The sequence below is a fragment of the Heptranchias perlo genome, unplaced genomic scaffold, assembly GCF_035084215.1.
Source record: "Heptranchias perlo isolate sHepPer1 unplaced genomic scaffold, sHepPer1.hap1 HAP1_SCAFFOLD_54, whole genome shotgun sequence".
NCBI lineage: Eukaryota > Metazoa > Chordata > Chondrichthyes > Hexanchiformes > Hexanchidae > Heptranchias > Heptranchias perlo.
Window position 1 is genome coordinate 6,120,119 of NW_027139559.1, and position 60,948 is coordinate 6,181,066.

The 60,948-nt window shown below is 44.2% G+C and overlaps 1 protein-coding gene and 3 non-coding genes across 4 annotated transcripts; all 4 read left to right on the top strand.

The window, feature by feature from the left end:
* The first annotated feature begins 5,918 nt into the window (after positions 1-5,918).
* trnal-cag (transfer RNA leucine (anticodon CAG)) lies at positions 5,919-6,001 on the top strand. Its single transcript has one exon. It is a non-coding gene; the product is annotated as a tRNA-Leu (tRNA).
* Positions 6,002-22,648: 16,647 nt separating this feature from the next.
* LOC137315198 (probable G-protein coupled receptor 139) lies at positions 22,649-32,545 on the top strand. The gene is made up of 2 exons (XM_067980077.1): positions 22,649-22,787; positions 31,539-32,545. The coding sequence occupies exons 1-2, from the start codon at positions 22,649-22,651 to the stop codon at positions 32,435-32,437; spliced, it is 1,038 nt and encodes a 345-aa protein (XP_067836178.1). The 3' UTR covers positions 32,438-32,545.
* A 17,013-nt stretch (positions 32,546-49,558) lies between these two features.
* Positions 49,559-49,648, top strand: trnar-ucg (transfer RNA arginine (anticodon UCG)). Its single transcript is given in 2 exon segments — positions 49,559-49,595; positions 49,613-49,648. It is a non-coding gene; the product is annotated as a tRNA-Arg (tRNA).
* Positions 49,649-53,449: 3,801 nt separating this feature from the next.
* On the top strand, positions 53,450-53,522 carry trnat-ugu (transfer RNA threonine (anticodon UGU)). The gene has a single exon. It is a non-coding gene; the product is annotated as a tRNA-Thr (tRNA).
* The last annotated feature ends 7,426 nt before the right edge of the window (positions 53,523-60,948 follow it).

The following is a 60,948-nucleotide window of genomic DNA, read 5'->3' on the forward strand; positions in this document are numbered from 1 at the left end:
GAGAGATAAAAATGAATCCGTAGGAACATACAAAATAATAGAGAGTGACTGAGGAGGATAAAGGTAAAGATAGAGAAAAAAAATGAGAGTCCACTGGAAAGACATAAAGAGAAATGGAGAAATAGCCGGAGACACAAACACAGATAGACAGAAAAAGACAGAAAGGAAAAGAAAGAAATGAAGAATCAGAGAGAAGGCAGAAGGTGGGCCTGATAAAAGAAGTGAAGTGGAGAGAGGCAAAAATTAAAATAGAAAGAAAGACACGGAGAGAGAACAAAAGGAGGAAATAAATGTAACGATTAAAAACACCGAAAATCAATACAGATTCACATAAAAGGGACGAAGTTTGTTTGTGATAGAGAGATAGAAACAAAGAGGGGCAGAGACAGAGTTACTCAGTGACGGAAAAAAATGAAGGGAGTTATTAAGACAGGATAGAAAAATAAAGACAGAAAAAATAAGATGCATAGGTATATATAAATAGGGAGACAGAGCGAGAGACAAAGAGAGAATACAGTCATGGATGGAACGAGAGAAAGACACTCATAAAGAATTAAAAATTGATAAAAGCGGGGAGGTAAATAAACAGAAGAAATCAATAAAAAATAACGAGCGACAGAAGGGCGGAACGGGGGAGTGTCAGACATAAAAAGACAATAAGAGAAAGGTAGTAAGAGGAACAGAAATCATGGGAAAAATAGAAAGCGGGAGAGAAGGGGAGAAATACTAAGATTAAAACCAAGATAGAAAGGAATGGAATGAAATACAGAAACAGATGCAAAGAAGAGATCGAAAAGTCGAATAGCAGCAGAAAGAAAGAAGAAGACAGAAACTGAGCTGGAGAGATTGGGAAATAAACAGAACGAATCAAAGGCAGATGAGAAGGGAAAGAGGAAGAACTGGATAGAGAGAAAGAAAGGGGGAAGTAGATACACAGAGAGAAACAAAGACAGGAGAACAGAAAGAGAGTGAAGGCTATGGAGACCGACGTGGAAAGACAAAATGACGGATGAAGTCAGAGGGTGAGAGAGAAAACAAGCGAAAGTGACAGGAGGCAGATATGAAAAAAGACAGATAAGCCAGAGAGAGAAGACAGGCAGCGACTTACAAACAGGGGGTGAGGGGCATCAAGAAAAACCCAAGACTAACAGATAGAAAAAGGTAGAGACGAAAACAGCGACAGAGAGGCAGAAATTAAAGTAGAAGTGGTAATACCAAGATAGAGAAACACATAGAATATGTGAGATAAACGATATACACAGAGAACAGACACAATGAAAGACTAACAATCATATAAAGTGACATGAGTGTGGAGGCAGGAGTGAAATTAGAACACAGAAAGCATTAAATAACGATATAAAGTGTATGATCAGCCCGGAGTGTGAGAGAGTGCTGACTCGCAGAAAAGCAGCAGGTGAAGCAGGCCAGACAGTTCATGTTTATTCTGGGGTAACACTCCTGTGGATTTAATTTTGACAGTTCTAAAGGTGACGCCTGGAAGCTGAACAATAAAGTCACTCAGTCTTACGTACCTGACCCTGACCATTAATTACTACAGGAGTTTCACAGCTGTTCTGTGTCGTAAAAGTTCACCTGATAAATCAAAGCCTGTTATTAAATCGGCTTCAGCATATCTGAAGGAACTGGAATCTTAAAAGGTGGAAGGACTTTTAAAAAGACTGTTGACGACATATTGTAAAAGATAACACAGCAGAGGATAAATCACCATAGCAAAAAGAACGATTCCAGGAGGGCTAGAGGTCGTTTGAACACCTGCCGACTTAACTTGGTTGCATTGTGGACACTGAGAGTAAACAAGTGAAGTGCCAATCAATCGTGGGTTGTACTTGTAGGAACCTATTGTTGACAAGTCACCGTCCAAAATGTGTGGTTCTGTGTTAAAAAGGACTTTAAAAGCTGGGCAGAAGTTGCTTGGGGAGAGACACGGATCCGCTACGACTGCTCCAACCTCGTCTTTTGCTTCCTTGCCTGGAATCATCATGACTGTTCACTACCTCCCAGCTTGATGCCTCGATGCAGGTTTACAGATTGCCTGTGAAGCAGATGACCTGGTTACATTACAACGGTATCCATCAAAATACCTGGAAACTTCCCGGCAAGCTTGAGCCAATATCACTATATAACTTTTAATTTCCAAACGGTTATGCATTTTGGGAATACAGAATGTGTTGTTTTATTGTTAGTGAAGCAATTTTAAATCGAACACAAACCTAAGATGTTCTTTAAATTGTAATGTCAATTCTTCTAGTGAATTAATACAAATAAATGATTATTTTCTTTATAATGCAATGGTTTGGACCTGAAGTTTCATTTGGAAAAAGAACCCATTCAATTAAGTATACGATTAAACCTTTTACAGATAAAAATGCATTGAACCAAATTAAAGTGTAAAATCATTTTGCACCTTTCTGCTCCTATATCTTTATCACGTCTATCCTTCCCAGTGACCTGCTGGATCCTGTAATAAAGCACAATGTACTCTGACCCATTCCGCTGTGTTACCAACTGGATAGGGTCCCGCAGCACTGTCTTGCTCTATTATTGTTACAAATAGCGGTATTATTTCATATTAAAGTAAAATATGAGTAATGGAGAAATAAACCAAATCCAAGATCAGAACTACATTCAGATTGAGTCCAATTTCACTCTGATATATTTAATAGAATCTAGAATTATATTCTTTACAAAAAAATGACGACTTTGCATTTTCCTCCGAATGTCTGCTCTCTCCTTCTCCGTCAGCGTTACGGCGAAATAATCAAATGTTAATACATTTTTTTGCAGAAATTCGCATTTTGGTGTTAATTCCTTCAATGCACGGCTGTCTTTGTGTTTAACACCAATTAGTGCCATTCCCACTCAGTTTGTATCTTTAAATATAGTGCAACAGTGATTTACAAGGATCCATAAATGAACCCTTTCCGTGTCTCTCACCATAACAAGCTCTGACTGGAATGTTTGTTTAGTTGATGGAGAAGATGAGACAATTGTGTATGGTTAAAAATATCACACTTTAATAGAACAATAACAGTTGAAAGTAAGACACGTTGTCTCCAAACTAGCTATAATATTTGGACAAAGCCTTTGATGCTTCATGAAATTGCATTAACCTGACACCTTCCCCTGTGGATTTCTAACGACCTAATCTAAACCATATGTAACCTCTATCACACAGAATGCATTATCATAATACATTAATACTGACCTTTGTATTCTTAACCTATTTTCCTTATTATGCTCTATTCAATGCAACACGTGGTTACAACTCATTTTCCACCATCGCTAATTTTCCACTATCGCTCTTTTTCCACGACTGCCGAAGAGCAATTTCACCCCCAGTTTTTTTTTCAGGGAGCATTGAATTCTGTAATTATCGGGGGAAATAGTGTGCGATGGGAGACCCTGCGATTGTGTGGACAGTCTGTCTGAGAACAACTTGTGATAGAACAATTTCATTCTGCAAGTGCTGTTGATGTCAGGGCTGAATCCACGAATGGGCGCTCCCAGCGATGAGCGCCACTCTCAGGGAGAGCAGATCTCTGAACCACAAGGTGGCAGTGCTTGATTTTCGACTCAATAATTAAATTCGACTGGAGACAGAACAAACCCGCCTGTGGGCCCGAGATTTCCGCACCCCGCTACTCAACCAGTTGTCTCAGCCCTACAGTTACTAAAGGAGCAGATTCTAAAGGTGTAAAGAGTGAAACCCCTGGTGAAAGCAACTCAGAAACAATGGGGGTAAAATTCAACTTCGACCAGGACACAACACAGGCGGTAGGGGATCGGCCACCTATTATACATCCCACTCAATTCTCCTTTCCATTGAAGTCAAGGGGTGCAAAACGGACGGCCGATGTGCCGCCGCCTGTAATTCCGCCCCGCCGAAGTTCCATTTCATCCCTGATAATCCACAGGGTGTAGTCACCAGCCTCCGACCTGATCCTGCTCACTCAGCAGGTTCAATCCAGATTGAACTCACTGATGATCTGTCAAGCAGCCCAAAGTGTCAAGTCACTTTCCACATCTCGAATAGTCAAACACTTTGTACCTGTACCAATACACTGTTTATGTCTGGGCGCCTCGGTCAACTTGGGTATAAGAAATATAACGTTTTACTTTTATCCCTGTTATCAATGTAGCGCACACTATCTTCCCTTGAGCCATTCTGTGTCAAATCCAACACAGCAGCAGCAATAGGACTTGGACTGATGGGACCTTGATGTTCTTGCAGGACATGTTTCTGTTCTCATCCCGCTTGTACATGTAATGCCGACTGGGTTCAGTCCGAAACCACACACTGAAATGACACAAACTCATTATCCGCGTCATCAGAAACAGTGAAATCTGCAACCACTCTTTGCAGGTCACGAGTGCTGGGAATGGGCTCGGTTGGGCTGAAGGTCAGCGTGAGACAGACCACATTTTTAATCAGATAAAATTTAGTACAGGTGCAAAAAAGGAGATATTCGGACAGGTGAACTAAAACTTAGTCAGAAAAGGTCGATTATAAGGAGCGTCATGAATGAGGAGAGAGAGGCGGAGGGGTTTAAGTCGGGTATTCCAGAGATTGGGGCCCAGGCAGCTGAAGGCAAGACCGTCAATGGTGGAGCGATTAAAATCAGGGGTGCACAAGAGGTCATAATTTGAGGTATGCAGTGATCTCATAGGGTTGTCGTGCTGTCGAAGGTTACAGCGATACGGAGTGGGGATGCTATGGAGGTATCTGAACACAAGGATGAGAAATGTAAAATCGAGTCATTGGCGGACCGGGAGCCAATGTTGGTGAGCGAGTACAGAGGTGATGGACAGTTTCGAAGCTAAGCAACGTGTGCAGGATTGGAGGAACAGTGCGACTCGAGATAGTTGTCCTGGAGCAGTGAGAACATCTCTTGAGCATTAAGATGTTCAGTAGCTAAAAGAGGCAGGGAGATGAGATCTTTGTGTTTATTTATCCTGGCATCTGCAAAATCCATCGTCTCTCGATGACCTACATCGTTCTTCCCCTCCCCTTGCTTTCCTGGGAGCGATTTTTTTTCAGTTGTTGTATTTGCTTCGAACATCCAATTCCCTCGGTATCTGGAGGAACAGAGGAAGCTGGAGGACAATAACAGAGAGAAGCAGAAGGAGGTGGCAGGTGAAACTGGCAGCAAATGTGAGTTTCACTTGCTTCAAATGAGGCATGATAGGCCGGCGTTGTCTTGCACCTTTCCAAGGAGATGAGTTGATAAGGTAGGTTAGGGATACGGTTGGTGTACGCTAGGTAAGGAGACCAAAACTGCACGTAATATTCCAGGTGTGGTCTCACAAAGGACTTGGAGAACTGCAGTAAGACATCCTTGCTCCTGTACTCAAATCGTCTTGTAATGAAGGCCAACATACCATTTGTCTTCCTAACTGCTTACTGCATCTGCATGTTTGCTTTCAGTAACTGGTGGACAAGGACACAGAGATCCCGTTTTACATCAATCTATCACCATTAAAATAATACTTTGCCTCTCTTTTTCCTTCTGAAGTTGATAACTTCACATTTATCCACATTATGCTACACCTGCCATGTATTTGTCCACTCACTCAACTTGTCGAAATCGCCTTGAAGCCTCTTTGCAGCCTCCTCACAACTCACGATCCCACCTAGTTTTGTGTCGTCAGCAAACTTGGGAATGTTATAATTGGTTCCCTCATCCAAATCTTTGATATGGAAAGCACCGAAACCAGTCACAGACAATATTCCACGGCCCGACCAAACGTCCCAAAACACCGAGCACAGGCACAGGAAAATCCGGGGAGGTGGGAACTTGGTCACTCGGCCTTCCAGCAGGATGAACCGAGAACCAGAGAGTGAAACATCCATTGGCCTTTTTGGGAAAATCAGGGTCAGTAAAATACGAACCTATATAGTCAGGATGGCCGAGCGGTCTAAGGCGCTGCATTCAGATTGCAGTCTCTTGTGGAGGCGTGGGTACAAATCCCACTTCTGACATTTAGTCATTAAACGCACCGAGCTATTTTTTGTTCTTTCGGCTGGAGTGGATTTTTCTGCCCAATTGATTTGTTCCTTCCAGAAAACCAATCAGAAAACCGACCCGACATCCTTCCACGGCAGGTTTATTTTTATTTGTTGTAAGAATGTTTCGTCCTGGGGTTCAGCAAAACAGGGTCCGTCCAATCAATCCATTGTGACACAGACCAGTGTTGTCCAATACCTTGGGCATTGAATAAAATGAGTGATGAACACAGTCTTTTGGCCTGTGATCACAATGCTCATTTTCGCATGCAGTTTGCATGTAAACTTTAACCTTTTTATGTTGTTTGTGAAATGATAAGATGAAAAGCAGAGTGTGCGAGTGTTGTTTCGTCGTTGTGAGTGTTTTACTTCTTTGGTTGCTGAATGGTGAAAGATGTTATGAAATACACACATGTGAAGTCCATTTCCCTGTATTGTGTGCGCGAGATATTTTCCACTAAAATCCGTTCATGTGGATAAAACGGTGTCGCCATAGTCACACCTGCGATAAGTCAGCAATTTATATGAGGCAACATTGGGATAGAGCGTGGTCGAGTGTCCTGAACCCGGACATTGATGCTCCAGTATTGTCAGGGCGCGATTCGACTTTCGCCACTCACAAACTTTCCAAAGACATGGAGGGATTGGAGGCTGCTATTACATAAATATCATAGCCAAATAAACACATCCACACTTGAGGTTGTACAATAGTGGGGGGCACTAGTTCAGGTTCTTTAAATGAGGGGCACTAGTTGGGGTTGTATGATAGAGTGGAGCAGGAGTTACCGTTGTGTTTTAATGAGATGGTGAATTTAACAAAGGCTGCACCAGATTCCTGGTGTCATAAGCACGGAATATTTTTAACCAAGTCCTGAAATACCGTCTGTACAATGAGAACGGAAGACAATTCAACACATGCAAAACACAACAATTTATTAAACTTTTGACTGTCTCGGTTACCATGTTAGGATTTCCTTCTGTCTGAAACAAAAAGTAATCGATTGATTAATGGCGACGAGAACAATTATTCATCTTTTTGACAATTTAATGAGTTTTGCGTGATTAACATGGTAAAATGTTTTGTGAAGTTTAATTCCCTCAACCGGAATCGAATGTATTTCCCGCATTACAAGCATTTGTAGACCGAAATTCTCTTCTTTGAGTTGTTCCTATAACAGTTCATAGCGCCGAGTTTCCGTTGCAGTGATCACATTTCGCCTCATGTAAAGAAAGTTCCCGGTTCAATGTCGGGTGGAATCATTTTGAAGACATTCTTCATTAAAAATGAATAATTACAAACAACACAAAAGTTCATTTTGAGGGTAAAATGAAAATAATACAATATCTCACAGCCCCGGTGTGTTCTTTCTTTCTCTGTACAGTTCAACAGACAGTCAAACACTGCACAGATACCGGCAGTGCTTCTAAATCACTCCCATTTCCTGCTCTGACGATGCAGAAAGCCCCTCTCCAAGCTACACATTCCGAATGTTTTCAGTTGATTTGTGAGAGATCATTAAAGGATCCTGCAGCGCTGCCTCTGTTAATAACAATAGGTCGTAAACGCATTTCAGCCGCGGCAACAAAGTCATCAGTTTTTCGCTGTTCCCCAGCTCCCGGAGTGAGTGAGGCCGCGACAAGCAGCAACATTGAGGCCGTCTTTCCGGTCCCGATCTCTCCAATCACCCGCTGCCGGCGGAAAGCAGCGAATGCAGCCTCAGATATCGCATTACTGCCCCTCCCTGGGAAACAAAATAACACGGCCTCGTCAAACCTCCCCATACACCGAGCACATGGACAGAAATTACTGGGGAATTTATATCCCAGTCACTCACGCCTCCAGAAGCATTGAACGAAGTCCGGAATGAGTGAAAATTCCTTTGGCTTTTAATCTGGAAATGAGAAAACGTAACCACTGCACCCAGGAATCGGGAGTCGAAGGCGCTGCGTTCAGCTAATCTGGAGGCGTGGGTTCGGATCCCAGTCTAGATGTTCAGTCCTTCACAAAAACGCAACAATTTTAGGTGCATTCGGCTCGAGGTGGTTTTTCGGCCTATTTGATTTGGTCCATCCAGAAAACCAACCCGACCTGCATCCGAATCCTAACCACCAGACCACCAGGGAAACTGCTGCAATTTTCCTGCCAGCAAGACGACCAACGCTGCTTCTCCGAATTATCCCTTTCAAACTCAGGTCACTTTCGCCCCTGATAAGCTGCTCGTACAAAATGGCATTTACTATAAGAACACGAAAGACTTGTTCAGAGAATGAAATCACCAAGTGCCGGTAGGCATGAACATGGAATGGACAGTGAGGGGAAATACTATCACAAGCCGCTGATGTAACTGTTCCCATTTCCAAAACACACCTACCTGATCAACGCATCTCCTTGGAAAGGTGCAAGGCAACGCCGGCCTCTCAGGTCTCATTTGAAGCAAGTGACACTCACGTTTTCTGCCAGTTTCACCTGCCATCTCCTTCTGCTTCTGTATGTTATTTTCCACCAGCTTCCTCTGCTGCTCCCTATGCCGGGGGAATTAGATGTTCGAAGCAAAGAAAGCGACTGAAAAAAAAACCTTTACCAGGAAAGCAGGGAGAGGGAAAGAAAGATGTTGGTCACTGAGAGATGATGGATTTTGCAGATGCCAATTATCCCGAGTCACACTGTCTCTCCGATCCTGCACACGGTGCTCAGCTTTGAAACTGTCCATCACCCCTGTGCTCGCTCACCTACTTTGGCTCCCGTTCCGCCAATGTCTCGATTTTAAAAATCTCATCCTTGTGTTCAGATCCCTCATTTGCCTCGCCTCTCCCTATCGCTGTAACCTCCCCCAGCCCTACAACCCTCCGAGATCACTGCGTTCCTCAAATTATGGCCTCTTGTGCACTCCTGATTTTAACCGCTCCACCATTGGCGGTCTTGGCTTCAGCTACCTGGGCCCAAATCTCTGGAATACCCGACTTGAACCCCTCCGCCTCTCTCTCCTCCTTTCTGACGCTCATTGCAAGCGCCCTTTTTTCACTAAGATTTAGTTCACCTGTCGGAATATCTCCTTTTGCGGATCAGTGTGAAATTTTATCTAATTACGCTCCCGTGAAGCGTCTCGGGTCATTTTGTTATGTTAAATGCGGTATATAAATGTAAGCTGTTGTTAATTGTAAGGTCTCCCACCATTTAAAGAAGTCAGGATATGACAGTAAGCTTGGTAACTCCGAAGCGTCTATTGCTGTACCTGGTTCACCGTTTCCATCACCAGCCCAGGTGCACCCTCTCGAGAGGATGTATATCGTGAGACTGAGGGTATCTCACAGGGTGAAGCACCGAGCACCAGTGAGCAGGGGGAGCTGGAAATAATTATGATAATTACTATTACACAAACTTTATACAGCTCATACCTCAAACAATATAAAACCAATCGCCAGTCCCCGAGTCGATGTACTCGGGTCCGGATTTGCACACGGTTCTGACGCGCTCCAGTTAACAGTGAAGAGTTGGAGCCAGATCCAGAAGAGAGAAATCAGAACCGACCTCCGCGGAGCACCCAGAGTGTGGGAGCAGCAGCAGCCAGAGCGATTTCTGAACCAGCCACTGATGCAGGAGAGAATCGAGTCCCATTCCGAGCTGTGTCTGCCAGCCGCCTGCCGGGCTGCTTTACACTGAAGGGGACCGATTCAGGCCTAACTCCCAGACACAGATTTCAGTTCGGAAGGTAGGCTCCAGAGTTGGCTCTTGTGACCAGGCTGATGAAATGTTTAGAATTTACTGATCGCTTCGGTCGACGAGGGTTCGAATCACACTCGTCCCTTTTATTCACTTACGGAGTTATTTCTGTGCATTCGGCTGGAGGTCCCCTTTCCTGCCCAGTGGGAATTGCCCCTTCCAGAAAATCAACCCGTCCTCCATCCACGGCAGGTTTTGACGTCCATCGGTTCATCGTAAAACCGAGCTTTAAAAAAACAACATAAATTACAAAAAACTCATGGCGTGCCATTCAATATAAGCGGAGAGAAGAGACAAGTGTAATTTCGGCTCTGCTGATTGAAACATTAAATAAACAAACGGTTTGTAAATAGCAAAGGAAGTGGCAGAACTGGACAAAGTGATCGTGCGAACTGACCCTCCTACCTTCAAAATCAACTCAATAACTACTTCTTCGCCAATTTCATCACTAGCCTCCCCTTCCTTTCGTCAACTGCTGGAGAGACGATGCCTGCGATGTGTTGTCAATATGTTGACCTTTGGTGAGCATTCTCAGAAAAGCGTGTTGATCTTCTCTGATCACCATTTTTACCAGAAACATTCGGATAGTAGATAATCAGTTGGACAGACCACTGACTGCCCGTTCACACCACCCGTCCATTGTTTGTACGGATATTGCTTAGTGTCTAAACTGCTTCAAACTGAGTCATTTCCATATTTACCTGGAAATGTTTGGATTAGTGCAGTTATCTGCAGCTTGTCAATTGGATGGTTAACACTGAGTTTAGTTGGTCTGATCTAATTTCTTTGTTCGAATAAATTAGATACTTTTTAGCCTTCACCCACTCCTTGCAGACACTTCCAGCATCATCTCCGTGTGCGGTAGAATGCAGAGAGATTCAGCGCTACACATCAATCCGTGCTGCCTCTTACCGAATCTCGGGAACAATGTTAACAATTTCAGCCTCTCAGATGCCGAAGTCGCCAATTTCATCTTGTGCAGCCAGAACCCCTGTTAATTTTACAGTCACCGAAGTTCGCTGCACTTTCCCCAAAGTTCACTCTAAGAGAGAATAACGAACAATAAAGGAAAAGTGAGCGTTTCTTCATCGGTGGCGACGCAAAATCGCTGCTTTCATTCCTTCCACCGTTGATCTTCCAGCGGGCTATGAACCTTCTGCGCTCAGCTATTTTTATCACATGACCAGGAAGTGAAACAAGTTGAATGTGAAAGTTGGAGCAACAAACTGGATCAAGCGGATAGGCGGGTCGGGATATTGCAAAACAAACAGCCAAGCAACGAGGAGCGGGTCAGCTGTTCCATCATTAGATAAGAAATAGAAGCAGGAGTTGGCCTTACGGCCCCTCGAGCCTACTCCGCCATTCAGAAGCCGAGGTTTTGTGGATACAACACACCTGGAGAAAAAAAAATGTCTCAAGATGTTGTGCAGATTGAGGCTGAATATGAATTTATCCCAATTCACGCGATGTCATGAATGCAGAATGAAAATGCTCCTGCATTGGGCTGTTATCGAAACCCAACTTCTTGTGTGGCAGGTCAGAATTCGAACAATTTTACACCGAAGTACAAGCAGCAGTTGGCTTCATGTGTTCACATGGAAATCTGTCTGATTTTGGACCTCGAATCTATTTCCCGCCAGATCCCCATATTCCGACACGGCACTTCAAACAGAAGAATGCCTGTTTCACGAAAAGAAGAATTGTGTGTTCGGTTGTTTAGACTTAAAGATCTCGTGCCGCCTCCTTGCCCATTTCATGCTGTCGCCAATCGCCCACTCTCCCGCCGATTAACAACTAAACTCACAGCTGCCGTTGCAATACGTCCGGCCAGAGCACCTGAAGTGCCCACAGAAGAACACTAAGAAGGAAATGGTTCATGGAACAGACCAGCTGGACCTTGATCTCCGGGTGGAAATATTCAGATGCAAAAGGTTGAACTGCTCGATGCGATGCTCGAACGACTAACCTCGGCATTGCTTGAGTCTGATGGTGTTATATAAGGACCGCGGGCTAACCAATTACGCCAGTAGTGCCACCGGGTATTAATGTTGTCATCAAATAGCCTCATTTTTGACCTGTAAGATTGTATGTTCTCTCAGTCAGATTTCCATGTGAACACATGAAGCCAACTGCTGCTTGGACTTTGGTGTAAAATTGGTCGAGTTCTTACCTGCCACACAAGAAGTTGGGTTTCGATTACAGCCCAATGCAGGAGCATTTTCATTCTGCATTCATGACATCGCGTGAATTGGGTTAAATTCATATTCAGCCTCAATCTGCACAACATCTTGAGACATTTTCTTTTCTCCAGGTGTGTTGTATCCACAAAACGTCGGCTTCTGCACGGAAAGTTTGGGGGACGTTTGGAACGCTCTTCTGCAGTCGGCAGTTAATGCTAGCTCACTTGTGAATGTTAAATCTGAGATTGATAGATTTCAGTGAACTCAGGTTATTTGTGGATATGTGGCAAAGACGGGTATATGGAGTGAGGTCACAGGTCAACCATGATCTCTCTGAAAGGTGGAACAGACTTGACGGGCGAAATTTCACTTCCACTTGCAGCCTCCTGTTATGCGCCATCTTCGGATTGTGTGCCTGTTTGATGTGCCTCTCACGGTTGAATAGCTGCCAGTGTGTGTGACCTGCGAGTTATGGGTGTACGGCTTGCAACAGTGGGAATGTGTAAGGGTGAGAGGAAGTCTCTGGTTAAAAGAGTTGAGCACTGATGGGAAGAGTTTGTTCGTATGTGGCGGATTGGAGGGTATCGTGCGTGTTGCAGGTGGTAGGAGACGTCACTTGAGAGTTGACATAACTCACCTTGACGACTCATTCTCGAAGCATTGAACTTCTTCCTGCACTGCATCCAAGTCCATGTTGCTGTTCCCCTGGGATTAACTTCGTCCCCGGCTGCCTCCCGCTGCCTTTTGGATTGATGCCGCCTCTTGCGCCCCGCAACACCCTCCCTCCACCCAAACTCTGCGGATATAGGATGTCCCTCCTTCTGTCCATCTCTTGCAGTAAGATCTCTCAGCATCAGCAGACAACCTTGGTGGATGCACTCTCCAGGCCTGGTACCAACTGAGATCGGCAGATTGGTGAGTTTTGGCGTGCAGATTGGAGGATGAGGGATTCAGTTGCGTACAACCTTTATTCAATGTTTTAAAATAACATCTCGTCTCGACTCTCGACACCAGTATCCCCCACGATGACGGCATCGCTGCGACAGCATCAATACTCAACACCAACAACAGCCAATCTCCAGACGCCATCCCACAACTCATCTGGTTCATCCTGGATTACAATGCCTTCACCTTCAATAACCAGTTCTTTACCCAAAGACACGGAACAGCCATGGGGACCAAATTCGCACCCCAATAAGCCAACATTTTCATGCACAAGTTCGAGCAGGACTTCTTCACTGCACAGGACCTCCAACCAACGCTATACACCAGATACATCGACGACATTTTCTTTCTATGGACCCAGGTGAGGAATCACTAAAGAGACTACACGATAACATCAACAAGTTCCATCCCACCATCAAACTCACCATGGACTACTCCTCAGAATCAGTTTCTTTCGTGGACACTCGAATCTCCATCAAAGACGGGCGCCTCTGCACCTCACTCTACCGCAAGCCCACGGACAACCTCACGATGCTCCACTTTTCCAGCTTCCACCCTAACCACGTCAAAGAGGCCATCCCCTATGGACAGGCCCTGCGAACACACAGGGTCTGCTCAGACGAGGAGGAACGCGATGGACACCTACAGACGCTGAAAGACGCCCTAGTAAGAACGGGATATGATGCTCGACTCATCGATCGACAGTTCCGACGGGCCACAGCGAAAAATCGCGTAGACCTCCTCAGAAGACTAACACGGGACGCAACCGACAGAGTACCCTTCGTCGTCCAGTACTTCCCCGGAGCGGAGAAACTACGCCATGTTCTCCGCAGCCTTCATCATGTCATCGATGACGACGAACACCTCGCTAAGGCCATTCCCACACCTCCACTACTCGCCTTCAAACAGCCACCCAACCTCAAACAGACCATCGTTCGCAGCAAATTACCCAGCTTTCTGGAGAACAGCGTCCACGACACCACACAACCCTGTCACGGTAACCTCTGCAAGACATGTCAGATCATCGACACAGATACCACCATCACACGAGAGGACACCACCCACCAGGTACACGGTTCATACTCCTGTGACTCGGCCAATGTTGTCTACCTCATACGTTGCAGGAAAGGATGCCCCAGAGCATGGTACATTGGCGAGACCATGCAGACGCTGCGACAACGGATGGACGGACACCGCGCAACAATCGACAAACAGGAGGGTTCCCTCCCAGTCGGGAAACACTTCAGCAGTCATGGACATTCAGCCACCGACCTTCGGGTAAGCATACTCCAAGGCGGCCTTCGAGACACACGACAACGCAAAATCGTCGAGCAGAAATTGATAGCCAAGTTCCGCACCCAAGAGGACGGCCTCAACCGGGATATTGGGTTCATGTCACACTACACTTAACCCCACCAGTGAACAAATGTTATCTGTTTTTAATATAACGGGTCATTGACTGTCTTCCTTCTCTCTCTCTCTCTCTTTTTTTTTTGGGGGGGGGTGTATATTCGGTGACCTTTTCGGTGGCACCTCTCTGTCTGCTCACTGTGGTTGCCTTGGCAATGGGCAGTGATCACCAGGCATTGTTCTGTGATTTTCAAATGCGAAGGATTCGAAAATTTCATTTCCACACCGTTCACCTGAGGAAGGAGGAAGCCTCAGAAAGCTTGTGGAATTTAAAATAAATTTGTTGGACTATAACTTGGTGTTGAAAAATTGTTTACAATGAAAATAACTCATCAATGTGCAAACATAGAGATGGACCCCGCGTCTGTGTTTTACGTGTGCGTTGTTTGATCTCCGTTCAGACTCCGTGCAGACAGCAAATAACAGGTACCAGCGACCTTCAAAAGATTTCTGAGATTGAGCCCCCCTAGCGGTGGGAAGTGTGAATTGCATCCATTCAACTTGCAAGGTCCGTAATGGAACGCTGATTGCAGGTGAGTCATCGGGCCGGCCGAATCTTGCGTCCTGCCTGCACAAGGGTCATTGGACATGGGAAACAGCGCATCACGCTACCAATGCCTAAAAATGGCCCTTTTTAAATTTTCACCCAACGTTTGCTGCGTGCGCATGTCGACACGATTCCATTATGGTAACTGGCACATGGGCCACAGGAAGAAAGATTGCATTCAGATAGCGCCCTTCACCACTCAGACGTCGAAAAGCGCTTTACAGAAAATGAAGTACTTTTTGAATTGTAGTCACTGCTGACATGTCGGAAACGAGGCAGCCAATTCGCGCACAGCAAGGTCCCAAAAACAGCGATGTAACAAAAGTGTGTTAACCAGGGTTCAGGGTAAGCACATTCCTTATAAACTGAAAGGCAAGGCTGGTAGAAGTAGGGAACCTTGGATGACTCGGGAGATTGAGGCCCTAGTCAAAAAGAAGAAGGAGGCATATGACATGCATAGGCAGCTGGGATCAACTTGATCCCTTGAAGAGCATCGAGATTGGGGGAGTAGAGTTAAGGGAGAAATCAGGAGGGCAAAAAGGGGACATGAGATTGCTTTGGCAGATAAGGCAAAGGAGAATCCAAAGATCTTCTACAAGTACATAAAGGGCAAAAGAGTAACTAGGGAGAGAGTCGGGCCAATTAAGGATCAACAAGGTCATCAATGTGCGGAACCACTAGAGATTGGTGAGATCCTGAATGACTATTTCACATCGGTATTTACGGTTGAGAAAGGCATGGATCTTAGGGAACTTGGGGAAATAAATAGTGATGTCTTGAGGAGTGTACATATTACAGAGAGGGAGGTGCTGAAAGTCTTAACGCGCATCAAGGTAGATAAATCTCCGGGACATGATGAAATGTATCCCAGGACGTTATGGGAGGTTAGGGCGGAAATTGCGGGTCTCCCAGCAGAGATATTTGAATCATCGACAGCTGCAGGTGAGGTGCCTGAAGATTGGAGGGTAGCAAATGTTGTGCCTTTGTTTAAGAAGGGCGGCAGGGAAAAGCCTGGGAACTGCAGACCGGTGAGCCTGACATCTGTAGTGGGTCAGTTGTTAGAGGGTATTCTGAGAGACAGGATTTACGGGCATTTGGAGAGGCAGGGACTGATTAGGAACAGTCAGCTTGGTTTTGTGAGAGGAAAATCATGTCTCACAAATTTGATTGAGTTTTTTGAAGAGGTAACCAAGAAGATAGATGAGGGCTGTGCAGTAGACGTGGTCAACATGGGCTTCAGGAAAGCCTTTGACAAGGTACCACATGGTAGGTTGTTACATAAGGTGAGATCTCACGGGATCCAAGGTGAGGTAGCCAATTGAATACAAAATTGGATTGACGGCAGAAGACAGAGGGTGGTTGGAGAGGGTTGTTTTTCAGACTGGAGGCCTGTGACCAGCGGTGTGCCTCAGGGATCGGTGCTGGGTCCGCTGTTATTTGTTATTTATATTAATGATTTGGATGAGAATTTAGGAGGAATGGTTAGTAAGTTTGCAGATGACACCAAGATTGGTGGCATTGTGGACACTGAAGAAGGTTATCTAGGATTGCAACAGGACCTTGATAAATTGCGCCAGTGGGCCGATGAATGGCAGATGGATTTTAATTTAGATAAATGTGAGGTGATGCATTTTGGTAGATCGAATCGGGCCAGGACCTACTCCGTTAATGGTAGGGCGTTGGGGAGAGTTATAGAACAAAGAGATCTGGGAGTACAGGTTCATAGCTCCTTGAAAGTGGAGTCACAGGTGGCTAGGGTGGTGAAGAAGGCATTCGGCATGCTTGGTTTCATTGGTCAGAACATTGAATACAGGAGTTGGGATGTCTTGTTGAAGTTGTACACGACATTAGAAAGGCCACACTTGGAATACTGTGTACAGTTCTGGTCACCCTACTATAGAAAGGATATTATTAAACTAGAAAGAGTGCAGAAAAGATTGACTAGGATGCTACCGGGACTTGATGGTTTGACTTATAGGGAGAGGTTAGATCGACTGGGACTTTTTTCCCTGGAGAGTAGGAGGTTAAGGGATGATCTTATAGAAGTCTATTAAATAATGAGGGGCATAAATAAGGTCGATAGTCAAAATCTTTTCCCAAATGTAGGGGAGTCTATAACGAGGGGACATAGATTTAAGGTGAGAGGGGAGAGGGAAAAGGGTCCAGTGGGGCATTTTTTTCACTCAAAGGGTGGTGAGTGTCTGGAACGAGCTGCCAGAGGCAGTCGTTTGGCGTGTACAATTTTGTCTTTTAAAAAGCATTTGGACAGTTACATGGGTAAGATGGGTATCGAGGGGTATGGGCCAAGTGCAGGCAATTGGGACATGCTTAGTGGTATAAACTGGGCGACACGGACATGTTGGGCCGAAGGGCCTGTTTCCATGTTGTAAACATCTATGATTCTATGATTCTAAATATATCATTCCACACTTTTCTGCGTTGAAATTCATGTGCCACGTGTCTGCTCATGCCGCCAGCCTGTCTCTGTCCTCTTGAACTCTATCACTATCCTCCACACTGTTCACTACCCTTCCAAGTTTTGTGTCATCTTCAAATTTTGAAATCGTGGCCTTTACACCCAAATCCAATTCATTAATAAATATCAAAATCAGTAGTGGTCCTGGTACCCACCCCCGGGTAGCATCACCGTACACCGCCCGACAATCGGAAAAACAACCGTTCACCACTGCTCCCTGTTTCCTGTTACTGAGCAAATTTCGTATCCATGCTGCCATTGTCCCCTTTATTCCATGGGCTTGAACTTTGATGACGAGCCTATTATGCGGCAATTTTCACACGCCTTTTGATGTAAATTTACACCTCATCAACCGCATTGCCCTCATCGACCCTCTCTGCTACCCCTTCAAAAAACTCAATCAAGTTCGTCAAACATGATTGGCCTTCAAAAAATTCGTGCTGGCTTTCCTTAATTAATCCACACTTGTCCAAATGACTATTAATTTTGTCCCGGTTTATTGTTTCTAAAAGGTTCCCCACTCCCGAGTTTAAACTGAGTGTTTGTTGAGTTTATCCTTATACCCTTTATTAACACGTGTCTAACCACTGTACGATCACTGCACCACACATCAGTTCCGGTAGTCTTGCCCCAACATTGCAATGCTGCACACAATACTGCTTAGAAAAGATGGGTTTTAGGGGAGGCAGAGACAGGAGAAATTATAATGGGGTATAAGGAAATGGCAGAGACGCTGAACAAATATGTTGTATCTGTCTTCACAGTAGAAGGCACAAAAGGTACCGGAAGTAATGGTGAACCAGGGGTCCATTGAGAGTGAGGAACTTAAAGTAATTAAGATTAGTAAAGACAAGGTATTGGATAAATTAATGGGACTAAAAGCCGACAAATCGGCTTGACCTGATGGCTTTCATCCTCGGGTTTTAAAAGAGATGGCTACAGAGATAGTGGGTGCATTTGTTTTCATCATCCAGAATTCCCTCGATTCTGGGGCAGCAAATGTAACCCCGCTATTCAAGAAAGGAAGGCGAGAGAAAACAGGAAACTACAGGCCAGTTAACCTGACATCAGTGGTAGGGAAAATGATAGACGATTTGATTGGGCTGTGAAGAAAGGACACATTGAAAATCATAATGTGATGAGCCAGAGTCAACACGGTTTTATAAAAGGGAAATCGTATTTGACAAATCTATCAAAGTGTTTTGATGGTCTAACCAGCAGGGCAGATATGGGGGAACCAGTGGATGTGGCATGTTTGCATTTTATAAATGCTTTTGATAAGGTGCATCAAAAGAGGTTTCCATACAAAATGAAGACTCGTGGAGTCGGGGGGTAATATATTAGCATGGTTTGAGGATCGGCTGACAGACATAAAAAACAGAGTAAGAATAAACAGTTCATTTTCGGGTTGGCCGGTTTTAACTAGTGGGGTGCCGCGAGGATCAGTCCATGGCCCTCATCTATTTACAATCTATATTAATGAATTAGGTGAGGCGACCTCGTGTAATGTAGCCAAGTTTGCTGACGGTACAAAGCGAGGTGGGAAAGTAAGCTATGAGATTGACACATAGAGGATGCAAAGGGTTAAAGGCAGTTTAAGTTATTTGGCAAATCGGCAGCAGATGAAGTATAATGTGGGGAAATGTGAAATCATCCACTTTGTAGGAAGAATAGAAAAGCAGAATATTATTTAAAATGTGAGAGACTGGTAAATATTGATATTCAGAGGGATATCGGTGTCGTTATACACGAATCACAAAAAGCTAAAATGCAGGGACAGCAAGCAATAAGGAAAGGAAATGATATGTTAGGCTTGATGGCATGTGGTTGGAGTATAAGAGGAAGGACATCTTGCTGCAATTAAAGAGGTGTTTAGTGCACGCCTGATTTACTGTGTACGTTTGGGCCTCCTGACCGAAGGAAGGATGTACTTGCCTTAGATACAGTGCAACGAAGGTTCACTAGATTGATTCCAGGGATGAGAGGGTTGTCCTTTGAGGAGAAATTGTGTTGATTGGGCATTTTCTCTCTGGAGTTTGGTCCGCCATTTAGGATTGAGATGAGAAAAAAATCTTTCCTCACAGGATTGTGATTTTTTGGATTTCTCTACCCAGCGGGCTGTGGAAGCTCAGTCGCTGAGTACAGTCGAAACTAAGGGAATCAAAGTATTTGGGGATCGGGCGGGAAAGCGGAATTGTGGTCGAAGATCAGCCATGATCTGATTGAATGGCGGAGCAGGCTCGAGGGGTCGTATCGCCTAATGATGCTCCGATATCTTATGTTCTTCTGTATCGGTGCACCGTGGAGTGTAGACTTTCACTCAGTCCCTATGGTCTATGGATTGCACCAATATTTAGAATGGATGTAGCTCGTCTTCAAATCTATAAGGAGAAAACTAAGAGACTCTACCAATATTTGCAAAGGCTACAGAGTTCTTGCCATTAAATAATGAGAGGTTAAGGCTGTAATTCTTATCTCAGGGGAACCACACACTCTACAACGATTGCAAAGCGATCCAGAAAAAAAACAATATTTACAATAGATTCATAGACTGCACTGAAATTCATTGTGCATGGAGAGACTGGACTAATAATTACATGGGATGCAGACAGTTTGTTAGGATTTAGAGAGGGATGCAGAGATAGTGCCAATATTTATGTGGTTTATCCAGAGATGTTTCAATAATACTGGGAAATCTTGAGATGGCCCAATAATTTTAGAATTATCCAGAGCCGTTATCGTAGTCGATAGGAATATTTGCAGGGAGACCAATAGACTGTGTTAATATATACAGTACAATCCAACAAATTACCGATACTGAAAGGAAGCTGGCGAGCTGGCGATAAACTGGCGAGCAAAATAAAGGAAAATCCTAAGATGTTTTATAAGTATATTAAGGGTAAGAGGATGACTCGGGAAAAAATAGGGCCCATTAGGGACAAAAATGGCAATCTGTGTGTGGAGCCGGCAGATGTAGGAGGGGTTCTAAATGAATTTTTTGCATCTGTTTTCACTATGGAGAAGGACGATGTGGACATAGAAATACGGCAGGGGGACTGTGATATTCTCGAACATATTAACATCGAGCGGGAGGAGGTATTGGCGGTTTTAGCAGGCCTAAAAATGGATAAATCCCCATGCCCGGACGAAATGTATCCCAGGCTACTGTGTGAGGCAAAGGAGGAGATTGCGGGGGCTCTGGCACATATATTCAGAACCTCTCTGGCCACAGGGGATGTGCCAGAGGACTGGAGAACCGCTAATGTAATACCATTATTCAAGAAGGGGAGTAGGGAAAAACCGGGGAACTACAGGCCAGTGAGCCTAACATCAGTGGTAGGAAAATTATTGGAAAAAATTCTGAAGGACAAAATTAGTCTCCACTTGGAGAAGCAAGAATTAATCAGGGATAGTCAACATGGCTTTGTCAAGGGAAGATCATGTCTGACTAATTTGATTGAATTTTTTGAGGGGGTGACTAGGAGTGTGGATGAGGGTAACGCAGTGGATGTGGTGTACATGGATTTCAGTAAGGCCTTCGATAAAGTCCCCCACAGGAGACTGGTCAAGAAGGTACGAGCCCATGTAATCCAGGGTGCCTTGGCAATTTGGATACAAAACTGGCTTAGTGGCAGAAGGCAGAGGGTGATCGTCGAAGGTTGTTTTTGTGACTGGAAGCATGTGGCCAGTGGGGTACCACAGGGATCGGTGCTGGGTCCCTTGCATGTTTGTGGTCTACATTAACGACTTGGATATGAATGTAAAAGGTATGATCAGTAAGTTCGCTGATGATACAAAGATTGGTAGGGTGGTAAATAGCGAGGAGGATAGCCTCAGTCTGCAGGACGATATAGATGGGTTGGTCAGATGGGCGGAACAGTGGCAAATGGAATTTAACCTGGAAAAGTGCGAGGTGATGCACTTTGGAGGGACAAACAAGGCAAGGGAATACACAATGAATGGGAGGACCCTAGGCAAGACAGAGGGTCAGAGGGATCTTGGTGTGCAAGTTCACAGATCCCTGAAGGCGGCGGAACAGGTAGATAAGGTGGTAAAGAAGGCATATGGGATACTTGCCTTTATTAGCCGAGGCATAGAATATAAGAGCAAGGAGGTTATGATGGAGATGTATAAAACACTGGTTAGGCCATAGCTGGAGTACTGTGTGCAGTTCTGGTCGCCGCACTACAGGAAGGATGTGATCGCTTTGGAGAGGGTGCAGAAGAGATTCACCAGGATGTTACCAGGGCTGGAGCGCTTCAGCTATGAAGAGAGACTGGGAAGATTGGGTTTGTTTTCCTTGGAGCAGAGGAGGCTGAGGGGGGACATGATTGAGGTGTACAAAATTATGAGGGGCACAGATAGGATGGATACTAAGGAGCTTTTTACCTTTGTTGAGGGTTCTATAACAAGGGGACATAGATTCAAGGTAAAAGGCGGGAGGTTTAGAGGGGATTTGAGAAAGAACTTTTTCACCCAGCGGGTGGTTGGAGTCTGGAACTCACTGTCTGAAAGGGTTGTGGAGGCAGGAACCCTCACAACATTCAAGAAGCATTTGGATGAGCACTTGAAATGCCATAGCTTAGATGGCTACGGACCAAATGCTGGAATATGGGATCAGAGTAGACAGGGCTGATGGCCGGCGCGGACACGATGGGCCGAAGGGCCTCTATCCGTGCTGTATAACTCTATGACTCTATGACTCTAGATCCAGAGACGGTACCAATATTTGCAAGATAATCCTTTGATTTCCAAATATTGACGGGGTATCCTGAGATTACACCAATATTGGCAGGGTGGTCTTCAAGCTGACTGATAAAATGATTCAGTGTAAACCCAACCCTTTAGAACTGGGTAGAAACTAAATGAAATTAATTAATAAATCACGTTCAGAAATAATCTGCAATCTGTAATTGAAGCTGCTCTCGCTTCACACCGATGCTGTCAGATTGCGGGTCTCATAGTTGCTGTTCTTTCAAATATTAGTTAAAATAATGTGCTGAGCTTTTAGATTTACAACTGTGAAATATTTGGATAAATATATGTTGTGATATAAAATGTATTGGTTTGAAAGGCGTTAACTGAACCTGTTTATTCAGTGACTGTAATTCAAGTCAGCCTCCACGGGCCCTAATTGTTTCACTGGAGAGTTTCCCTTTGCAATAAATATGGAGCTCCGTGCAATGTGTTATCCCATATTGTCAGGTGAAGTACCACCTCCGGCCTTCAAGGGATCAGCGGCTCGACAGAGAGTGGGAGAAAGCGTCTGAATCGGAGGACAATAAATTGGAAAGTGACAAGAATGGGCCATAATCTGGTTACAATCGATTGGAATGTTACAACAATGGGCAGGAGTTTCTCCTGGGAGTTTGATTATCTTTCTGCAAATTATGATAGACTAAGATTAGCTATTCGGATATATTTGGCACTTCGGATTATTCAAAAGATTTACTATCCCATCCTCGCTGTTGCAGGTGTCCCTGGTAATATTCTTTATTATTAATTCCCTAAACCATGTTTAACTGTATTCCTGTTCTTCTCATTTACTTCCCCTTCCTTGCTGTGGTTGCTGCACCTGGTAATTCTCCATATTTACCTATCGATTCTATAATCCACGATTAACTGTACGCCATTTCCTCTCATTTATTGCTTCCAGTTCGCTGATTTTGGAGATCGTGGTGAGTTCTATATCGAGCTATTATTTATATGTCCCACGTTTTACCGTATTACATTTCTTGTGAGCTACCATCCCCTCCTTTCTGCAGTTAGTGTTCCTGGTTATTCTCTATATTCACCTATTAACTCTATAAAACAGGTTTCACTGCATTATTATTCCTGTCATTTACAATTCCCTCCTCGCTGCTGTCGGTGTCCCTGGGAACTTCTATATCAGCTATTAATTCTATAACACGTGTTTCACTGTAATACTGTTCTTCCCGTTTACTGTCTGCTCCTCGCTGATGATGCCATTGTTGATAAGCCTCTGTATCCAGCTGTTAGTTTTGAAAACTACCTTTCACTGTATTACTGTTCTCGTAATTTACTGCCTCACCTTCACTTCTCCTGGAGCTCCTGCAAAGCCTTCATATGTATATGGGGTATTCGGGATGCAATGTGTAACTACGATGTTTGCTGGTAAGTTTCTATATCTATATTGGATCTCTGGGAAGGAGATGTAATTACGGGGTCTCCTGGTAAATCTCTATATCTACATGTGTTTCCAGGATGCGAGATGTCATTAAGCGTCTCCTGGTAAGTCTCTTTATCTACATGTGTTTCCAGGATGCGAGATGTAATTACGGGGTCTCCTGCTAAGTCCGACATCTACATGTGTTTCCAGGATGCGTGATGTAATTACGGAGTCTCCTTGTAAGTCTCTACATTTTTTGTGTTTCCAGAATGCGAGATGTAATTACGGGGTCTCCTGCTAAGTCTGATATCTGCATGTGTTTCCAGGATGCGTGATGTAATTACGGGGTCTCCTGGTAAGTCTCTATATCCATATGGGATTGTCGGGATCGGAGATGTAATTACGGGGTCTCCTCGTAAACCTCTATATCTATGTCGGTTTCCTGGATGTAAGGTAATTACGGGTTTTCCTTCTCAGTCTCCATAGCTACATGATTTATCCGGGATGGGAGATGTAATTCTGGGCTGTCCTCTTCAGTCTCTATATCTATATGGAGTTTCGCCGATGGGAGATATAATTACGGAGGTCTTCTGCTGAGAAATTATATCTATATGGGGTTTCCAGGATTGGAAATGCAATTAAGGGATCCCCTGGTAAGTCTATATCGATATATGGTTTCCAGGATGGAAACTCGGTCTCCTTGGATGTCTGTAAATCTGTATCGGGTATCAGGAATGGGAGTTATAATTACATGATTTATTTGTCTGGCCCTATATCTGTATGGGTTTTCCGTGATTGGAGATGTAATTACGGGGACTCCACGTAAGATTCTATATCAATATGGGTTTTCCGGGATGGGCGATGTAATTTTGGGGTCTCCTCGTAAGACTCTGCACCAAAATGGGGTTTCTGGAATGGGAGATAAAATTACGGTGTTCTGCTGCTAATTCTGAATGTCTATGGGGGATTTCTGGGATGTTACATGTAATTACATGCGTCTCCTGTTAAGTCTTTATATCGATATGGGGTTGCCGGGATGGGTGATCTAATTACGGGCACTCTTCTTAGGTCTTTGTAATTGCGGAGATGTCCTGCTAAGTCTTTATATCTATGTAGGGTTCCAGAATGGGAGATGTAATTCCGATATCTACTGGCATGTCCCTTTATCTATATGGGTTTTCTGGGTTGGGAGATGTAATTGCGGGAACTCCTGCTCATTCATTATAATTTATATGGATCTTCTGGGAGGGTAAATGTAATTACATGTTCTCCTGGTAAGTCTCTATATCGATATGGGGTTTCTGGGAAGGGCGATATAATTGTGGAGTCTCCTGGTAAGTATTTACACCGATATGGGGTTTCCGGGATAGAAGATATAATTACAGGGTCTCCTGTTAAGTCTCTAAATCTATATGGTTTTTTTCGGGATGGAAGTTTTAATTCGAGGGTCTCTTGGTAAGTCTCGATATAGATATGGGGTTTTCGGGATGGAAGATATAATTCCAGGGTCGCCTGCTGAGCCTCAATTACTTTCTGGGGTTTCGAGGATGGGAGATGTATTTAAGCAGGTCTTCTGGGTGTGAGATTTAATTCAACATGGGTCCCTGGGAGTGAAGCTCCATGATCGGGTGCCTGAGTGCGAGGTTGCTTTAAGAGGGCCCTTGGGGTGTGTCAGTATTTAAAGTGTGTCCCGGACAGAGTGTCAATATTGATATATAATCCCTGGGATTGTGTCAAAATTCACAAGTAGTGTAATTGAAGTTGTCAGTAATTACAGAATGTTTTCGGAGTGGATGAGAATTTACAGGGGTTCGTACAGTGAGACAAGTTTCGCAGGGAGTCCCCGGGAATGTTTAAAATCAAGTTCTGAACCTTGGAGTGTCTCAGAGATGCCATAGAATCCTCGGAGAATGTAATTATTAATAAATAGTACAGGAAGCATGTCACTATATAGACAAGGTCTGGGAGTATGTCAGAATATACACAGGGTCTGGGAGTATGTCACTATAGACACAGCGTCTGGGAGTATGCCACTATATACACAGGGTCTGGGAGTATGTCAGTGTATACACAGGGTCTGGGAGTATATCACTATATACACAGGGTCTGGGAGTATGTCAGTGTATACAGCATGATGCGAGTTGCGTTTCAGTATTCGTGGGATGTTCGTAGGCGAGTTCCAGGATTTATAGGATGTTTCTCAGTGAGTATCAGTATTTACAGGATGTTCTTTCGTAAAGGTCAGTATTTAACGAATGTTCCTGCATGCGTGCCAGTAATTGAAGCATGTCCCTGGGCGAGTGATATTATTCACTGGATTTTCCTGCATGAGTCTCAATAATTACAGGAATTACCGTATGGAGTGTTACTATTTACAGGATGTAGCTGTGAGGGTGTCCGTATTTAGAGGAAATTTCTGAGTGAATGTCAATATTTACAGGATGTTCCTGAGTGAGTGTTAGTATTTAGAGAATGTTCCTGGGTAAGTGTCAATATTACAGAGTGTTGTTGTGTGAGTGTGAGTATTTAAAGGAGTTTCCTGAGTCAGTGCCAGTATTTACACGATGTTCCTGGATGACTATCAATGCTTACAGGATGTACCTGTGTGAGTGTCAGTATTTACAGGATATTCCTGAGTGAGTGTCATTATTTACAGATCATTCCTGTGTCATTATCAGTATTTACAGGTTGTTCCTGGGTTACTGTCAGAATTGACAGGTTTTTCCCGAGAGAGTGTGAGTATTAACTGAATGTACTTGTATGAGTTTCAGTATTTACAGTATGTTCCAGAGTGTATGTCAGTATTGACAGGATTTTCCAGGGTGAATGTCAGTATTTACAGTTTATTCCTGGTTCACTGTCAGTTTTTACAGGATGTTCCTGAGTGAGTGCCAGTATTTACAGGATGTTCCTGAGTGAGTCATTATTTACGGAATATTCCTTGGTCAGTGTCAGTATTTGCTGCTTTTTCCTGAGCGAGTTTCTATATTTGCAGAATGTTCCTGTGTGAGTGCGAGTACTTACACGATCTTCCTGCATGATGTTTATATTTACAGCATGTTCCTGGGTGAGCGTCTTTATTTAGATGATGACCCTGGGCGAATGCCAGCATTTACAGGATGTTTTCGAGTGAATGTCAGTATTTACAGGATGTTCCTGAGTGTGTGTCAGTATTTACAGGATGTTCCTGAGTGAGTGTCTGTATTTGGAGGATGTTCCTGAGTGAGTGTCTGTGCTTACAGGATGTTCCTCGGTGAATATTCTTATTCACAGGATGTTCCTAAGTGATTCTCAGTAATTACAGGATGTTCCTGGTTCAGTGACGTAATTTGCAGGATGATCCTTACGACTGTCAGTATTTACACGATGTTCCAGAATGAGCGTCTGTATTAACCCGACGTCCCGAGTGAGTGAGAGTATTTACAGAAAAGCCCTTGAGTCAGTAGCAGTATTTGCAGGTTGTCCCTGGGTGCATTTCTGTGTTAGAGGATGTTCCTGTGTGAGTGTCAGAATTCACAGGATCTTCCTGGGTGAGTATCGTTATTTACAGGATGAACCAGGTGAATGTCAGTATTTGCAGGATGTTCCTCTGTGAGGGTCAGTATTGACAGGATGTTCATGAGTGAGTGTCAGTATGTACAGGGTGTTCCTCTGTGAGTGTCAGTATTTACAGGATGTTCCTGGGTGAGTGTCAGTATTTACATGATCTTCCTGCTTGATGTTTTATTCACAGGATGTACCAGGTGAGTGTCAGTATTTATAGGATGTTCGTGAGTGAGTGTCAATGTTTCAAGGAGCATCCTGAGTGAGTGTCTTTATTTACACAATGTTCCTGAGTGAGTGTCAACATTTACAGGATGTTCCTAAGTGAGTGTCAGTATCTACCGGATATCGCTGAGTGAGTGTTATTATTTACAGATCATTCCAGGCTCATTGTCAACATTGTCAACATTGTTCTTGGATAAGTGTCAGTATTTACAGGGTTTTCCTGAGAGAGTGTCACTATTAACGGAATGTCCTTGTAGAGTGTCAGCATTTACAGGTTGTTCCTGAGTGACTGTCAGTGGTTATTGGATGTTCCTGAATTTGTTTCAGTATTTAAAGCATGTTACTGAGTGAGTGTCAATATTTACAGGATGTTTCTGAGTGAGTGCCATTATTTGTAGGTTGCTCCTGGGTGAGTGTCAGTATTTGCAGATTATTCCTGGGTCAATGCCATTATTTACAGGGTGTTCCTGATTGTGTGTCAGTATTTACTGGATTTTCCTCTATGAGTCGCAGCATTGACAGGATTTTTTCTGATTGAGTGTCAGTATTTACAGGATGATCCTGAGTGAGTGACACTATTTTCAGGATGATCCTGACTGAGAGTCATTATTTATTGGATTATCCTGAGTGAGTGTCACTATTTTCAGAAGGTTCCGGAGTCATTGTCAGTAATTACAGGATTTTTCTGATTGAGTGTCAGTATTTACAATATATTCCTGAATGAGTGCCCATATTTACAGGTTGATCCTGAGTGAGAGTCTGTATTTACAGAATGTTCCTTCGTGATTGTCAGTATTCACATGATGTGCCTGGGTGAGTGTCAGTATTTGCTGGATGTCCCTGGTGAGTATCTGTATTTACAGGATATTTCTGAGTGAATGTCATCATCGATGGGATAATACTCTGCGGGTCCAGTATTTAGAAGAAGTTCGTGCGTGAGTGTCAGTATTTACAGGATGCTCCTGAGTGTCAGTATTTATAGATTGTTCGTTGGTGAGTTTCAGTATTTCGACGATGTTCCTGTTTGAGTGTCAGTATTTACAGGATGTTCCTCGGTGAGTGTCAGTTTTTTCAGGATGTTCCTTAGTGAGCGTAAGTATTTACAGGCTGTTCCTAGGTGAGTGTCAGTATTTACATGATCTTCCTGGGTGAGTGTCAGTATTTACAGGGTGTTCCTCGGTGAGTGTCAGTTTTTTCAGGATGTTCCTTAGTGAGCGTAAGTATTTACAGGCTGTTCCTAGGTGAGTGTCAGTATTTACATGATCTTCCTGGGTGAGTGTCAGTATTTACAGGGTGTTCCTCGGTGAGTGTCATTTTTTTCAGGATGTTCCTTATTGAGCGTAAGGATTTGCAAGCTGTTCCTGGGTGAGTGTCAGTATTTCAAGAATGTTCCTGTTGGAGTGTTAGTATTTACAGAATGTTCCTGGATTAGTGTCAGTATTGACAGGATGTTCCTGGGCGAGTGTCATTATTTACAGGATGTTCTTGAGTGAGTGTCAGTATTTACAGGAAGTTGCTTATTGAGTGTCAGTTTTTACAGGATGTTGATGAGTGAGTGTTAGTATTTATAGGATGTTCCTGAGTGCGTGAGGATTTACAGTTTTTACAGGATTTTTCTGAGTGAGTGTCAGTATTTACAGGATGTTCCTACCTGGGTGTCAGTATTTACAGGATGTTCCTAGGTGAGTGTCAGTATTGATAGATTGTTCCTATCTGAGTGTCAGTATTTACAGGACGTTACTAGGTGAGTGTCAGTATTTATAGATTGTTCCTAGGTCAGTGTCAGTATTTAGACGATGTTCCAAGCTGAGTGTCAGTATTTACAGGAATTTACTGTTTGACTGTCAGTATTTACAGGATGTTCCTCGGTTAGTGTCAGTATTCACAGGATGTTACTAGGTGAGTGTCAGTATTTAGACGATGTTCCAAGCTGAGTGTCAGTATTTACAGGAATTTACTGTTTGACTGTCAGTATTTACAGGATGTTCCTCGGTTAGTGTCAGTATTCACAGGATGTTACTAGGTGAGTGTCAGTATTTAGACGATGTTCCTGGGTCAGTGTCAGTATTTAGACGATGTTCCTAGCTGAGTGTCAGTATTTACAGGATGATGCTAGGTGAGTGTCAGTATTTATAGATTGTTACGAGGTGAATGTCAGTATTTAGAGGATGTTCTTGGGTGAGTGTCTGTAATTACAGGATGTTCCCATATGAGTGTCAGTATTTACAGGATGTTCCTAGGTGAGTATCATTATTTACACAATTTTCCTGAGTGAGTGTCAGTATTTACAGGATGTGCCTGGTTGAGTGTCAGTATTCATGGGATGTTCCGAGGTGTCTGTCGGTATTTACAGGATGTTCATGGTTGAGTATCAGTATTTGTGGGATGTCCCTAGCTGAGTATCAGTATTTACAGGATGCTCTTAGCTGAGTGTCAGTATTTACAGATTGTTTTTAATTTAGTGTCAGTATTTGCTGGATCTTTCTATTTGTGTGTCAGTAATTATACGTTATTCTCAAGTGATTCTCACTCTTTACTGGATGTTCCTTTGTGCGTGTCAGTACTTGTGGGATGCATAAACTTTTTTGTATTCCCTTCAGTTTAAAATCTCAAAAGTTATCTAATCGACGTGTTTAAAGTCATAAATGGATTGAATCGCGTAGATTCCGACAATTTTTTTCTATTCTGGGGGAATCCAAAACTAGAGGGCAAATTATTCCATTTCGCAGCGAAATCAGGAGGCACTTTTTGACCCAACGGGTAGTGGAAACCTTGAACACTCTTCCCCAAACGGCTGTGTGTATTGGATCAATTGACATTTTCGAGAATGAAATCGATAGCCTTTTGTTTATTAACAAATTATATGGATCAAAAGGGGTTTAAAAGGTGTTGAGATGCAGATCAGCCATGAACTAATTGGATGGTGAACAGACTCGAGCGGCTGAATGGCCCACTCCTGGTCCTGTGTCCTAGGTTTGCATTGAATTATTGTTACAGAATCTGTAGAATATCAACGCAAACGGGGTTTGCCTGAATGGGCACGCTCCCTGGTAACCCTGTAAATATTGACTCACCCATGCATGTAAACACTGACGCATTCTGGCTTCTGCCTGAATATGTAAACGCTCTGCCACTGCTTCGTTCGGCCTCAGCTGGATTATTGTGCCCAATTCTGGGAACCATACTTTAGAAAGTTAGTCAAAGAAAGAGTGCAGAGGCCATTTGCTAAAATGGTAGCAGGGATAAAGGGTTTCATTATGTGGAGAGACTAGAGAAGCTGGTATTGTTCACTTAGAGCAGAAAAAAGCCATGGGGAGATTTAATAAAGGTGTTCAAAATAATGAGGGGTTTTGAGAGATTAAAAAAGTAGAAACTGTATCCACTGGCAGAAGGGTCGGTAACCAAAGGAACGGATTTAAGATAATTGGGAAATGAAGCAGGGGGAGATGAGGAGATTTTTTTTTTTATGCAGCGACTTGTTATGATCTGGAATGCATTGTCTGAAAGGTGGTGGAAGAAGATTCAACAGTAGCTTTCAAAAGGTAATTGGACATATACTTGTAAAGGAAACATTTTCAGGGTTATACGGAAAGAGCAGGGGAGTGGGACTAACTGGGTAACTCTTTAAAAGAGCCGGCACGGGCACGGTGGGCCCAGTGTCCTTCTTGTGTGCTCTAAGATTATTTTACTGCATGAAATATTGACACTGTCCATTGACCCTTGTCCAGACTGACACGGTCTGGAGACTGAATGGAAAGATCAACATTAATTGGGGAATTAGTGACTGTAACAAACTTTCAGGGACTATACCACATTAACACGGGATCCGGAGAATTTACAAATAATTAAAGTTGGATCTATGGAATTCCCGAATGTTTATCGTGGCGCCGAGAATCTGTGGCCATATCGACAAGAGTTAAAGTGACGGTACGATGTTGACAAGTGGGTCCACAGATTATGACAAAGTTTACTTTGGAATCACGGATTGTATTAATATTTACACGTGGATCAAAGGTTCTATCAATATTTACAGGGGGATGTGATTCATTGGAAACCGATTATCTTTCATGTGTAATTTAATTCCGTTCTTTTATTTAGTTCTCAATCCACTCCTGATTCCAGCAGAAATCCTTGTTTGTTTCTCTATTTCCCAGTCCAATCACTATTATTATATTTAAACTCTGTCTCCAGTTGAAAGCCGTATCACAAGTATAACGATCAGATCCATCACTGGATGCAGTAACAAATCAACAAATTTCACCCCGAACTTCATCAAACTGCTGCTTTTGCTCCCAGCCTGATGTATAATGTCCCTGTTTATTTCCCTTCCTTACAGTTAACTTAGTGACGATTGTGATCCTGTCCCGAGGAAAGTGCGGCCTCTCCAAATGTCTCACTCGGTACCTGGTGGCCATGGCAGCGGCGGATCTACTGGTCGTTATCATCGATCTGATATTGAGACAGGTTCCGATTGCATATTACGAACAATTTCATTTCCTGACCGACATCCCCGTGTGTAATATCCACGCCGTCCTGCTTTATGCAGCGACAGACTGTTCTGTCTGGTTCACCGTCACTTTCACCTTTGATCGATTTGTGGCCATTTGTTGCCAGAAACTGAAAACTAAATATTGCACCGAGAAAACGGCGGCTGTGGTTCTGGGAACAGTGACTGTGCTGAGCTGTTTAAAGAACATCACCTGGTACTTTATCTTATCGCGTGGGTATACTCTTGGCAACATTCCCTTTTTTTGTGCTGTAGAAGGTCGTGTTAAATATTCCCGGGCATGGGGAGCAATCGAAATCCTTCATTATATTCTAACCCCGGGGTTCGCATTTGTTCTGATTCTGCTGCTCAATGTTTTAATCGTCAGACACATTGTCGTGGCCAACAGAGCCCGCAGGAGACTCCGGGACCACAGCAGTGAAGAGAGTCCCAGTGACCCAGAAATTACGAGTCGAACGAAGTCCATTATTTTACTGTTCGTCATCTCGGGGAATTTCATGCTGTTATGGGCGATGTTTATGTTGTATTCTATATGGATGCGGGTGTTAAGTTTCATAGGTCCGATTGTAATTCCACCGATCTTTCTCATGGAACTGGGATTCATGCTCCAGCTCCTGAGTTGCTGCACAAACACTTGTATTTATGCTGTAACCCAGACTAAATTCAGAGAGCAGTTGAAGAATATGCTGAAATATCCCTTTTCTCTGATTGTTAACATCATTAAATGATGAGAAGAACGGAAGAATTCCCAGCATCAGAACTCAATCCTCTTTCATATTCTGTTCTACCCGCTCCGCCCCCGGGGTCTGTGATATCGAGATATTGGGGTCAATCGGCTATGACACTGAACCAGTCCAAAATGCGATCATCGGTTCCCAATTTGAATGGAGGTTTGGGGACGATCACAACCTCTGAGGTCCCTGCGGTGGCTCTTGAATGGGGCCGGGAATTTCACGACTGCTTCCTGTCGAGACATTGTGGGTCTGGCCAATCGTTGGAAGGTGTTTTAAATTATTGAAGGAAATTATCAATTAAATGTTCAGTAACATGACGGAAGACTCATTTGAATATCAGCAAACTTAAATGGACAACAGGTGAACATTTACAAGAAACACCCGGTAAACATTAACAGACTCAAGGAAACACGCTGTAAACTTTCACAGTCGCACAGAATGGCCCTGTCAATAAATTCCGTCTCACAGAAACACCCTGTAAATATTAACATTCACAGAAACACCATATAAATATTAACATTCTCAGAAACACCCTGTAAATATTAACAGAATCACATAAACCACCTGTAAACATTAACAGTTTCAAATAAACACACTAAAATATTAACTGTCCCACAGAAGCACCCTGTAAATATTAACAGTGTCACAGAAAGACCTTATAAGCATTAATGCACTCACAGAAACTTCCTGTAAATAATAACCGTCTCACAGAAACAGCCTGTAAAGAACAGATTCACAGAAACAGGTTGTAAATAATAACATACTCACTGAAAGACCTGTAAATATTAATATAATCACAGAAATACTGTAAACATTAAGAGATTCAAGGAAACACTCTGTAAACATTAACAAGTCTCACAGATACACGCAGCAAGTACTAAAATACTGACATATTTCCATACTAATACATTGCCAGGCACTTCCTGTCAGCAACGAATCACTCCCAGAGAACGACAGGATGTGTTAACAAACTGACAGACGCTTCATGTAAATATTACCGTTGATGAACAGACACCCTGCAACAACCAAAACACTGCCAGAGACTTCCTGTAAACACGAACATAATCCCAATGACTCATGAATATTAACACTCCGATAGATTACAGAGGTTAATATTAAAACTCTCACTGAGACACTCTGTACTTCATTGTCCACGGCCAGAGACACCCTGTGAACTGTAAAACACTCCCATTGATCTCAGCAATATTAACACCCTGAAAGGGACAGAGGTGAATATTAACAACAATAACTCCCATTTATACAGCGCCTTTAACGTTGTTAAACGTCCTAATGCGTTTCACAGAAGCGATTATCAAACAAAATTTGACACCGAGCCGCCGAAGGAAATATTAGGACAAGCGACCACATTAATCGTGAAGTGGTAAGTTTTTTGGAGCGTTTAAAAGGGGGAAAGGAAGTTTGAGAGGCTGAAAGGTTTAGCGAGGGCACTTCAGAGGTCAGGCAGCTGAAGGCATGGCCGCCTTGGTGGGGCGATGAAAAGCGGGGAAAAGCAAGAGACCAGAATTGGAGGGGCGCAGAGATCTCGAAGGGTTGTCGGGCTGGTGGAGGTTACAGAGATAAGGTGGGGCGAGGCCGTAAATGGATTTGAAGACAAGGATGAAAATTTTAAAATCGAGGCGTTGCTGGACCGGGAGCGAATGTCGGTCAGCGAACACAGAGGGATGATGGGAGAACGGGGCTTGATTCGAGTGAGAATTACGGCAGCAGAGTTTTGGATGAGCTCAAGTTTGCAGAGGGTACAAGGTTGGAGGCCGGCCGGGAGAGCATTGAAGTAGTTGAGTCTGGAGGTAACAAAGGCATGGATGAGGGTTTCAGCAGCAGTTAAGCTGAGACAGGGGTGGAGATGGGCGATGCTAAGGAGGTGGAAGTAGGCGGTCTTGGTGACGGAGAGGATATGGGGTCAGAAGTTCATCCCAGAATCAAATAGAGCGCTATGGTCGTGAACGGTGTGGTTCAGACTCACACATTGTCCAGGGAGAGGGATGGAGTCGGTGTCGAGGGAATGGAGTTAGTGGCAGGGACCGAACACAACGGCTTCGGTTTTCCCAACGTTCAATCGGAGGAAATTTCTGTTCATCTAATACTGGATGACGGAGAAGCAGCCTAACAAATCAGAGGCAGTGGAGGGGTCGGGAGAGGTGGATGGGATGTGGAGCAGGGTCTCGTCAGCAGACTGAACTGGTTCCTCCCGGACTGAGCAGGATTACTATTGCAACAACACATCATCAGTGGTGCGAAAGTAACCTGTCTCACGACGGTCTGATCGGAGCTAACGTTCAATATTGGAGTGTGAACAATCCAGCGCTGGGTGAAGTCTACTTCACAATGAGAGGAACAGCCGACATCGAAGGATCAAAAAGAGACATCCCGACGAGCGCTGGATCGCCACAGGCCGTCTGGAACCTGACGTTGTGTTTTCGGATGATCTCGGTGAGGCGCAGCATGTAGAGGATAAATAGGCGGGGGCCAAGGAGAGAGCAATGCGGGATTCCAGAGGTAAATGTGCGGGAGCGGGAAGAGAAGCCATTGCAGTTGATTCTCGGACGATGACTGGATTGGTGGGAATGGACCAGGCGATGGCATTCCCTCCTCGGCAAAGAGTGAGGGGAAAGACCGTACCAAAATGAGAGGGAAAGAGAGTCAGACAGTGAAAGAAGTGGTGAGAAATAGAGCGGGATAGATGAGAGAGTTGGAGAGACAGAGGGGGAGAGAATTAAACAGAAACAGAGTAAAGGTGTGACACAAACTCAGACAGAGCACGAGAGAAAATGAGCATCGCACACTGGTCCAGAATTAATATATAGAATCGCAAATAAGACAAGGTTCAATCGGCCCCCTGAACCCTCTTTTTAAACCTCCTTTTTATACCACTTTTATCCCCCCTTATTAAATCCACTTTAACTTATCATTTGAAACTTCATTAAACCCATTTTAATCCCTTTTAAACCTCATTTTTAAACCCGACTATTTAAGTCATTTTGGCCCCTTTTTAAACCCATTTTTTGGAGAGACTGTCTTTCTCCAAACTCTCCCACTGTGGTTCCTTTTGAAACCCATCTCTTTCTCACCGAGCTCACAGTCTCTCTCCGAACCTCTTTTAAACACATTTACCGCCCGTTTAATAATTTAACCTCCTTAAACCGCTTACAACTGTCCTGTTTAAACCTTTTAACCTCTTGAACCACGTTTTTTCCTCCAACCCCCTTTTAAAAGTTTAACCCCCTTTTTAATCTTTTAACTTATTTTGACCTCTTTTTAACCTCTTCAATACCATTTCAACCAGTAACAAATTTAACCCCGTTTAACCGTCTTTTTAACCCCCTTTATAACATTAGTCTCCTTTTAAACCCTTTTGAAGCTCTTTAACATTATTCTTAATCCCCTCCTGTGAGAGAAGCAAAGCTACCCCCAGACATTGAGCACAATGGATGTTTGCAGAAAGGGAGAGGGGGCAGGAGCTCTGGCCTCGGTGCGACTCACAGGAAGTGACCTCGCCGCGTAAGACAATGATGACCCAACATGGCCGCCTCCAACGCTGCTGCCACGCCCACTCCGCATCCGACATTTTGTCCTTTCCCAGAAGTAAGCTCGGCACGTCGATGCCAGCTCAACGTATCCACCGCTGGGACCAGCTGGGCTCCGCATGCTGCCCCGCAGCCGAGCGAAAGGTTGAGGAGTCACGTGGTCATGTGACGCCATCTCCCAGAGTGCAGCGCGGCCAGAGCTGTGGTTCGATAGGGGATTTTCTCCGCGCGCTGGATTGTGGGAAGGCGTGGTCGCCATTGCCGCATCCGTCCAACCAGCTGCTCAAATCGGCGAAACCGCCGCCCTCCAATGGGGACCGGCACCGAAAGGAGCTGGAGTTGGGATTCAAACCCCGGGAGGCAACCAGCATCGCCCGTCGGCTCCTTCCAACCACCTGAACACATTCACCAGCCCATAAACCCCTTCCCACTCCCTCAAGCCCTTCCCCAAACACTGAACGACTTCCCTGAACAGCTTCCCATCCCCTGAAGCCCTTCCCACACTCTGAATTCTTTACTCTCACAACGAACCCCTTCGCATCCCCTGAAGCTCCTTTCAACCTCATGATCCAATTATCGATACATTCAACCGTTTCTCCTCCCCTAAACCCCTTCCCATACCCTCAACCCCTTTCCACCCGCTGATATGATTCATACCACCTGAGCATCTTCCCGAACTAATTACCATCCCCTGAACGACTTCCCATTCCCTGAACCCCTTCCCTCCCTCTGAAACCCTGCCCCACCTCATGAACCATTTCCAATCCCTTCCCCTCCTCTTGAACACTTTCACACCCAATAAACCCATTCCCCCGCCCATGAATCCCTGATCCCTTCCCAAACCCCTGAACCTCTTTCCCACCCTCTGAATCCCTCCCGTCCCCTTCCCACCCTTCAAGCAGTTCCCCACACCCTGATCCCCTTCCCGAACACCTGAACCCACAAGGATCAGCACTGAGGCATCAAAATATTAAGTATATTTATTATTGACATGGATAAAACAATAGAGAGCCATTTATCCAAGTTTGCAAATGACACATGGATTGATGGCATCGCAAGTCGTGTACACGGGAGCAGAAAATTACAAAGAGACATTTGTAGATTAAGTGAGTGGGTAAAACTGTTGCATATGACTTCAAAGAAGTTAAGTCTGAGGTCATCCATTTTGGACCAAAAAAGGATCAATCCGAGGATTTGTTTAAATGCTGTCATTCCCTTGAGAATAGAAGATTCTATTTAAGATGATAGAGAGGAATTGTTTCCTCTGGTGGGGGAGTGCAGAACAACGGGAATAACCTTCAAATTAGACCCAGGCCGTTCAGCGGTGAAGTCAGATCGAACTTCTTCACACAAAGGGCAGTGTAAATGTGGAACTCTCGCCCCCAAAAGCTGTTGAGGCTGGGGATCAATTGAAAATTCCAAAACTGAGATTTATAGCCTTTTGTTAGGCACGGGTATTATGAGTTATGGAAGCAATGTGGGAAGTCGGAGTTAAGATTCGTATCAGCCAGGATCGAATTGATCGAAACTAGCTCGAGGAGTTGAATGGTCTACTCTTGTTCCTACGTTACTAAGTAATTATGTTCCAATGGAAGAGTGATTATCCTCGGGGTCGGTGCTGGGCCCACCTCTCCGCTCCGTTCATATCCACTCTTCGGATTTGGGAATCTGGAGCACAATTGGAACATTTGCTGATGACACAAAATTAGGAGATTTGACAACCAGCAACGGAAATTTAAATCAGTTCAGGAGGACATTGAAGGTTTGGTGAATGGATTGACAGGTGGCAGATCCCGCTTAATGTGGAGAAGTATGAAGCATTTTGAATAATGGTCCGTCAATGCCTCGAATTTAAATTCCCCATCCTCGAGTTAAATCCGTCCATGGCCTCGCCCCTCCCTCTCTCTTCATTCTCCTCCAGCCTTATATCACCCGCCACCCCGAGAACTCTGCACTCCTCCAATTCTTGCCTCTTGTGCATTCCCGATTTTCATCGCTCTAATACTGGCTACTGGCGGCCGCACCTTCAGCTGCCTAGTCCGTAAGCTCTGGAATTCCCTCCCTAAACCGCTCCGCCTCTCGACCTGTGACTCCTCTTTTAAGACGTTACTTAAATCTACCTCTTTGACCAAGCTTTTAGGTAACTGTCCGAATGCCTCCTTATGTGGCTCAGTGTCAAACTGTGTTTGATAATGTTCCTTGGGATGCGACATGGGACGTTTTACTCCGTTAAATGTGGTAGATAAATGCAAGTTATTGTCGATTATAGATATAGAATCATAGATTCAACGAATGGTTACAGCAGAAAAGGAGACCATTTGGCACATCGTGCCCGTGCCTGCTCTTCGTAAGAGCAATCGATTTCGTTCCATTCCCCTGCTCTATCCTCGTAACACTGTTAGTTTTATCCAGTCAAATATTTATACAATTCCTTTTTCAAAGCCACGATTTAATCTGCTTCCACCACTCTTTCAGACAGGACATTCCAGATCATAACTACTCGCTGTGTAAAGAGTTGTTCCTCATGTCGCCTTTGGTTCTTTTGCCAGTCGCCTAAAATTTGTGTCGTTTGTTTCTCGACTCTTCGGCCAATCGGAACAGTTTCTCTTTATTTACTTCATGTAAACCCTTCATGATTTTGAACACTTAAAATCTCCTTTCACCCTTCTCTGCTCCAAGGGGAACAATCCCAGATTCTCCAGCCTATCAACGGAACTGAACTCCCTCATCCCTGGAACCATTCTTGTAAATGGTTTCTGCAACCTCTCGAAGGCCTTCACATCCTTCTAAAAGTGCGGTGCCCAGGATTAGACACAATGCTCCAGCTGCGGCGGAACCAGTGTTTTATAAAGGTTGAAAATAACTTCCTTGCTGTTGTACTCTATGCCTCTATTTATAAAGCCCTGGATCCCGTATGCTTTTTTAAGCGCTTCCTCAAGCTATCTGTCACCTTCAAAGATTTGTCCACATATACCCCAGGTCTCCCTCTACCTGCACCCCCTTCAGTATTGCAACATTTAGTTTATATTGCCTCTCTTCTTCATCCAGGGAGCTCTGGCTTTGGTTGCCCTACCTTTCCTCCTTGTGGGAATGTACCTAGTCTGTACCCGAACCATCTCCTCTTTAAAGGCTGCCCATTGTTCGATTACAGTTTCTCCTGCCAATCTTTGCTTCCAATTTCCCAGGGCCAGATCCGCTCTCAACTCACCAAAATTGGCCGACTTCCCATTAAGGATTTTTACTCTCGACTGTTCCTTGTCCTTTTCCATCAATAATCCAAACCTTAGGATATTATGATCACTGTTCCCAAATGTGCCCCCACTGACATTTGTTCCACTTGATCCACCTGATTCCCCAGAACCAGATCCAGCAATGCCTCCTTCCTCGTTGGTCCAGAAACATAGTGATCAGGGAAATTCTCCGAAACACACTTAAATAATTCCTCCCCCTCTTTGCCCTTCACACTATTACTATCCCAGTCTATATTAGAATAGTTGAAGTCCCCAGTTATCACTACACCGTAGTTTTTGCTCCTCTCTGTAATTCCCCTGCAAATTTGATCCTCCATATCGTTCCCAAAATAAGGTGGCCTATAGAATACACCGAGTAGTCTAATAGCACCTCTATTGTTTCTTAACTCTAAACAAATAGATTTTATCCTTGACCCCTCAAGGACATCCCCTCTCTCCAGCACTGCAATATTCTCCTTCATCAATACTGCCACCAGCGCCCCGCCCCCCGCGTCATTTTGTTCGTTCACGACCTTTCATGAACACCTTGTATCCACGAATATTTAGTACCCAATCTTGCCCTTTTATGAGCCAGGTCTCTGTTATCGCCACAACGCCATATTACCACGTGGCTATTTGCGCCTGCAGCTCACCAACCTTATTTACCTTGCTTGGTGCGTTTACGCACATGCACTCTAAACCTACATTAGACCTTCTCGTATTCTCTCTTAGTCCAATCCCACCAAATAATGTATTATTTCTTACTCTAGTCTCTCCCAATCCTGTGTGGACATTGTTTCTCCTTTCTAATGCTACATCCTGGTGCCCATCCCCGTTATTGTATGTCAATATTACAGAGTTTTTCATTAAGTATACACAGCAAACAATTTAACGTTTTATTTTTATATTTCAAATTAGCTTTTGTATAATTTAAAATATTAAGTAGGAATCAACTGGCCTCCCTATAAATCCAAACAACATGTGTATAATCTAAGGTAGCATTTGTACAATTTAACAAAGCATATTTAGCCCTCAAAACTATATATATATAGATATATATATATGTTTGTGTTTGTGTGTTTGTGTGTGTGTGTGTTTGTGTGTGTGTAATTTAATGCACGATAACTATCAATTAAAACCACATATCTAAAATTTCAGAGAACAAGTATAACTTCATGCAGTGGATGAATCATTTAATACCATATATTTATTAAAGCAGTTTTTACTTATTTAAAATGACATTCTTGTAATCGAAAGCAGCCATTTTTACACACGATAGCCATCATTTAAACAAACTTGTGGCATTCGATCTCTATCATCTAATTTGAAAATACTTGTTCGAATGTTTCTTATTCTTTATATGCCCATGTTCAAATTCACAGGACACTGACCATTTCAATGGGAGTAAGGAGAGAATGGATGACTTGATAATGGAGATTGAATCTTCACTGCCTCCAATTACATCCTGCCCTTTCACCGAGCTCAGTTTTTAGTTCTATCACCTCTGAGTCAGTAGGTCGTGGGTTCATTTCCCAATCCAGAGACTTAAGCCCATGATCTAGGTTCGCACTCCCGGTGCCAGTACCGAGGGAGTGCCTCACTGTCCTGGGTGCCATCTTTCAGATGAGACGTTAAACCGAGGCCCCATTTGTCCTCTCAAGTGGACATAAAAGATTCCACGACCACCGTTGGAGGAAGAGCAGGGGGAGTTCACCCTGGTGTCCTGGGACAATATGTATCCCTCAACCAACATCACTAAAAACAGATTATCTGATCATTCTCACATTGCTGTTTGTGGGACCTTGCTCTGTGCAAATTGGCTGCCGCGTTTCCCCAATGACAACAGTGACTACGTTCATTGGCGATAAAGCGCTTTGGGACGTCCTGAGGACGCGAAAGTGGCTTTAAAATTCAAATCTTTCTTTCACCAGAAAACTGCATGTGATTTTTCCTTCAAATTTGTTCAACAGTTTCTCATCGAAATATCTCGGGATTTTCCCTCTGCTTCGGATCTTTGGGATAATGAGCAGGTACTCAATTTGGCCGGATGTGACTCGTGGTGTCTCACATTGATCTCTATTGGGGCCTCTACTATTCACTGTATTTATTAACGACTTAGATGACGGGATAGAGAGCCGCATATACAAATTTTCTCGATGACACAAAGACAGGCAGCATTGTCAGCAGTGTAGCCGGAAGCAAAAAACTACAGAGAGATATTCACAGATTAAGTGAATGGACAAAACTGTGGCAAATGTATTTCAATGCAAGCAAGTGTGAGGTCATCAACTTTGGACCTAAAAAGGATCGATCAGAGTACTTTCTAAATGGTGAAAAGCTCTATACAGTGAAGGGCCAAATAGACTTTATATGTAGATTATTGAAATGTCATGCACGGGTACAGAAAATAATCAAAAGGGCTATTGGAAATGCTGGCCTTTATATCCAGTGGACTGGACTACAGGGGGTAGAAGTTATGCTACAACTATACAAAGCCCCAGTTGGACCACTCCTGAATACAGTATTCACTTCTGTGCTCCGCACCAAGGAAATATATATTGGCCTTAGAGGGCGCACAGCGTAGATTTACTCGAATTATACCTGGACTCCAATGGTTAAATTACGAGGAGACATTGCGCAATCAGGGATTGTATGCCTTGGAATTTAGAAGACTAAGAGGTGATTTGATCGACATTTTCAAGATATTAACGGGAACTGATAGGGTAGATAGAGGGAAACTGTTTCCGCTGGTTGGCGAGTCTGGGACGAGGGGACATAGACTAAAAATTAGAGCCATGATTTTCAGGAGTGAAGTTAGGAAACATTTCTGCACGCAAAGGCTGGACGAAGTTTGGAACCCTCTTCCATGGACAGCTTTTGATGCCAGCTCAATTGTTAATTTCAAACCTGAGATTGATAGATTTTTGTTGACCAGAGGTATTAAGGGATATGGGGCTAAAGAGGGCGTATGGAGTTAGGCCACAGATCAGCCATGATCTTATTGAATGGCGGAACAGATTCGAGGGGTTAAGTGGCCTCCTCCTGTCCCTAAACAACACCTTTATAAATCACTGTGGTCGACCGCGGCTGGAGCACTGTGTCCAATTCTTGGGGACCACACTTTAGGAAGGATGTCAAGGCCTTGGAAATGGTGCAGATGAGATTGACAGGTGTAGTTCCAGGAATGAGGCAGCTCAACTACGTGGTGCGACTAGAGAAATTGGAATTGTTCTCCTTAGAGCAGAAAAGGTTAATGGGAGATTTATTGGCGGTCTTCAGATTTAAAAGGTGTTTTGCTATAGTTCAGAAGGAGTAATTGTTTCAACTGGCAGGAAGGCTGCTAACCAGAGGACACAGATTTAAGATAATTGGCCAAAGAACCAGAGAGGGGAGATGATGAGGAATTTCGTTTGTGCACCGAGTTGTTTTGTTCTTGAATGCGCTGCACGAAAGGGCGGAGGAAGCAGATTCATTGGTGACTTTTAAAAGGGAATTGGATAAATAGTTGAAGGGGAGAAAGTTGCATTGCTATGTGGAATGAGCAAGGGAGTGGGACTAATTGGATAACTCTTTTAAAGAGCCAACACAGGGGCTGATGGCCGGCGCGGACACGATGTGTCGAAGGGCCTCTCTCTGTGCTGTCTAACTCCATGACAGGCACGATGGGCTGAATGCCCTCTTCCTGTGCTTTCAGACTCATCAAACGCTGCGGTGTAATACTTCGTGCTACCAGAAGATGGTACCTTTGTCTAAAATATTCCCCCTCCCGCCCAGTGGACTGCTGGTGAAATGCAGCCAAGTTTACATTTCACAGGAACTCTGGTAACATTAGTGATACAAGTGAAATTGATCTTTGCTTTCTCCCTCCTCGCACGCCATACACATAACGACTGTCGCTGAGGGACGGGCTCCACAGACCCAGGCTGCCTCAGTGACACTTCATAACAAGGACCTTATCTCCTCTGTCACAGGTTCACTCGTTGTCAGCACCTAACGCAATTTCCAGCAGGGGTCACTGCTGACAAGGAGTGGTAGAGGGAGAGAGACTGACAGACAGAAAGGAGAGGGATGGAGAGACAGAAGGTGAGAAAGAGATAGAAAGATAAAGAGACAGACATACACACACGGAGACAGAGAGAGAGAGAGAGAGGAGGGGTGGGGTAGACAGAGAGAGAGGGAGGTGGTGGCAGAGAGAGAGGGAGAGAATATAAGATCATAAGGAGATAAGAAATAGCAGCTGGAGTAGGCGATTCGGTCCTTCGAGCCTGCTGCGCCATTCAATCAGATCATGGCCAATCTTCTCCCTCAACTCCTCAACGACTGATCATCCACAGCCCTCTGTGGGAGAGAATGCAAAGGTTCACAACCCTCTGAGTGACGAAATTCCTCCTCATCTCCGTTTTAAATGGCCCACCAGTTATCCTGCGACTATGCCCCTAGTTCGAAACTCTCCAGCCAATGGAAACAACCTCTCAGCATCTACCCTGTCTAGTTTCTCGATTCTCTAGCCGGGGAAAGGGAAGCAAGAGCTAGAGGAAGAGGCAGAGAGATGGAAAAAGACCGAGAGAGTGATGAACACACAAACACAGAGTGACAGAGAGAGTGAGACAGAAAGAGAGGTAGAAAGAGAGGGAGAGTGAGGGGCTGGGGTGAAGGAGAGAGACAGTAGGAGAAGGAAGGACGGCAGAGAGATGAAGAGATGGAGAGACATAGAGAGATAGAGAGACGGAAAAAGATAAAACTACAGAGAGAGAGAGACACGGAGGGGCAGAGAGACACAGAGAGGCAGAGAGAGAAATAGAGGAGAGAGACAGAGATGGAGTCATATAGAGAGACAGAGACAGAGAGAGAGAGAGATTGACAGAGGGACATACAAAGATACATAAAGAGACAAAGCGAGAAGCCAATTGAGAGAGAGAGAGAGAGAAAGGAAATGGGACAGAGAGGGAGACAGAGCTGGACAGAGGAACAGAGAGGGAAGGGGAAAGAGACACAGAGAGACAGACAAAGACTGTGCAGGTTGAGGAAATAAATCTGTAATGATCAACAGAAAATGAAAAGAGAGAGTGTGAGAAAGATAGAGAGAGACAGATTGCGAGATATAGAGAGACAGAGAAAGAGAGACACAGAGAAGGGAGGGAGCAAACGGGAAGACAGTGAGATAGAAAAAGACAAAAATATCACAAAGAGTGACAGAGAGCGAGCAGAGAAGAGTTAGACAGAGAAATTGAGGTAGTTGGAGAGGGGAGCAAAGAGAGAGGTTGATGGAGAGAGCAATCCAGCTAGTGCCACTCCCCCGCCATTTCCCCGTAGCCCTGCATTTTTTCCATTCAATTACTTATCCAGTTCCCTTTTCAAGGCCATGATGGGATTTGACTCCATTACCCCCTCGGGCAATGAATTGCTGATCCGAACCATTCACTGAGTAAAGAAAAAATCCTCATCTCACTTTTGGTTCTTTTGCAAATCACCTGAAATCTATCTCCTCTGGTTCTTGACCCTTACGCCAGTTTCTCTCTATTTAGACCCTTCATGATTTTGAATACCTCCATCAAATATCCTCGCAACTGTCTCTGTTCCAAGAAGAACAACCCCAGCTTCTCCAGTCTATCCACGTAACTAAAGTCCCTCATCACTGGATTCAATCAATAGATCTCTGATGCACCCTCTGCCCATGAGTCGATGTACTTTATGGTAACTAATCGGCCCCACCCCTCGTCGTACTACCTGTTTACTGTTTACATGCCTGCAGTAGATTTTTGGATTCCCTTTTATGTTTGCCGCCAGTCTATTCTCATGCTCTCTCTTCCTCTCTCTTTGCCCCACTTATTTCCATTTTCACTTCCCCTCTGAACTTTCTATATTCTGCTTGGTTCTCACTTGTTTTATCAACCTGACTTCTGTCATATGCTCCTATTTTCCGTTTCATTTTACTCTCTATCTCTTATGTCAGCCAGGGAGCTCTGGCTTTAATTGCCCTGCCTTTCTGCCTGGAAGGAATGTGCCTAGACTGTACCGGAACCATCTCCTCCTGAAAGGCAGCCCACGATTCAATTACAGTTTTGCCTGTCAATCTTTGATTCTAATTTACCCGGGCAAGATCTGTTCTCATCCCATTGAAAATTGCCCTGCTCCAATTCCAATTGAGTATTGTGCTTTAGAGTTGTCTGTGTCCTTTTCCAAAGCTATTCTAAATGATCGCACCTCCCGAAATGTTCCCCCATTGAAACATGCTCCACTTGGCCCACCTCATTCCCGAGAACCAAGTCCAGCAATGCCTCCTTCCTGGTTGGGCTGGAAACCTACTGGTTAAGAAAGTTATCCTGAATACATTTCAAATATTTCTCCCCCTCTGTGCCCCTTATATTTTTCCTATCCCAGTCTATATCAGGACAGTTGAAGTCCCCCGTTATCACTGCTCTATGGCTTTTGCACCTCTCTGTAATTTCCCTGCAAATGTGCTCCTCCATATCCTTCCCACTGGTTGGTGGCCTGTAGAATACACCCAGTAGTGTAATGGCACCTCTTTTATTTCGTAACTCCCTGACCCCTCCAGGACATTCTCTCTCTCCAGTACTGCAATATTCTCATTGGGTGTCTGTGCGATTTCCGCTACGATGGCCGATAGGTTCAGGTCGTTGGATTCAAAATCCATTGGGCTTTCCCCGGGCAGATTCTAACTCTGCTAGTGGTGGAACTTTTCAGTTATTCGAAAACTGTTATGTTTTTTTCATCCTTTCACCCTGGAGACCAATGGCCCCGAAACTGCTCAGAATTCTCTCCAAAACATTTCATTTTCTCGTCAGTGGCCTCGTGGCCTCATTCACAAGGCGTCTGACTTTGGTAGGAATCGTGTTGTTATTCGAAGATTATATTTTGGTGTCCTGCCGCGGTCGTTTTAGACACAGGATGTAGCCTTTTCCTGCATGTTCAGAATGTGTTTTACACGCGTCCATTTCTAACTCAGAGTCTTCAGTCTGTCCGGCATTTGTACATCCCGTGGCGAGAGTGGATCTCTCATTGAAGTTTACTTACAGAAGTTGAGTCTCCATTTTCAACATTGTCGAATTCCCATTCCCTCGAAGAACTAAGCCAAGCAGAAGGAGGGAATAAGATCGAATTACAGAGAATGTTAAGCAAAGAAACAGTTCATTCGGCCCAACTGATCAATGCCGGTGTTTATGCTCCACATGAGCCTCCTCCCAACTGACTTCATCCAATCCTATCAGTATAACCGCATATTTCCTTCTCTCTCAATGATTGAGAGAGAGGTTTTAAATATGTTTTTGGATGCTCTTGATAGGCACGTAAAAGCCGGTCTGCCCATTTAAGGCACGGTTTGGCACAAATACAACCTCTCAGCAAGGACTGTGATGAAAATCCCACGTTCATTTTAAGTAAGACCTTCAGATCCGTTGCGGCCGAAGTTTAGACTCTCTGTGACACCCAGCCTCATGATGGGAGGAGACTCGTGTGAAGCACAAACTACGGCATGGACCTGTTGCGCCGAATGGCCTTGTTTGTGTGCTGTACTTTCGATGTAATTTTTCGTGAAATAGGCCTGAAACAATTCTAATCTCTGAAATATTCTGCAACAGGGCAGAAACATCTCTGATCTCTGCAACAAGTGTTACATAAGCCTGAAGCACATCTATTAATGACAGAAATGTGCAACATAGACCTGAAACATCATCAATCTTCGCAGCAATGTATAACATGGACCAGAAACATCTGTAATCGCTGCAGCAATGTGTAACATGGGCCCGAAAAGTCTCTGATCTCTACCACAATGAGTAACCACATCTCTAATCTTTACCACAATGGGTCTGGAACATCTGTAATCTCTGCAACAATGTGTGCATAGGCCTGATACATTTCTAACCTCTACAACAATGTATTTAATAGACCTGGAACAACTCTAATTTCTAGAAAAATGTGTAACATTGGCCTGAAACATCTGCACTCGCTAAAACAACGAGTAACACAGACCTGAAACATCTGTAATTGCTATAACAATGTGTAACATAGGAATGAAACATTTATAATCGCCATAACAATGTACAGCATAAGCCTGAAATATGTCTAATCTCTACAACAATATATAATATAGGCTTGAAATATTTGTAATTTCCACAACAATGTATATCACAGGCCTGAAACATCACTAATCTCCACAACAATTTTTAATATATGCTTGCAGTATTACGAATCTCAACAACAAAGTATAACATAGGCCTGAAATATCCCTAATCTCCATAACAATGTACAAAATAGGCCTGAAACAAGTCCAATCTCTACATCATTGTGTAAAATAGGGCCGAAACACCTCTAATCTCAACAACAAAACCGGGGAACTACAGGCCAGTGAGCCTAACATCAGTGGTAGGAAAATTATTGGAAAAAATTCTGAAGGACAAAATTAGTCTCCACTTGGAGAAGCAAGGATTAATCAGGGATAGTCAACATGGCTTTGTCAAGGGAAGATCATGTCTGAATAATTTGATTGAATTTTTTGAGGGAGTGACTAGGCGTGTGGATGAGGGTAACGCAGTGGATGTGGTATACATGGATTTCAGTAAGGCCTTCGATAAAGTCCCCCACAGGAGACTGGTCAAGAAGGTACGAGCCCATGGAATCCAGGATGCCTTGGCACTTTGGATACAAAACTGGCTTCGTGGCAGAAGGCAGAGGGTGATGGTCGAAGGTTGTTTTTGTGACTGGAAGCCTGTGGCCAGTGGGGTACCACAGGGATCGGTGCTGGGTCCATTGCTGTTTGTGGTCTACATTAATGACATGAATATGAATGTAAAAGGTACGATCAGTAAGTTCGCTGATGATACAAAAATTGGTAGGGTGGTAAATAGCGAGGAGGATAGCCTCAGTCTGCAGGACGATAAAGATGGGTTGGTCAGATGGGCGGAACAGTGGCAAATGGAATTTAACCCGGAAAAGTGCGAGGTGATGCACTTTGGAGGGACTAACAAGGCAAGGGAATACACAATGAATGGGAGGACCCTAGGCAAGATAGAGGGTCAGAGGGATTTGGTGTGCAAGTTCACAGATCCCTGAACGCGGCGGAACAGGTAGATAAGGTGGTAAAGAAGGCATATGGGATACTTGCCTTTATTAGCCGAGGCATAGAATATAAGAGCAAGGAGGTTATGATGGAGCTGTATAAAACACAGGTTAGGCCACAGCTGGAGTACTGTGTGCAGTTCTGGTCGCCGTACTACAGGAAGGATGTGAGCGCTTTGGAGAGGGTTGAGAGGAGATTCACCAGGATGTTACCAGGGCTGAAGAGAGACTTGGAAGATTGGGTTTGTTTTCCTTGGAGCAGAGGAGGCTGAGGGGTGACATGATTGAGGTGTACAAAATTATGAGGGGCAGACATAGGATGGATACTAAGGAGCTTTTTCCCTTCGTTGAGAGTTCTATAACAAGGGGGCATAGATTCAAGGTAAAAGGCGGGAGGTTTAGAGGGGATTTGAGAAAGAACTTTTTCACCCAGAGGGTGGTTGGAGTCTGGAACTCACTGCCTGAGAGGGTTGTGGAGGCAGGAACCCTCACAACATTCAAGAAGCATTTGGATGAGCACTTGAAATGCCATAGCATACAAGGCGACGGACCAAATGCTGGAATATGGGATTAGATTAGACTGGGCTTGATGGCCGGCGCGGACACGATGGGCCGAAGGGCCTCTCTCCGTGCTGTCTAACTCTATGACTCTGTGTCGATTATACAGCAAGAAACCCGCGATTTTATTATTACACGGATAGAATGCCGTGCTCAATATTAACATTAACACTGAGCGCCAGGTCTGGATCTGACGTTTACCCCGTGGTGCGGGACCCGCTCCGCGTTTCTATTTACCAAAAAATGAAAATCAGAAAATAATAATCTCACCCAGCAGAATTGGGGATTGTTCGTCTTTTGCAGGACAGGATGAGGCCGCTCGGCCCGTCGGGCTTGGATCGTAAATTCTGTTCACATTCTCCGCTCGGTGTTGTTCTCCGTGTACATTTTTAATTTACCGATTTGTCTTTTCTTTTATTTTCCTTCTCTCTCTTTTGCAGACTGAGTGGGAAAGAGGTTCGCTTTGGAGGAGAAACATTTCGATCAAAGATTTGAACATTGTTTATTCTGATTGTAGGTTTCTCGGAGACCCAGCGGGAGTTCAGTTCTCAGTTTCATGATTAGTCGGAAACAGTGGAGCCAACTTGCTGCAAGAGAAAACAATAAATGAACAACATCAACAAAGTGAAAGCAAGAGAAAGATACAAGCAGAGTCTTAACCACCCCTGGCCCGGGTTTAAGATCATTTGGTGAAACATTCGAACAGCGGCCGCGTGGCCTAATGGATAAGGCGTCTGACTTCGGAATTAATTGACGATGTTATCGGAAGATTGTAGGTTCGAGTCCTGCCGTGGTCGTTTTTACATTTGTTCCAACGTGCGCTTTATCTGTTTTGCACCGACCGTTTCTCACAGTGACTGACCGAATGGAACGGAAATATGTAAATTCCTTTGCTTACAGAAGCTGACTCTGCATTTTCAATATTGTCGATCTGGGTGCACGGTCAGGACATAGTTTAAAAGTAGCTTTATTTCTACTGTTTGGATTCAGAAATGATCGGCTGATCCATTGTGCGATGTCCGGATGGGTCCGAATCCCATCCGCGTCGTTATTGTATTGACAAGGCCCGACATAAATTTTGGACAATCAAAACGGGTTTGAATGCTGTGATTATCAATCCGACACCAGTGTTTTAAGTGTTTTAAGTCTGTGTCTCTGGATTGTTTACATTTTGTTTAAATGGAGAGGGATAATTGGAATTATTCACCTGCCCTACTCAGATAATGGTCGAGCAGAGAGGGCAGATCGGAGACAAGTCTTTCTGTCCTTCCTTGCTGCCTCTGGGGTTTACAGCGAATGAAAGGTTAACGGGAATAACAAATGATAAGGGAGCTGGAACATAAAGAGTTAACTTTATCCATCAGGAAGAAATCTAATTTCAAAACATTTTAACAATCTTGAACCAGTCCAGTTATTAGATTTACACCAAGTCTGTACATGTTTTTCTGTTTCGTGTCATCTGCAAACTTTGAAATTCTGCCCTGTCCATCCAAGTCCATGTTGGACACTATCTATTTCAAGCCGATGATATCAGGCCTTCTTTACCAAAATCGTTTTCAATGTTAGACTTGCATTATCAAGTAAGATTTTGAAGAATATATTAGATAAGAAACTACATTGCCGTCTGGATATGCAACATAATCAAAAGCTTCCTGATTTCCCTGTGAAAATCCGAGCTCGAATTTTATGTCCCGCCCCACCCCCACCACCAGAGGAAATAACTTCTCTGTATCTACTCTTGCGAACCGTTTTATCATTTTAAATACCTCAATCAGATCAACCTTTCAAACTGAAGGGAATACAATCCAAGTTTATGCAACCTGTCCTCATGATTTAACCCTTTAAGACCAAGTATGATTCTGGTGAATCTGCGCTGCACCCCCTCCAAGGCCAATATATCCTACCTGAGGGGCGGTGCCCAGAACTGAACGCAGTTCTACAGATGTCGTCTGACCAAGGCTCGACACAACTGAAGCACAACTTCCTCCTCTTTATATTCCAGTCTCCTTAAGATAAAGGGCAACATCCCTTTAACCTTTTTGATTACCTTTTGTATTGTCCACTAGTTTTTAATGATTTGTGTACATGGACACACAAATCCCTTTGCTCCTCCACTGTTCCTAATATCGCGACATTTAGAACATTTTCCGATTGATTGGATCCAAAGTGAATTACCTCACACTTCCCCACATTGAACTCCATTTAACACAGTTTTGCGAGTCACGTAATCTGTCTCTGTCCCTTTGTAACTTCCTGTTCCCATCCACTCAGGTAACTGTGCCTCCGATCTTACTGTCAGCTGCAAACTTGGATATAAAACTCTCTATTCCTTCATCCAAGTCCACTGAGAAATATTGGGAGCACATTCCCGAGTGTTCACTGAAATCCGGGTCCTTAATGTTCTGAGGAATCCTAGAAATCCCACGGTGTTTCCCCACAGAGGTTTCAGTGAGCGCTGCAGTAAATCTGGCCCTCGGGACTTGATTGAAAACCCTCAGTTTTTGCTGTTCAATCAGAATTGTCTTTGCATCCCGTGCTGGCGAGTCAGGGATTAGTGTTCCAAGAATCAGGAATAAGATCAGGAACCACATCTTGCCGACGACGCGACTGGAGAAATATGAGTTCGATTTTTTTTTTGATCCGCTTGATCAGTTTGAATTTGACCCAGAAACAGGAAGCGGTTTTGGTGAAACTGATCCGAGGGTGAAGCGCGAAGGTGGTTGAAGTGATGAGCTGCTCAGTGATTGGATCCAGCCCGTGTGGCTCGGGATCCCGGTCTGGTCTCCGTCGCCGACACTGTTTTCTCCCTGATCGGTTTACCTCTGCTTTCACCAATTGCCCCAGGGACCACCGTTTATATCTGGATTCAGCACCAGGCAGAGAGATAGAAACAACTGTCTGCTGTTTATTGACCTGATCGGGAGGTTAATGTCACCGGCGGCTGATTCACTGAGATCTGTGCTCAGCCACCATTTGGTTTGGTTCCCTGTACGACGCTTGTTCTCGCCGGGTGAAGAAGACAGATTTTTGCTTTCACCAAGTTGACACAATACTGGACAGGCCTAATTTTTTGTGTGAATAACTGGGATAAGTGGTCAGAGAAGGCTGTTGTAAACCGCAGTGGAACAAAGTATAACTTTTGACGGATCAGAATTATTTCACGATCATTAAAATCCTGCAATTGCTGGGACCTCCAGCCACAATGATGCATTCACGGCGTGCGCCATTGTCGAGAGGTGAATGTTGCAGCAGGTGAGATACGGGATGGGGTGAATTGCCCATAATTTCTGGAACATTTGCGCCGCTCCACCGGAAGACTCGATTAAATAATAAAAGTTGTTCTCGTCGCTCAGCCCACCGTTGCCGTCAACCGTGATGCCGAATTCGCTGTATTTACGTCATTAATCGCGCCGCAGTCACTTGCAATTGGACAATAACGGCAAATGAAGTATGAGGCAGCAAGAAATGACTGAGAAAAGTCACAAACTTCAGCCTCTCAGCTTCTCTCCTGCCTTCTCACTCTCTTTCTCTCAGGTGCATCATTTTGTTCCTTTTCAATCGTTTTTGTTTCTCTCTCCTGCTTTCCATCCTTCTGTCCAACACCGCCTTCTTTCTTGGAAAAAGGCGCTTCTGCCATCCACAACTATGAGAGAAGCGATTTGGTGATATTTGACTGAGAACAAAAGCATAGGAAAGTTTGGCTGGGATTTCTCACCAATCAATCAATGAAAGCCCCAAAACGAGATTTACACCGGTCGACCAACGAACTAGAAGTAAAGGGAATCAGGGGTTACGAGGAGCGGGCAGGAAATTGGGCATGAATTTAGATTTGAGGTTAGCATCAGATCAGCCATGATCTTATTGAATGGCGGAGAAGGCTCGAGGGGCCGATTGGCCCACTCCTGCTCCTATTTCTTATGTTCTTTTAACCGCTGGCAATTGAACCATGCAGCCACTGCAAAATTTCGCCACCACCCAGAGCCGATCAGCCATCCTTTCAGGCTGTTCCTGTCCATCCAGTCTCGCTTTCTATTCCGATGTTCAGCACCATCGAGTTGTACACTAATTATTTCAAGTGAACAATATCAGCCTCTCTTCACCAAATTTTGAATGTACAACTTGTCTCATCAAGTAAGATTTTCTAAAATCGAAATGCTCTGAAGCCACATTGCCGTTTGTGTGAGAATAGGTACACCAGGTAGACGAGCGCTGGTCCACATTTCCTAATATAAAACACACACACATTAAACTATTGTGCAGTAGTTGTGGGAGGTCACCCATAGGAGGAGGTCAGGGCCTGGTGTATCACAGACATGACTCACCAACATTTCGTGGGAAGAGATGAGAAATGTAATAGTATCAGACCAGATAGTGTGGAGAGAGTGTGGGAATACAACTGGCTGAATAGGGCTAGATATATGATGTACTGACAGGGGATAAGGAAGAGAAGGTCATGACTGATATCCATGCTTTCTCATGCAGAGACCGATGAACAAAAGATTGATGTTATTGCGCAGACGCATTGAAGGAAGAGACTCAACAAAGTCGCTTGGCACAGGTATCAATGTCATAACGTTGGGAAAACACCACATAAATGTGGCGCTGTGGCTCAGTGGTTAAAGCACCTGTCTTGTAAACCGGGGATCCTGGGTTCAAATCCCAGCGGTGCTTTGAGCTTATGTTGTTTGTCTCCATGTTTTGTTGCTCCCATTTTTCCACCCGTTTCCTCCTCCACATTTGCTCCTTGCAGAAGCCCTTGGTTTGCTTCCCAGCCTCTCTGTGTTGGCTGCCGAGTTAAATTCGTTCTTGAGATTCCCATCCACGGGTTTACAATTGCAACGAATCATCTCCGTGAGGTTAAAGTGCCCCCTGCTCCTTTATATTTCCATGCAATAATATCAATCAATTGCGGAATAAAAATTCAGCTGTTCGCTGATATTCTGTCTTTTCCTCAATCAAGTGGACAGGAGGGAACGAATCTTTCTGTGGGGACGTTGGACAAACTGATTCGAGGGTGGAGCTAAACTAAAATGGTGGAGATTAAACACAGACCAACACCGCGAGACCGCTTCTGGTCAACGACTTTAATTGTTAAACCAGAGCTGTTTTCGCGAAGAGGTTGAAGAGCTGGATTCTAAATCTAAGGGGATGCCGAGGCTCCGGTTTAACCGGATTTACACGGTTCACTTCACTTCAATAGGAAAACATTCCACAATTTCAAAAGTTTCATCCCCTCATTCTTGAGACCGGACAGGAAGTAAAATTTCATTTTATTTTTGCAGTTGCAGCAACAGGATTCTTCTCAATGCAAGAAAAATGGCGTGTTTAAAACTGCAAGGAGTGAATTAACCGCAGATTCGGGGCCAGCGCTCTCCAGTTTGATCGTATCTACAACACTCATAGAATCATAGAATCATAGACTGGTTACAGCATGGAAGGAGGCCTTTCGGCCCGCCGAGTCCGTGCCGGCTTTCTGCAAGAGCAATCCTGCGAGTCCCATCGCCCCGCCCTATCCTCGTCGCTCTGCAACTGTTTTCCCTTCATGCACTTATCCAATTCCCTTTTGAAAGCCACGTCTGGATCTGCCTCCACCTCAGGCAGTTCATTCGAGGTCACAACCACTCGCTGTGTGAAACATTTTTCCTCATATCGCCCTTGGTTCTTTTAACAATCACCTTAAATCTAGGACTCCTGGTTCACGACTCTTCCGCCAATTGGAACAGTCTCTCTCGACCTCCTCTCTCCATACCCTTTATGATTTTGAATACCTCCATCAAATCTCGTCTCTGAATTCTGGCTCCAGGGAGAGAAGCTCCTGCTTCTCCAGTCTATGCACGTCCCTCATCCTTGGAATCATTCCAGTAAATCCCTTCTACACCCTCTCTAAGGCCTTCACATCCTTCCGAATGTCCGTTGCCCAGAACTGGTAACAATACACCAGCGTGGCTGAACCAGTGTTTTATAAACGTTCATCAGAACCTCCTTGCTTTTCAAGTTTGGTTAACGGAGAGAAAACAGAGAGTGGTGATAAACGGGTCATTCTCAGGTTGGCAGGCTGTAATTAGTGGGGTGCCGCAAGGATCGGTGCTTTGGCCTCAGCTATTTACAATCTACATTAATGAATTAGATGAAGGGACCGAATGTAATGTATCCAAGTTTGCTGACGATACAAATCTCGGCGGCAAAGCAAGCTGTGAGGAGGACACAAAGGGTCTGCAAAGGGATATAGAAAGATTTATTGTGTGGGCAAGAAGGTGACAGATATAGTATCATGTGGAGAAATGTGAAGTTATTCACTTTGGCAGTCAGGAAAGAAGAACATAATACTGTTTCAATGGTGAGAATCTATTAAACGTTGATCTTCAGAGGGACTTGGGTGCCCTCGTTCAAGAAAAAGTTAGTATGCAGGTACAGCAGGCAATTAGGAAAGCAACTGACATGTTGGCCTTTATTGCAAGGGGGTTGGAGCACAAGTGTAAGGAAGTCTTACAAAAGTTTTGGTCTCCTTATCTAAGGAAGGATATACTTGCCTTGGAGGCAGTGCAACGAAGGTTCACTAGATTAATTCCTGGGATGTCTAGGGTTGTCCTATGAAGAGGTGTTGAGTAGAATGGGTCTATACTCCGTGAAGTTTAGAAGAATGAGAGGTTATCTCACAGAAAAATATAAGATTATGAGGGGGCTTGACAGGGCAGATGCTGAGAGATTGTTCTCCCTGGTTAGATAGAATAGAACTAGGGGCATAGTCGCAGGACAACGGGTCGGTCATTCAAGACTTTGACGAGGAGGAATTTGTTCAGGCAGAGTGTTGTGAAATTTGGAATTCTTTACCCCAGAGAGCTGTGGATGGTGCGTCATTGAATATATTCAAGGCTGAGATAGAAAGATTTTTGGACTCTAGGAGAATCAAGGGATAAAGGGATCAGGCGGGAAAGTGGAGTTGAGGTCGAAGATCAGCCATGATCTGATTGAATGACGAAGCAGGCTCGAGGGGCTGGATCATCTACTTCTCCTCCTATTTCTTATGTTCTTTAAACAGGAAGTGTCGAGTTGGCTGTTTACCTTCCATGAAGGGCATCAGTGAACAGCTTGGGTTTTTATTACAAGGTCCCACCCTTCAGCATCATTACTATGGAGCCGTTATCTAAAATACAACGCCATTGGGATTGAAACCCACAACCTTTAAAACCGCTTCATTTACTCACAATGACGTATCAATGCGCTATCCATTGCGTCACAGAGCCAAAAGCTGCAAGGCTTTTTTTGCTGAGCGGTGAACTGACACGGAAAGCAGTTCGGTAGATTTACACTTGCCAATAGGGGTTTTGAAAGGCACGTTTTTATCAGCCAAACATCTAAACGGAGCGACAGAGCGACGACAGCAGAGTGAGAGATGGGGGTTGAGAGATATGGTGAGAAGCTTGATCGGTGGGCTTGAGGGGCATGGGGAGAAGGACGCAGTTGGGGTTGATTGATATGGTGAGAACTGGGAAGCTGGGGTTAGATGGGGAGTAAAGCTCCCTCAACACTGACCCGTCAAACTCACCCAGGGCAGGGTCAGCACGAGTTAAATACAGAGTAAATCTGCCTCTATATTGTCCCATGAAACAGTTACAGGGCAGGTACAGAACGGGTTAGATACAGAGCCAAGCTGCCTCTAAACTTTCCCATCAAACATTCCAAGGGCAGGAGCCCGGAGCGCGGGAATATCACAGTATCATCGTCGGTGTAGCACAGCGGAGGGGGGCATTCCGCCCCTCGAGTCCGTTCGGCCATTTGATCAGATCCTGGCTGATCTGTACATAGGAACAAATGGAAGCTATTCATCTCCTCGACCCTGTTCTATCATTGAGCTATTTCATCGCTAATCTGTACTTCAGCTCCATTGACCCGCTTTTCCTCCAAACCCTCTGATAACCTAAACCAACAAAAATCTCTCGATCTCAGTACTGATATTTTCATTTGAATAAGTTGCCACAGCCTTTTCGGAGAGACAGTTCCAGATTTCATGAAGAAGCAGTGCCCGTGGTAAAACCGGATCTCGATCTACAACCCACTCCTCAATGTGCCCGGTTTCCCGGACGGACAGAGAAATTGAGGGGCAGCAGATCCTTACATATCCTACGCTCAGCTCCAACACTAAACAGCAACTCCCCAATGTTAGAGAAAGAGTTTGCTTTCGAAATTCCAAGCTCCTTGTATCTGAAATGTTATGTTGAGAATACAGCATGCGCAGACAATGGGACAGGCAGAAATGCAGATTTGGTAAATAACACGCAAAATACATCCTCACAAATTAAGCACACTGTGCAAGGAAATGGGGAAAATAATAAACAATAACGAGAATAATAAAAATAACCATAATAATCTTCATCATTATCATATTTGAATTAATGCAGGATAATTGATTGTGGGGAATATCCGTGAACGAGTTATTTCATAGGACGGTTGCTTTTATTAAATGTAAAGAATTTGCAACAGTAAACAGTGACGACGATGGTAACAGACTCCAGGAGGACACAGACAGACTGGTGAAATGGGCAGACACTTAGCAGATGAAATGTAACGCAGAGAAGTGTGAAGGGATTCATTTTGTTTGGAAGAACGAGGAGAGGCAATGTAAAATAATTGGTCCAATTTTAAAGGGGGTGCAGGAACAGAGAGGCCTGAGGTTGTACGTATACAGGTATTTGAAGGTGACAGGACAAGTTGAGAAGGCTGTTGAAATGCCATAGAAACATAGAAAATAGGAGCAGGAGTAGGCTATTCGGCCCTCCGAGCCTGCTCCGCCTTTCATTGTGATCATGGCTGAGCCTGTATTTCAGTACTATATTCCCGCTCTCTCCCCATACCCCTTGGTGCCTTTTGTGCCTAGAAATCTATCAAGCTCTTTCTTAAACATATTCAGAGACTTGGCCTCCACAGTCTTCTGTGGCAGAGAATTCCACAGGTTTACCATTATCTGAGTGAACAGGTTTCTCCTCACCTCATTCCTAAATGTCGTACCCGGTATCCTGAGATTGTGACCCCTCGTTCTGGACATCCCCAACCGGGGGAAATATCCTCCCGCATCCATTACGTCTAGCCCTGTCAGAATTTTATATGTTTCAATGAGATCCCATCTCATTCTGAACTCGAGTGAATATCGGGCGAGTCGACCCAAACTCTCCACGTACCACAGTCCTGCCATCTCAGGAATCAGTCTGGTGAACATTCGCTGCACTCCCTCCATGTCAAGTATATCCTGACTTAGGTAAGAAGACCAGAACTGCCCACAATAATGCAGGTGTGGTCTCACCAGCGTCCTTTATAACTGCAGTAAGACATCCATGCTCCTTTACTCAAATCCTCTTGTAATGAAGGCCAACATACAATTTGCCTTCCTAACTGCTTGCTGCACCTGTATGTTTGCTTTTAGTGACTGGTGGACAAGGACAACCAGGTTCCTTTCTACATCGACATTTTCCAAACTATTTCCATTTGAATAATACTCCGCCTTTCTGTTTTTCATTCCGAAGTTGATAACTTCACATTTTTCTACATTATACTGCATCTGCCATGCATTTGTCGACTCACTCAACTTGTCTAAATCGCCATGAAGCCTCTTTGCATCCTCTTCACAACTCACGATCCCACTTATTGTGGTATCGTCAGCAAACGTGGAAATATCATATTTGGTTCCCTCATCCAAATCGTTGACAAGGAAAGCACCGGATCCAGTCTCAGACCGGGCGTTTGTGTCCCTCCCCGGGAAACAATATACCTCGGCCCCACCAAACCTCCCCACACACCGAGCACAGGCATTGGAAAATCCGGGGAGCTGGTAACCTGGTCACTCGGCCTTCCAGTCGGATTTCCCGAGAACCAGAGAGTGAAACTGACATTGGCCCTCTGTGGGAAAATCAGGATCTGTGACAAAGAAATTGTGGTGTCAGGATAGCCGAGCGGTCTGAGGCGCTGTGTTTCAGTCGCAGTTTTTCCCAGAGGTGTGGGTTCGAATCCCAGTTCTCACATTCAGCCCTTAACACGCACCGAACTAATTTTTGTTCTTTCGACTGGAGTTGATTTTTCTGCCCAGTTGATTTGTTCTTTCCAGAAAACCAGCCCGCCTTCCGTCCACGGCAGGTTTATTTTCATTTGTTGTAAGAATGTATAGTGTTGGGGTTCAGCAGAACACGGCCCGTGCAATCAATCCATTGTGACACAGACCAGTGTTGTCCAATACTTTGGCCACTAAATAAAAAGGAGGAATGAACACAGTCTTTGGGCCTGTGATCTGAATACTCATATTCGCATGAGGTTTGCATTTGAACTTTAACCTTTATGTGTTGTTGGTAAAATGATAAGATGAAAAGCAGAGTGTGCGAGTGTTGTTTCGTCGTTGTGAGTGTTTTACTTCCTTGGTTACTGAATGGTGAAAGATGTTATGAAATACACACATGTGAAGTCCATTTCCTTGTGTTGTGTGTGGGCGATGTTTTCTGCTAAAATCCGTTCATGTGAATAAAACGGCGTCATTAGAGCCACACCTGCGTTTAGTAATCAATTTCAATTGGACAACACTGGCAGAGAGCGTGGTCGAGTGGCCTGAGCCCGGTCATTGATGCTCCAGTATTGTCAGGGCGCGATTCATTTTTCGTCACTAACAAACTTTCCATAGACACGGAGGGATTGGAGGCTGCTATTACATAAATATCATAGTCAAATATACAAACTCATACTTTGTATATACACACTTGAGGTTGTACAATAGTGGAGGGGGGGCACTAGTTAATGTTCTTTAAATGAGGCGGCACTCGTTGGGGTGGCATGATGGAGTTGAGCAGTTGTTACCGTTGTGCTTTAGTGAGGTGGCGAATGTAACAAAGGCTGCACACTGGTGTTGTCCATAGGAACAGGAGTAGGCCATTCAGCCCCTCATGCGTGCTCCGCCATTTGATAAGATCATGTCTGATCTGTGATCGAACTCCATATACCTGCCTTTGGCCCAGATCCCTTAATACCTTTGCTGCCAAAAAGCTATCTATCTCAGATTTAAATTTGGCAATTGAGCTAGGATCAATTGCCTTTGCGAAAGAGAATTACAAACTTCTAACACCCTTTGTGTGTGGAAGTTTTTTCTAATCTCAGTCCTGAAAGGTCTGGCTCTATTTTTTAGACTGTGCCCTCTACTCCTAGAATCCCCAACCAGCGGAAATAGTTTCTCTCTATCCAACCTACCTGTTCCCCTTAATATCTTATAAACTTCGATCAGATCACCCCTTCAAAACGGTAGAGAACACCACCAAAGGTTTTTGAAGTCCAGGTATCATTCCAGTAAACCTACACTGCACTCCCTCCAAGGCCAATATGTCCTTCCGAAGGTACGGTACCCAGAACTGTTCACAGTATTCCTTTTAAGATGAGCTCGGAGAGGACATGAGGATAGATAGGGGAAATTCGACGAAGGTGTGAGTTCAGGGCTAGGGCAGGGTAGAGCGCAGGGAATGTTTGGCTTGGTGGGCTAGGGGAAAGGAGGGAAGCGGCAGAAGAAGTCTCGAATGGTCTCAATATTAGAGAGAAAGAAATCCATGAGCTCCTCGCACTTTTCGTTGGAGGTGATGGTGGAGAGTCTAGGGGTTTAAGAAAACGGTATTATATCACTTTGGATATATTTGCAACATAATACAGCACGGCACAGAAACAGGCCTTTCAGCCCAACTGGATAAATAAGTATCCCAGGGTGTCGGCGCTGTGTCCCATTGATCCCACGTTGATGCCACAGTGATCCCACAGCGTTCCAGTGATGCCACAGTGATCCCACAGTGTTCCAGTGATTCCATAGTGATCGCACAGTGTTCCAGTGATTCCATAGTGATTGCACAATGTTCCAGTGATTCCATAGTGATTGCACAGTGTTCCTGTGATTCCACGGCGCTCCCAGTGATCCAAGAGTTGAAGCTGCACTTGTGTAAAAGGCCGAGAGATAATTTTTATATGCAACAACTTATATATAATATATAAATTATATTTTATACATTACATAGAATAGGTAAAGTAGGTAAAGACGTTTTCCCTGTAACACCATGAACCTGAAACAAAATGTCCGCCAGTGCCC

Excerpts from the sequence above, each read along its gene's own strand:
- LOC137315198 (XM_067980077.1), top strand. The coding sequence starts at position 22,649 with ATGGGCAGGAGTTTCTCCTGGGAGTTTGATTATCTTTCTGCAAATTAT. Across the intron at positions 22,788-31,538 it reads CGCTGTTGCAGGTGTCCCTG|TTAACTTAGTGACGATTGTG; the intron begins GTAATATTCTTT and ends CCTTCCTTACAG.